Raw genomic sequence first — 72,089 nt, forward strand, 5'->3', positions numbered from 1 at the left:
GCACCCCATCCTAGCAAACAGACCTGCAACTCCGGTGAACTATATACGCTTTGGTTATTAATAACCTACCGTTGGAGCATCACACAAATACATACAAATCACGCGCTACATACATTGGTTGATACATTACACCGTAACTCTTTATGTGGTCTTCTTCAAGACAAACATTCACATCCATTCAAAAGACCTTTTTCGGGTAATCTTACAGAAGACATTACTTCGTTCCACTCATTACGTCAACCAAGCATACGCATATGCATAAGCATACATAAACATTACAAAGCCAGCATAAGCATAGTCAGGGTATAAGTGCAAGCATGGAATAAACAAGTTCAAAGGGTTTGAGGAGATAAAACCATGAGATTGCATCAGCATTAGCATACATGCATATGCATTAGCATTAGCATATACATATCACAAAAGCCCAATTTTTATTGGCAATCCAAACCATTACAAAGTCCAGTTCCCGTCTGGTAGTCAGTCCTCGTCTGACCGTTTCATCAGTATACATACAACATATACATGTGTAAGCATTCACACATACACATTATACAAACAACAGGGGCATGTGCATAACGCATAAGCATGATGCATACGCATTTACAAAACAAAATTCTACATAGGTAAATTTCGCGATAACACTCGCGGATAACCCTATTGGTGGTACAGGTAAATTCTGCGATAACACTCGCAGATAACCCTGATAACATAGGTAAATTTCGCGACAACACTCGCGAATAACCCTATTGGTGGTACAGGTAAATTCTGCGATAACACTCGCAGATAACCCTGATAACATAGGTAAATTTCGCGACAACACTCGCGAATAACCCTATTGGTAGTACAGGTAAATTCTGCGATAACACTCGCAGATAACCCTGATAACATAGGTAAATTTCGCGACAACACTCGCGAATAACCCTATTGGTGGTACAGGTAAATTCTGCGATAACACTCGCAGATAACCCTGATAACATAGGTAAATTTCGCGACAACACTCGCGAATAACCCTATTGGTAGTACAGGTAAATTCTGCGACAACACTCGCAGATAACCCTGGTAACATAGGTAAATTTCGCGACAACACTCGCGAATAACCCTATTGGTGGTACAGGTAAATTCTGCGATAACACTCGCAGATAACCCTGGTGACATAGGTAAATTTCGCGACAACACTCGCGAATAACCCTATTGGTGGTACAGGTAAATTCTGCGATAACACTCGCAGATAACCCTGGTGACATAGGTAAATTTCGCGACAACACTCGCGAATAACCCTATTGGTGGTACAGGTAAATTCTGCGATAACACTCGCAGATAACCCTGGTGAAACAGGTAAATTCTACGATGATATTCGCCGATAACCCTGTCGGTGCAGGTGAACTTGCTAGAATTATAGCAAGCAATCCTATTGGGGTCCAAATTGCGATGTAACTTGCCAGAACTATGGTAAGTGAGAGGTACAAATTGCGATGTAACTTGCCAGAACTATGGTAAGTGAGAGGTACAAATTGCGATGTAACTTGCCAGCACTATAGTAAGTAGGGGTTCAAACCGCGATAGCTTACTAGAACTATAGTAAGTGAGGGGTTCACAAACTGCGATTAACTTACTAGCACTATAGTAAGTAGGGGTTCGTAAACTGCGAAAGCTTGCTGGCCATAGCAAGCCAATTACACAACCAACAAAGGTCTTCGCTATGTGAGACTCCGGCTTTAGCAGGACGTTTCTCTTCGTCCATACTCAAACTCAAGGCAAATTTAGGGGTCTTCCAGTATTTAATAACTCTTCGATCGGAACGACGCCAGGTCTACACACCCTCTTGTCACCCAATCCAAGGTAATTAAATAGGGGCAGCTGTCATACCCCAAAATTTGCCCAACGGATCTATAACTTTCAAGGGTCAAAATTAAGAGTCATGGGGTTTGACATTCCTATTGTCAAACCCGCCCTCTTATAAAATATCCTGAGAATGAGGTGCGATTAACAGGTGTTTCGGGATCTGAACGCTGGACCCAATTACTACAAGGGTTCTACCACTTTTTGGATATAATCACCTTTTATTAACATTTCTTTTGTTTTTAATAGTTTTATTAACTGTTACTCTCTATCATAATTTTGTTAACTAACTAATATTATTATTAGAATTATTAGTATAATTAAAGTTATAACTATTAATTTTAATATTAGAAATGTTATGATTTTTAGTATTATTATTCTTTATTGTTGTTATTAAATTAATTAGTTGGGTAATAGGCCCATTGGGTGTATAAAACCCTAACCTAATACATTGATATAAATAGGTGCTATTTCTAACAATTAGGGGAGGCCAATTTTTCTGTACAAAATCATATCCACCCGGTATAACACTGAAGGCTAACAAAACACACTTGGCTCCACAACTTTCTTTTTACCGTCTGTACATAGTCCTGACATTTTTACACATTAGTTCTAAGAGTCTAACAATCTCTTGTCAAAACGATCCACGAAAACCTTATCATCCTCATGTAACCCTCACCTAGCAGTCTGAAAAGGCCAAAATCTCCACTAATAATGTCTAACCGTCAATATCCAATTCCAGGCTTTCACAAAAATCATCTCTCACATACATGTTTTTTAGAATATCTTTCTGGTTCAAACCTTTTTATCCTTATCTGCAAAACCAAAATCAGATTAACCTTCATATCCCACTTTTACTCATCACCATAAACCATAACAACTTACAACACCTAATTCAACAACGTATCACTCCAAATTTCATCCATCATCATCGATCTGTATCTTCATAACAACCGAACCGCACCTCAATACAACCTGCAGGAAAATTAACATGAAAACAACTATGGGAATCAAGCTGCTATTATTTGTTGTTTTGTTTTAGATTTTCAGGTTCGGTCCGGCACCGCAAAGCCCCCAGAGATCGTTTCCACCACCGTTCCAATTCCGATTCCGCAACCACCGTTCTGCCTGCTCCAAGAACCACCGCGGAAATCACTGCAACACACGGCATCACCCCGGCGAGATCTGCGCTCCAAACACGTCGCTCCTCCGACGGCTCCAAAACAACCACAAACCACCAAAGCCAATTCCGATCTGCAAGCGGTCATACTACGGTGAGCGTTCTTCATTCTCTATAGATTCCAATGTTAATATGTGTTTAGTTTGGTTTGAGAAATGGGTATGAGAATGGCTGAGATATGGGAAAGAGAAGAGGAAAGCGTTAATGTTGTTTTTGTGGTTTCTTTCCTTTTATGCTGAGCAGCTATATATGTGCATTGGTTTTGTTTTTATTTATTTTATTTGGGAAAGGACACATGTCGCGCTATGACTGGGGATTTGAAATATTTGAAAAGTCAAACCATGTCGTTTTGGCACCGTAACGTTGATTGTATCAATAAAGGCACCGCCCATGTGTATCTTGTCTATGGCTATTTTCATTAGTTATTTACTAACATGCTGATTATTATCATATGTTAACATGCAGGTTCTCATCATCTAATTTTGTTTTATTAGTTAATTGGTTAAGGTCTTTTTGTTTGATTAAATTTTAGCTAAATAAAAAAAACCAAATAATATCTTCCCACGTTTAATTAGGCTACTAGTTTTATTAATTTAATTTAATGATTAGATATTAAAACTAGTGTAGTTTGTGCCTTTTAGTCTAATTCTAGTCAATACTAAAAACATATAAAGTATAATTGTTTTGTTTTATTATTATAAATGATTATAATTAAGTTTTAATTATTAATCATATTTATAATTTGATTTTTGAATTGAATTAATAATATGATAAGTATTAAAATATTATTTATTATTCGTTTCGATTAAATTTATTGATCGCGATGGATAATAATCGATTATTTAACTATTTAAATAATAAATTAAAATAACAATTTATTTTGCTAAATGGTTTTAACCATCTTATTGGTTACGATGATTAGCATTTTCCCTCTGTAAAATTCGTTATTATTCGTAATCGAATCTATCGATTATGAGGGGTAACGATAATTAAAACACACACACTTGCTATTCGCGATAATTGAATCTATCGATTATAGTGGTTAGCAATCCTCCCTTCAATCTGTTAGCCTTGGTAATCAAACCTATTGGTTATCGCGACTAATGGTAACAAATTAAACTAGGGTTGTACGCCCAAATCCTAAAACATTTCAAAACAACTTCAAAACAAATTCAAATACATTCAATTCAACTCTAAGGCGTACAATCCTGTGCCCGAACTACGTAGACTCTGATCCTCCATAAGGAGGTACGTAGGCACTTGGCAACAAGGCGAGTCCCCCACCCTAAAATCTCAATTTTCCCCTTATTCAATTCTTTAGCATAAACCTTACCTTAATACTCTTAGCCATCAAACCTTTGCCTTAGATTCAAAGCTAATAGGAAAGGGTTGAGGGTGCCTAACACCTTCCCTCGACCTGAATATAGTAACTTACCCTGAATCTCACATCTGCGTAGGGTTTCCTATTCGCCCTTCAGAATAGGTGGCGACTCTCTTAGTCTTAATTTTTAGGCAGGTTGCTACACCATACAAGGCTCTGAAACTAGGGTTTGGTTTGTTCAAAGAAAAATCAGTGAATCAATGGCTCTAAGGCATCCCATATGGCTCAATATATCCCACATTACCTCCATGACAAGTATCAAGGCCTATCTCAAAGCTCTGGTCACTCAAAAGTTCAGAAAGTCAACAGTCGACTGGTTGACCTAATAAGTCAACTGTGGTCAAAGCAAAGTCAAAACTCCTGATTTTTTGGCAAGATCCTCATATTGAAGTATTATTCACCATTTGATCAAGAATTGATCATGGTTCATCAAGGAAAGATCAAAAATCAATAATTCAAAAAGCTTCTAAATTAGGGTTTTGTATAGGAAAAGTCAACTGAACTTTGACCAGCCATAACTCTCACATGGAATATCAGAAATTTCCCATCCAAATCTCACTTTGAAGGAAATTTGATTCTCAACAAAATTGTCTCTCACATAGCAAGTCCAAAAATGCTTCGTTTGAGAGATATGGACTAAAACATTATAGGACCTTTTCAAAAGTCAACAAAAAGACACTTTTTTCAAAAGGACATAAAATGAGCATGGAAAATAATTTTGATATGAGACCAAAGACACTGGTTAGAGGACTCTCTAAGGTTTCTAAAAAGTCCTAGAACACTTCCATACCTCAAAAATTGAGGGAGATATGCCTTGTCAAAGTTGGACTATTTTTAAGAAAAAAATGTGAAGGAACTCGAAATTTTTTGCAAATAGGCCCAAGCTATTTTGGTTCAATCTTGATCCCCAAGTATCCAAAGGCCCAAAATCTCTTTCCCACGAAATTATATGATTTATTTGATTTATTATGAATTTTTAATTCATTTAAAAATGATTAAAATCAAATAAATTACTAGAAAATCAAATATTTTATAAAAGGTGTGATTTGGATCTATTTTAATCAGCAAATATATTCCAAAAGCAATCCAATTTCGTGCATAGGTAATTGAGAGAAGATTGAATCAATATTGGCCATAATTGGAAACTTTCAAAACCATATTTCCAATCAAATTTCTCAAACAAGCAATCCAAGATTCAAGAAGATTTTTTTTTAATTTTGTTTACCCTAACCACTCTCCTATAAATACATAATACATTCATGAGCAAGGGTTAGAAAAAAATTGCAGCCAAGGAGTTCCAAACCCGAGTTCAAAGTTCTCCAAAAAGTTCAAACTACAATTCTACATTGCAAGCCAATTCAAGGTTTCCAATTGATCTCAACTCATTCCCTGGACATCACTGAAGCAATTCCAATCAATAGCAAGGCTCATAACCTCAAGAACACGCAGGTATACTCACAGGTTTGTCAATTTCTATTTTATGTCGATTTGCATAGCACAAGCATCCATACTCAAAATTAATGACATATTCATGTTTAAAATGCTATGATTGTTGTTTCTGGAAAGTTTGGTGTGTTGTGAGGCGTTTATGAACATATCACCATGGCTAGGGTTTCGGCTTCGAATTAGGGATCTCGTCCACACGTAAAATTAGGGTTTAATATGGCCATGGTTGAGATCGTGGAGACTGGACGATCACAATGGTGTATGTGCGCCGTATTTTTGCTCTGTTTTGTGCTGTTCGTTATTTTCTACAGGTGTAAAAGGTTTGAGATATTATAGCTAACGTGCCAAAAGCGCTGTAAATGAGTCTGCACATGAGCCGGAGGTTAGGGACGGTGAGGTGTCGTCACGCTAATGGTCCAATTTAAATGAAAGTGGCGCGCATGTTTTGTTTGGATGCTGAAAGATCCAGTGCACACGCTCCTTGCCTGATCACGCTGCACTCATGCTAGACAACCATTGGATCACGCGCTGGTCAAATCTAACACGCCAAAGTCTGCAGGCGCATGGTAGACCCTAAGCGAGCGCCAAATACGATCCAGCTGAGTATTTCTTAATTTTTTTTTTAATTATACAACTTGTTTTTTTATTTATTTATATATATATATATATATATATATATATATATATATATATATGTCATTCTAAATATTTTCTTTCTCTTATTAATAAGAAACAATCTATTTTCTTTTATTCTAATTTTTTTATATAATAATATTATTTACTTATTTATTATGTTATATATTTTAATATTTATTTAATCACCTTATTTATTTATTTTAATTTACATTTAATTATTTATTTAAATCTTTAAAAAAAAATCATAGTTATTTTGTTTTAATTCCAAAAAATTCCTAAAAAAATGTTTTTTGCTTGATTTTATTTTCTTATCTCGATTTAATTAATTAGGTCGTAAGACCAATAATTTATTAAATCGATTTACCATTATACTCAATTTGAATCTTAATTAGGGTTTGCCCTACACTGAATATATTTCGTTTTTCTGTGCCTTTTCAGGATTGTCTTTTCAAATGCCTTCTAACTACGCGCCACCTCAAATACGAAGCTAAGTATTCAACTCTTTTATTTTTAAAAGTCTATTTTGTTTCCTTTAATTAGGGTGTACCCTTTTAACCTTTTTTGAACTGTGCATGCGCTCACATCTGTTTTCTGCCTTTGCCTTTGCCTTTGCCTTTGCCACTTTCCAGGGTTGACCCCGAGGTTTCCTCCGAATGCCAACCATATCAGATCAAATCAAAAGATAAGTATTCTTTTCCATTCTAAATACTTGCTTATTAGGCTTTATTTTATTTATTAAATTAGGGTTAACCCTAATTGTCTCCGAACCGATAATGCACTCACTATATTTTGCCTTCTTATTTTTCCCGCCTTTTCAGGGTTTGTCACTTGCCAAAGCGTCGAGTATCGGTAACCCTAAACCCTAACCTCAATTATATTATTACTTGTTTCAAACCCATTTGTGTTATCCCGCTGGTTTCAATTCCCCTCTCCTCCGCTGGTTACAATTTCCCTTCCCCGTTATTACTGTTTATATTAAACTGCGTGGTTAGTAATTCTAGGGAGTGCAACTTATTAATTGAATTAGCATCACGTAATTTTACAAGATAACATAACTGAACATAATCACGTGATTGGTGCACACACGCACACGTTTGGGTATCCTCTCTGTTGCCTGTTGCCTTGTTGCCTTGTGTATCTTTGCAGAATAGCCAGTCCCTCGAATACGAGGATGCCTCAGCCATGTTGCCTCGATTAAAGATCATGGTCCCTAATGATGCTGCCTTCGATATACATGATCTCGACCCTCGGAAGTTGCCTACGAAAAGGCTGAGGTATCCTCTGGCTGCCTACGAAAAAGGCTATTCTGATCCTTCCCTTAGACTACCTGCCTCTCTATGGCATGGGTCAGTCTTATGGCGAACGATAATGCGATGACCTGTTTACCTCCAAACGAAAGGCTTCCTGCCCTCTCATGCCATGGATAGATCCTTTCATCCTGAAAGGCTAAAAGAAACCTATCATCTAAGTTTAAGGTAATTGCCCCTAATTGCTTTGCCTTGCTCTAAAATTTTTATATTCTTTCTCATAATCCTTCAAAAGGGCTACGCTCATTTACGAGCTAAAGTCCCTATTCTTTTTCTTCTACATTTCTAAAAACAAAAAACGAGCAAAGCAATTAAGAGCCCATGGAAAACCATGGATGCAAAGGGTGCCTTACACCTTCCCTTTGCATAATTACCCCCCTGAACCCTATTTTATTTAAAAGGTTTTTCCTGTTTCTTTTAGCCTTTCTAACTCGTTTGGATAAAATAAAAGTCGGTGGCGACTCATGCTTAACCGCGACATTTTCGATAAAGTCAGTTCACCGTATTACAGAACTGGCGACTCTGCTGGGGATTTTTCGATTAAAAGAGGGGTTACCTTAAAAGTTTAGGAATCACTTAAAATTTTTCTATTGTTTGTTTTGCTTGTTTTATTTTTTCAGGGCTGTTTTGGGGAAAATGAAGGACGAATCATATTCCCGGATTCAAGAACACCTAAGATTAGGAGCGGCATAGTCATGGAGACCCCCTTGTGCATGCTTGGGGTTGGTCAAAATGAAGTTCGCGCTTGAGTTAGGCCTCCACTGGTTATTGTGTACCTCTTTTGCATGAGAGAGGTTTATGCATGTATCTTTGGGTGCGTCGGAGCTCAAGGACCTTTAGTCACCTTTAACCCATCTTGACTTTTAGGAACGTAGTGGGAGGGCTATTCTTGGTGCATTCCAAGTTATGGTCGCTACCCGATACTACAGCTCAGATAGGTTTCTTCCTAAAGTATCATTGCGTGGTATGCATGTACCATGTTCGAGGGTGCTTTAGAGGGGGCTGACAATTCTGAGTCACTTGGTAGAAACCGTTGCTGAAATCTCCTTATCCATAGAAATGCCCTTGGGAAGGACACCTAATCAGACTCCATGCAAGCCTTAAGCCAAAAATTGTGTGATTTGTGTGACTTACTTGTGTATGTGCATCATGCATACATGCATCATCCATACATAGCATGACTAACCCCTTTCAAGGGATTAAAGGATTGTTAACCATAATTTGTTTTGTAGGTCATGGGAATTAAAGTTCGTAAGCCTTTTTGCCTTAGCTTCAAGGGAGTGCCTACACCTTTGAAGATGCTTTGTGACAATGTTTCTGGTTCCCTCGTGCTTTCCGAGTCTCTTAACAAGTTAATCAGCTTGGTACGAACCAAAGTGGATGAAGCGCTCCTCAACACCATGATCCGATTTTATGATCCTCTGCTGCATTGCTTCATTTATAGGGACTTTCAGTTGGTTCCTACATTGGAAGAATTCTCCTCCATTTTAGGATTACCAGTACTCAATCAGATGCCCTACACCGGTGAAGAAGACACTCCTAAGTTGGAAGATGTTGTTGCTGCATTGCATTTGCCTCGATCAGAAATCAAGAAGGTTTGGGTGAATAAAGGAGAATATACTGGTTTACCGATTGACTTCTTGTATAATCAAGCTGACATTTTGATCAATGCTACAAGTATGGATGCTCTTGAAAAAGGCCTCGCTTGCCTAATCTATGGACAAGTGTTGTTCCCTCGTTATGATAAAATTGTGGATGTAATTGCTCTCAAAATCTTCATTAGTAACAATCCGGTTCCTACTTTATTGGGTGACTTGCTACATTCCATCAATCATCGATCATCTAAAGGCAAAGGTTGTATTCTCGGATGCGCACCATTATTGCATAAGTGGTTTATTTCGCACTTATCCCGTTCTACGATAAAGAATGAAGAAGGTTTGACTTGGGCTCAAAGAATCATCAAGCTTTCCTACGATGATGTCATTTGGAGTCAAAGGGAGTTTGAAGGATCTCATTTGTTTGATAGTCGTGGAGATTTCCCGAATGTACCTCTTCTTGGTACTCGAGGGGAATAACTTATAATCCTATTCTGGCTCGACATCAATTTGGTTTCGCTCTAAAAGACAAGCCTCGTTCCATATATCTTAGTGCAGAAAATTTTGACTATGATTCAGACCCTACTGGAAAAAAGAAGTTGTTCATCAAGGCTTGGTCCAAGGTAAAGAAAATAGGAGTAAAAGAATTAGGATTGAGGAATCACATCCCTTCAGATCTGTATTTTAAATGGGTTTACGATCGAGTGGTTGAGTATGGCATACCATATCCATCTGATACTCATATAGTTCCAAGGATTACTCCTCCCGTCGTTCATGTGGAAGTGGAACCATATGTACCCGCTCCTAACGAAGACCTTGTTGCCACCATTACTTGCCTAAGACAAGAAAAAGCTGATTTGGAAAAACGCTTACATAAAGTGGAAGAAGAAAAAGCAATAATGGCGGCCAATGCCAAAGAGCGTGATAGCATGCTTGATTACTTTTCCCGCAAGTGGAAGATTGAAGACTTCATCTCTCCCGATCAGATACAATCATGGGAGCAAGAGATTGATAGACTTGTCCAAGAGAGAAATGAGATGATTAAAGCTCACAAGGAAGAAATTCGAAGTTTGAAGAGAAAGCGCCGACTTGGGGACTGATTTCCTTTATTTCTTTTTATGTTATTTACTTTCAAAACGCTTTGATGTAACTATAAAAGCTATAAGACCATAAGTTCTTTTCTTTAAATTAATAATATTTTTATTTTTATTTCCTTTTGATATGTGTTAAAGGTTCTTTAATCCCTTGAAAACATTGCATATGCATAATCATATCATTCATAAACATCGCATCACAGGTTTTATAAAAACAAATGCCTCATCTTTCCGCTGTTTATTTCAGTAAGAAAGATGGATCTCGAACAATCTGTGAAGAATCTCCAAACTCTAAATGCTGAATTTCAAGCCTTGATCCTGAACTTGTCCAAGGCACAAGACGAGCTGAAAGCCCTTCTGACTAAGAAGGAGAAGAAGACCAAGAAGCCCAAAGGAGTGATCAACCTGGGGAGAAGGTTCAAAGGTCGTCCTAAGAAAGTTGAAGAAGCTCAAATTTCCAAGGATGAGGAAGAAGAAGAACATGATGGTGACGCTGGAAGTGACGTGGGCTCTGATGGTCAAGGTGAGGACGAAGAAGAGGATCCTCAAGACGAGGATGAACCTGATGAGAAGTATAGGCTATTGGAAGAGCGTCTGAGAAGTGTGGAAATTCAGAAGGTACCTGGGCTGGATTTTGAAGAACTAGGACTCGTTCCTGGGGTCGTTATTCCTTCGAAATTCAAAACTCCCGCCTTTGCTAAGTATGATGGAGTCTCCTGTCCCAAGATGCACTTGAGATCTTATGTAAGGAAGATTCAGCCTCACACTGCTGATAAGAGGCTCTGGATCCATTTCTTTCAGGAAAGTTTATCTGGAACTCAACTCGAATCGTACTATCAACTGGAGGGTGCTAGCATCCGTACTTGGGAGGATTTGGTTGTTGCTTTCTACAAGAAATACCAATACAATTCTGATCTTGCACCAACTCGCATGCAACTACAAAGCATGTCTATGGGACCTAAAGAAAGTTTCAAGGAGTATGCGCAAAAGTGGAGAGATTTAGCTGGAAGAGTCCAACCTTCCTTGACTGATAGGGAGTTGGTGGACATGTTCATGGGCACGCTAACTGGACCGTTCTATAGTCACTTACTGGGTAGTTCTTCATCTGGGTTTACTGATCTTATCTTGACTAGAGAACGTGTGGAGAATGGTATTCGAAGTGGGAAGATTCAAGTGGGCGCATCCTCTGGTACTGCAAAGAAGCCATATCATGGAAGAAATGAGTCTAATGCTGTTCATAGTCAGAGGGGCCGTGGTAAAAACAATCAGAATCAGTCTGTTGGTGCCGTCCTCATCTCTACTCCAACATCTCAACAAGCTCCTAGACAAGATTATCAACGCAAGACTGATAGACCAAGGAGACAATACACCCCGATCAACATGCCTTTGTCTCAAGCCTTACAACATCTATTGAAGGCTAAACTGGTCACCTTGAAGGATCCCCCGAAGTTTGTCAACACTGCTAGTCCAACTTATGTTCCCAAGGCTACATGTTGTTACCATTCCAATACTCCTGGACACCATGCAGACAATTGTTGGGCCTTGAGAAATAAAGTCCAAGACATGATAGAAGCTGGAGAAATCGAGTTTGACGCCCCAGAGACTCCTAATGTCATCACTGCTCCTATGCCAAAGCATGACAATACTGTTAATGCTATCATGGACACAATCCATGTCTATGATGTAAGAGATCTGTCAACTCCTCTCCCTGACATCAAGAGAAAGCTGCTGCGAGCTGGTTTATTTCCAGGTTGCGACCCTGACTGTTATTATTGTGCACTCCTACCCAAGGGTTGCGAGAATTTGAAAAGAGGTATCCAAGGCTGGATGGATCGTGGCACTATCCGATTTGAGAAGATTCCTTCTATTGAAGATTTGTGCGAAGGTTTCTCCCATGGGTTAAAGTTTGAAGATGTCTCCGTCATTTCCAAAGTCCCATTGAAGATCCCTTCCAAGGCTCTTTTCAAAATTTCCGCTGAACCCCGTGTGGCTCCGATCATTATCACTCAACCTGGTCCGATGCCATATTCTTCTGATAAGGCTGTCCCTTGGAATTATGGTGCCGAGGTCTATGTTCAAGGAGTTAAGCAAGAGCTTGAATCTGATAAAGTTTCTGAAGATGCCAATCCTGATGTGGGTAATATTGCTGGAACTAGTAATGTGACAAGAAGTGGAAGAGTGTTTTCTCCAGAGATCTCTCCAAACACTGCTTCACCTGCTGCTACTATTATCCCAAGTGCTGATGATCGTGGTAAAAGACCACTGCATGAACCTGAGACTGTCACTGAAAATCCACCATCTGAAGAAACAAATGAGTTCCTTAAGATCATTCGTGTCATACCCCAAAATTTGCCCTCTTATAATTGTCTATGTCATGTTATTTCAAATAATTGACGTAGCGCAATCGGTAAAAATTTGAGGGCAAAAGACGTACGACCGAAAGGTCCCGGGTTCGAATCTCACATCTAACCTTTATTTTATTTTCTAACTTTATTTCTGTTTTAAATCATTTTTTTTAAAAAAAAAAAAAACAACAAAATTGTCTTTTTCTTATTATTTTAAAAATTTGTATTTTTTTTAAAATAGAGTAGTTATTTTCAGTTTTTTTATATATACTAAAAAAAAATAACCAAGAAACTCATAATTAAAAATTTAGGTGTTAGTTTTTTAATTTCATTTAGTAACATCATTATTATATTATTACCATAAATAAATAAAAAAATGGCAAGGAAATTTGTTTTTCACGTAAAGTCAAATACCTATCCTTCCTTAGCATAGAATCAAGAACAAATCTCTCTCAATATTGCTTCAAATCCTCAAAACAAAATCAAATCTCAATCATAGGATTTATATGGATTTGTTTCAGTTTTGTTAACCTAAACCAATCTCTTATAAGTACATGATATTCTCAAAAGCCAGGGAGGTTTTTTTTCCGGCGGCAAGAGGATCCCATACGGTTTCAGAAGAACCGTGGAAAATCATTCGAAGCATCACACGACATTCTTCGGTATCCCCTGAAGCGTAGCAGTTCACCACAAAGCGCTAACACGCTCAGAAATCGGTCCTGCGATTCACGGTTTGGCCTAAAAATTTCAGAATTCAATTCATTCGCAAACGCATCATAAATCGTATTTGAATTCATGTTTGTGTTTAGAATTATGTATGCAATCTGTCTGTGTTGTTTAATTCGCGATTAAGTGCAGGGATTGTACTATACCATGGCTAGGGTTCATAACTTTCAAATTGGGGCCTCTAGATATTGGCCAAATTAAGCAAAACGAAGGGCATCACTGTACTCAGGGAGTGATTTCTAGTCGGACTGCGGTTTCGGTTTTGATTTATCATCCATATTTGTTGGAGTTTGATTTTTGCAGGGGTTTAACAACAAACCAAAACCGTGGCTGAAACTCTGGCCATCCATGATGAAGATGATGAACTGGGCGCGTATCTGAGTTTAATTTATTTATTTTTTTGAAAACAATTAGTACCGTATATTAGCCGTGCTGATTGCTACGATATCAGCGAATGAATCATGGCCTGGTGGTGAGAGCCTCAGTTCTAAGTGCTTGATGCGCAAGGGCAGGGGTTCAATCCCTGCCTCTTGCAATATTTTTGAAATGTTTTCTTTGAATAAACCTGGTGGTGGATCTAGTGCATACGTTTTATCAGACATACCGTATACCCTCAAGCATCAACCAGTGATCTTCCAAAGACACAGATCCAACGCTCCACAGCATGAAGCTCTACCATGGACTCCCAGAAGCTGATCACACTGAATCATAAGCTGAGTTCTCTACTTTATTTTTATTTTTATTTATTTATTCAACAACTATAGTTTATTTATTGCTTATTTATTAAAATTTCTTTTAAATTATTTTAATAAAACTTCTTTTGAATTTCTTTTTTGTTAATAATATTATTTATTTTTATAACTAATTTGATTTAATTATTACCGATAATTCTTATTTGATTTAAATAATTAAATGGTTAATTTAATGATCTAATTAATTAGGTTAATATTTTATTAATTGATTAAAATACTTATTAGGATTAGGCAATTTGATCGAAAATTTATTCTTTGCCGATTTAATTAATTGTGTTGAAAATCAATAATTAATTTGTTCTATTAACCATGGCTAACTTGTGCCCTAAATCAGGGTTTACGAGATCACACCCTACACTGAAAAAATATTTCTTTGTGCGTTCTTTTCAGGGATACTATCAGACATCTCCCGATCACGCGCCACATCAAACTCCAAGCTAAGTCCTATCCTTTTCTTATTTAAATATTATTTAAATATTTTCGCCTGTTATTTTATTTAATTAGGGTTTAATTCCCGCTGTCAATGAACTCCCCCTACACTTACTTTTCCCTTTTATTCTTTTGTCAATTCTCTAATGGTCAGAGTCGATGCTTCATACTCGAGGCAAACCTTTGCCCCTCAACCTTCCAATCGAAGCTAAGTATTTTTACCCGTATCTTTGCTTTTGTTGGTTAGGGTTAACCCTGTTTGTGGCTGAACTATAATGCACTCACCCCTTCTTTTGTTTATTCTTTCTTTTCCAATCTTCAGGACTTGTCAATTGCCAAAGCTACGAGTATCGGTAACCCTAAAACCCTAAACTATTATATCTTCTGCTTTTAATTATATCCCGCTGGTTTCAGTTCCCCTCTCCTCCGCTGGTTTCATTTTCCCCTTTCCCATTGTTGTTATACTATTGCGTGGTTAGTAATCCTAGGGAGTGCCAGTCCGTAATTAATTAGAATCACCTAATTACAAGATAATTTTTTGAATATAATCACGTGATTGGTGCACACACGCACGCTTTTGGGTAACCCTCTCTGTTGCCTTGTTGCCTGTTGCCTGTTGCCTTGTTGCCTTGTGTTTTTGCAGAATAGCCAGTCCCTCGAATATGAGGATACCTCAGCCATGTTGCCTCGATAAAAGGTCATGAGACCCTAAAATGATGCTGCCTTCGATACACTAACATGACCTCGACCCTCGGAAGTTGCCCACGGAAAAGGCTGAGGTATCTTCTGGTTGCCTACGAAAAAGGCTATTCTGGTCATTCCTTTTAGACTACCTGCCTCTCTATGGCATGGGTCAGTCTTTGGGCGAATGATATCTCGACGACCCTTCAACCTCCAAACGAAAGGCTTCCTGCCCTCTTATGGCAAGGATTGACCCTTTCATTCTGAAAGGCTAAAAAGAGACCTATCATCTGAGTTTAAGGTAATTGCCCCTAATTGCCTTGCAATGCTCAATTTTCATATTCTTTCTCACAATTCTTCAAAAACTGGCTACGCTCATTTACGAGCTAAAGTCCACTTTTTTTTCTTTCATCTACTTTTTCTAAAGACAAACGAGCAAGCAAAGCAATTAAGAGCCCATGGAAAACCATGGATGCAAAGGGTGCCTTACACCTTCCCTTTGCATAAATTACCCCCCGAACTTAGATTTCTTTAAAAAGGTTTTTTTCTGTTTCTTTTTGCCTTTCCGAATTTGTTTGGATAAAATAAAAGTCGGTGGCGACTCTTGCTTACCGCGACATTCCGATCGATAAAAAGTCAGTTCACCGTATTACAGAACTGGCGACTCTGCTGGCGATTTTTCGATAAAAGAGGGGTTACCTTAAAAGTTTAGGATTCACTTAAATGTTTTCTATTGTTTGCTTTGTTTGTTTTTTTTTCAAGGGCATTTTGGGAATTAACTGAAGGACGAATCCTACACCCGGATTCAAGTACACTTAAGATTAGGAGTGGCATAGTCATGGCGACCTCTTTCACATATGTGGGAGATGAGTCAATATGAAGTTCACACTTGAGTTAGGACTCCATAGCATATGCACACCTTTCTCAAATGAGGGGGGGTCTATGTATGTGTCTGTGGGTGCGCCGCAGCTCAAGGACCTTTAGTTACCCTTAACCCATCCTGGCCTTTAGGAACGTAGTGGGGGGACTACTCTTGACAAATGTTGAGAACTAGTCGCTACCCGATGCTACAATTCAGATAGGTCCTTTCTCAAAGTATCATTGCATGATGCGAATGTATCATGTCCGAGGGTGCTTTAGAAGGGCTGACAATTCTGGATAACTTGTAGAACCCGTTGCTGAACTTTCCTTATCCATAGAAATACCCTTGGGAAGGACACCCGATCAGACTCCATGCAAGCCTTAAGCCAAAAATTGTGTGACTTGTTTGTGTTTGCTACTAACCTTCGTTTCCTCGCAGGTTTTGTTGAAAAGACTTGTTTGTCCTTACCATTTCACACTATGTCTAATGAACTGCATTCGCATAACATCATGACATCATGACATCATGAGCATAACATGATTTAACTAACCCTTTCAAGGATCTTAGGGATTTAGGGCGCACAATTTCAGGTACCTCTATCAAAGGTTGATGTCCTAATCAAGGGGCAACAGGATTTATTTTCCTCTGGTCACATACCTTCCAATTCAAAGACTCAGTACCTAGAAAGGGGCAAGAGGATTTACTTTCCTCTGGCCATGTATCTTCAAATTCAGAAGTATCCCGAATCAGAGGCGATGACCCACTCGATATGGTGAGCTTGATTCTCAAATAAGGACGTCCAAAGACGAAAACCAAAATTCTCTAGACATAGCTGTGTTTGATTCAATGTCTAAACGTTGCAAACTAAATTTCCTATAGATCCTTGAAAGCATTGCATTTGCATTCATAACATCGCATAACAGGTTTCTTACAATAGGTCTCTCATCCTTCCTCGCTGTTTATTTCAGCATCATGAATCTCGAACAATCAGTTAAGGATCTCCAAGTTCAAAACACTGAGTTCCAAGCCCTGATCCTGAATTTGTCCAAGGGGCAAGATGAGCTGAAATCCCTTTTGACTAGGAAGGAAAAGAAGACCAAGAAACCTAAAGGTGTTCTCAATCTGGGAAAAAGGTTCAAAGGCCCTCTCAAAAAGGTTGAAGAAGCTGAAACTCCCAAAGAGGGTAAGAAGACTCGAGTGAAAAAGCTTAGACCGATCTTGCAACTCAGGGATGCTGAAACCTCTGAAGACAGTGATGAGGATGAACAAGATGATGATGCTAGTATCAAAACTGATGCAAAAAGTAACCACGATTCTGCCAAACTCTCTAAAGAAGAAGAGGACTATTACCATGAGGACGAACATCCCGATGACAAATACAAGATGTTAGAAGAGCGTCTGAGAAGCGTGGAAATTCATAAGGTACCTGGGTTGGATCTTGAAGAGCTTGGACTCGTTCCTGGGGTCGTTATTCCTCCAAAATTCAAAACTCCCGCTTTTGCTAAGTATGATGGGGTCTCCTGTCCTAAACTACACTTGAGGTCTTATGTAAGGAAGATTCAGCCCCACACTGCTGATAAGAGGCTCTGGATCCATTTCTTCCAAGAGAGTTTATCTGGAACTCAACTCGAATGGTACTATCAACTGGAAAGTACCAACATCCGTACTTGGGAAGATTTGGTTGTTGCTTTCTACCAATAATACCAATACAATGCTGACCTCGCACCAACTCGCATACAACTACAAAGCATGTCTATGGGACCCGAGGAAAGTTTCAAGGAGTATGCTCAAAAATGGAGAGATCTAGCTGGAAGAGTCAAACCCTCCTTGACTGATAGAGAATTGGTTGATATGTTCATGAATACACTGACTGGTCCTTTCTACAGCCATTTACTTGGAAGCTCATCGTCTGGTTTCACCGATCTCATACTGACTGGAGAACGTGTTGAAAGTGGTATCCGAAGCGGAAAAATTCAGGTGGCTACTTCTTCTGGTACTGTGAAAAAGCCATACAATCAGAAGAATGAATCCAACACTGTTGGGACAGTCCTGGTCTCTAGTCAGGCTCCAACACAACAACAACAAAAAGATCAACGCAAGCAACAAGGTGGCCAACGTACTTGGAAATCAAAACCCAAGAGGTCATTTACCCCACTACACATGCCATTGGCTCAAGCTTTGCAACACTTGCTCGATCGGAGTCTGATAACTCTACTGCCTCCATACTCAGCTCTTGCTAATCCCGTCCCTGGGCACAAGCATCATGCAAGATGTGCTTACCATTCAAATAGTCCTGGTCACGATACAGAAGATTGTGGGCCATTGAAACATAAAATTCAAGACTTGATTGAAGAAGGAATTGTCGAATTTGGCCAACCAGAGGAGCCACACAAAGTCTAAAGGATGGCTATTTAGATCATTAATTTACTCGCATTCGCAATTTCTTTCCTATTTGTTTAAACATTCGTCTTATGTCAGACTCTATTTATTTTATCATAATCATTAATGCATTGCATATGTTTGTCTTGATTTATTTCTCTTCCTATTTCTATATTAAACTTTGTTTTTACTTATTTTTCTTTATGATATTTAACTCTCGCTAAAGCGGTAAGCCTTTTAAGGGAGGATGACGAAAACGATACCGCAACCTCATACAGTATGCTTTTGAGCAGACTATGCTGACGATATACAGGCATTGTTTCAATTCCTAAAACAGCGGAGATATAAGGATGTTAATCCCTCGTCAACCCCTTTGAGCCTAAGAAGTAGGAGTTTCTTTCTTGTACTAATTAAAAACCCTTGATCATAACCTGGGGCAGGGTAGTGCTCAGTTAATTTGGCTGTGCATTCTATTTTAAGAGAATCATTTAGTACACCTTTCAACAAGGGTTTCAATCACCAACGTTCATCCGCACACATCGAAGAGGCGTTGGAGAGGTCAAAATCCAATAATGGTTCATCAATCATTAAGCAAGGTAGTCAATATCTTCCAAAAAAATGGAAAAAACATATATACGAAGAAAAGCCCGCTAAGTCAAAAGTCAAAAAGATGACTTAGGCAAAAATCAAGGCATCCCGCTGACTATAAGCTCAAAATAGACAGTTCAGGCAAAAGTTAGGGATATCAAAAAATGAAAGAAGAGAAGTCAATAAGTTCCTGAACAACACAATGTTGTGACTACCAAAAGGAAGAAGTGACTGCCATCTCAAAAGTTCTCTTTGCTTGTGAACCATCATCATTATCAAAGGTGCAAATCCAAAAGTCTCTTGGAACCTGAATGCATAAGTTGAATTGACTGAGCTTAGGACTAAAGATCATCACGAAGAGGGGCGGGTGCAAATAAACTTTGAGCCTTTATCCTTTGTTTCTTAAACCGTGAACCGAGCCACGTTACAACCCTTGAAAGACCTAATTGAAGCATGGTTAGTTCAAAAGCATACTATCACAAAAAAGGGTATCCTGACTCCTTAAAGTTTACCAAAAATCCTGAGTTGATATCATGTTTTTATAAACATTTCTTTCTTACAACTTTTGTTTTACTAAAAAACGTTTTCTAAACTTCAAGACAGACATATGCATTGCATTTTATGAGTGTTATTATAAAACAATTTTGTCTACGTAATTTCAAATGTTTGACACCAGGAAGAATCTGCATGGGGCATAATTAATGACTAAAAGTCCTCCCGACAAATAAATTTGCAGAGACGTCTCGTATGCGTGACTCGATCAGCTAAAAGCTTGTTTACACAAAGGGCATGACATATTATTATCCCGTCTACTATGGGAAAACTAGTTATGATTCATCGAACCTCTCAGAGGCACTGAAAAACCAGAGAAGTTAGTCCATCACTGGGGGCATGTCACATCAGTCACAAATCTCAACAAATGCTATTTAGCTACTAGCATCAGATGATGTCAGTATATGTCTCTTCTTTGAAGTTCTAATTCCAAATTCAAGTATCAGGCATACCAAGCTATTAATTCCAGGGGCAGGTATACCCTCGCAAGTGTTTTTCAACAGCAAGTATTCAAAGACAAGGGGCAATGAAGAATTGAAAATCTCTGGACATTCCCCACAGAGCAGTTTTCATAATATATCCCCACATAACAAGTCATCTTCAAGCAATCTCTTCCCAACAAAAGACATAGTTCCCCAACGGATTTTATATCTCCAACATAATCTTCTTCTCTAGCATGGTTTATTCAAACTCGCTATATCTATCAGAGTTGCCGCTCAGAAATCTGGTCGGATATTATGCTCATCTCTCTTGTCCCCAGGATATATCAGGATCAGATCACTCACGTCAATCTCATCCCCAAGCGAAGAACAAAAATCCCCAGCTGGATATCATCGAACAAAAGACAGGAATTCTCTTGTCATTATCTCCAACAGCACACAAAGATTTATTTTCTCAACCCGCAGTTGCTATACAAAAATTATCAATATGCTTCGACTATATAGTCCATCTCTGCATCACTCATAAACGCATAACATACAGTACTCTCGTTTATTTTGAGAATCTCAATACATGCATCACGACATTGCATAAAACTAATCTTTCCTTTTCAGGTCATTTCATAATCAAAAGAATATTACCATCCAAGTACGGTGCAAATACAATCGTATCAACGATTCAATCTCATTCAAGACGAATACAATTCTGATGCTTCATTCCGAGTCTTTCTTCAAAGATAATTCAGAAACGATCAAAGAACATCATATCCTTTCTAGGAACCTTTCTAGGTAATCTTTTCTAAGATAATTCATATCCTTTCTAGGAACCTTTCTAGGTAATCTTTTCTAAGATGATTCATATCCTTTCTAGGAACCTTTCTAGGTAATCTTTTCTAAGATAATTCACATCCTTTCTAGGAACCTTTCTAGGTAATCTTTTCTAAGATGTTTCGTATCCTTTCTAGGAACCTTTATAGACAGTCTTGTTTAAGATGTATCATATCCTTTCTAGGAGCCTTTCTAGGTAGTCTTGTTTAAGACATATCATATCCTTTATAGGAGCCTTTCTAGGTAGCCTCGTTTGAAACATATCTTAACCTCTTTAGGAAATCTTCCTTTAAAATTTACCCAACGTCTTCTAAAGACATCTACTGCCCTTTCAAGGAGTTTCCCCGTTAATCTTCTACAAAACACTTCTTCCCGAGCTTTGTTTAAAGCCTAATCTTTTACATCAGTCAATGATATATCTTATTCGAGCACCTCTTCAGGTAGTCTTCTGTAAGACATTACTTCATTTTAATGAATCTCTTCAAGTACAATCAATGCATATGATCCAGTCTGAAAAACATCTGCTTTAGACGAACAACTTTTCAAACACCTGGGGGCATCTTCAAGCCCATCTCCGAAAAACGTCTCTCAATACTTCAAGCTCGAACATAGTCTAATATACGATTTATTCTTACTTTCGTATTTATCCAGACCAGATGGCATCTTCAAGCCCATCTCTGACAAAAGTCCCTGCTTCAGCTAGGGCAAATTTCTTGGTATTCTAGTGTTCAATCACCTTCCACCTTCAGATACCGACTGGCATACAAACCACTCTACATCTTCAGGTTTAAGATAATTGAACAGGGGCAGCTGTCATACCCCAAAATTTGCCCTCTTATAATTGTCTATGTCATGTTATTTCAAATAATTGACGTAGCGCAATCGGTAAAAATTTGAGGGCAAAAGACGTACGACCGAAAGGTCCCGGGTTCGAATCTCACATCTAACCTTTATTTTATTTTCTAACTTTATTTCTGTTTTAAATCATTTTTTTTTTAAAAAAAAAAAAACAACAACAAAATTGTCTTTTTCTTATTATTTTAAAAATTTGTATTTTTTTTAAAATAGAGTAGTTATTTTCAGTTTTTTTATATATACTAAAAAAAAATAACCAAGAAACTCATAATTAAAAATTTAGGTGTTAGTTTTTTAATTTCATTTAGTAACATCATTATTATATTATTACCATAAATAAATAAAAAATGGCAAGGAAATTTGTTTTTCACGTAAAGCCAAATACCTATCCTTCCTTAGCATAGAATCAAGAACAAATCTCTCTCAATATTGCTTCAAATCCTCAAAACAAAATCAAATCTCAATCATAGGATTTATATGGATTTGTTTCAGTTTTGTTAACCTAAACCAATCTCTTATAAGTACATGATATTCTCAAAAGCCAGGGAGGTTTTTTTTCCGGCGGCAAGAGGATCCCATACGGTTTCAGAAGAACCGTGGAAAATCATTCGAAGCATCACACGACATTCTTCGGTATCCCCTGAAGCGTAGCAGTTCACCACAAAGCGCTAACACGCTCAGAAATCGGTCCTGCGATTCACGGTTTGGCCTAAAAATTTCAGAATTCAATTCATTCGCAAACGCATCATAAATCGTATTTGAATTCATGTTTGTGTTTAGAATTATGTATGCAATCTGTCTGTGTTGTTTAATTCGCGATTAAGTGCAGGGATTGTACTATACCATGGCTAGGGTTCATAACTTTCAAATTGGGGCCTCTAGATATTGGCCAAATTAAGCAAAACGAAGGGCATCACTGTACTCAGGGAGTGATTTCTAGTCGGACTGCGGTTTCGGTTTTGATTTATCATCCATATTTGTTGGAGTTTGATTTTTGCAGGGGTTTAACAACAAACCAAAATCGTGGCTGAAACTCTGGCCATCCATGATGAAGATGATGAACTGGGCGCGTATCTGAGTTTAATTTATTTATTTTTTTGAAAACAATTAGTACCGTATATTAGCCGTGCTGATTGCTACGATATCAGCGAATGAATCATGGCCTGGTGGTGAGAGCCTCAGTTCTAAGTGCTTGATGCGCAAGGGCAGGGGTTCAATCCCTGCCTCTTGCAATATTTTTGAAATGTTTTCTTTGAATAAACCTGGTGGTGGATCTAGTGCATACGTTTTATCAGACATACCGTATACCCTCAAGCATCAACCAGTGATCTTCCAAAGACACAGATCCAACGCTCCACAGCATGAAGCTCTACCATGGACTCCCAGAAGCTGATCACACTGAATCATAAGCGGAGTTCTCTACTTTATTTTTATTTTTATTTATTTATTCAACAACTATAGTTTATTTATTGCTTATTTATTAAAATTTCTTTTAAATTATTTTAATAAAACTTCTTTTGAATTTCTTTTTTGTTAATAATATTATTTATTTTTATAACTAATTTGATTTAATTATTACCGATAATTCTTATTTGATTTAAATAATTAAATGGTTAATTTAATGATCTAATTAATTAGGTTAATATTTTATTAATTGATTAAAATACTTATTAGGATTAGGCAATTTGATCGAAAATTTATTCTTTGCCGATTTAATTAATTGGGTTGAAAATCAATAATTAATTTGTTCTATTAACCATGGCTAACTTGTGCCCTAAATCAGGGTTTACGAGATCACACCCTACACTGAAAAAATATTTCTTTGTGCGTTCTTTTCAGGGATACTATCAGACATCTCCCGATCACGCGCCACATCAAACTCCAAGCTAAGTCCTATCCTTTTCTTATTTAAATATTATTTAAATATTTTCGCCTGTTATTTTATTTAATTAGGGTTTAATTCCCGCTGTCAATGAACTCCCCCTACACTTACTTTTCCCTTTTATTCTTTTGTCAATTCCCTAATGGTCAGAGTCGATGCTTCATACTCGAGGCAAACCTTTGCCCCTCAACCTTCCAATCGAAGCTAAGTATTTTTACCCGTATCTTTGCTTTTGTTGGTTAGGGTTAACCCTGTTTGTGGCTGAACTATAATGCACTCACCCCTTCTTTTGTTTATTCTTTCTTTTCCAATCTTCAGGGCTTGTCAATTGCCAAAGCTACGAGTATCGGTAACCCTAAAACCCTAAACTATTATATCTTCTGCTTTTAATTATATCCCGCTGGTTTCAGTTCCCCTCTCCTCCGCTGGTTTCATTTTCCCCTTTCCCATTGTTGTTATACTATTGCGTGGTTAGTAATCCTAGGGAGTGCCAGTCCGTAATTAATTAGAATCACCTAATTACAAGATAATTTTTTGAATATAATCACGTGATTGGTGCACACACGCACGCTTTTGGGTAACCCTCTCTGTTGCCTTGTTGCCTTGTTGCCTTGTGTTTTTGCAGAATAGCCAGTCCCTCGAATATGAGGATACCTCAGCCATGTTGCCTCGATAAAAGGTCATGAGACCCTAAAATGATGCTGCCTTCGATACACTAACATGACCTCGAACCTCGGAAGTTGCCCACGGAAAAGGCTGAGGTATCTTCTGGTTGCCTACGAAAAAGGCTATTCTGGTCATTCCTTTTAGACTACCTGCCTCTCTATGGCATGGGTCAGTCTTTGGGCGAATGATATCTCGAGACCCTTCAACCTCCAAACGAAAGGCTTCCTGCCCTCTTATGGCAAGGATTGACCCTTTCATTCTGAAAGGCTAAAAAGAGACCTATCATCTGAGTTTAAGGTAATTGCCCCTAATTGCCTTGCAATGCTCAATTTTCATATTCTTTCTCACAATTCTTCAAAAACTGGCTACGCTCATTTACGAGCTAAAGTCCACTTTTTTTTCTTTCATCTACTTTTTCTAAAGACAAACGAGCAAGCAAAGCAATTAAGAGCCCATGGAAAACCATGGATGCAAAGGGTGCCTTACACCTTCCCTTTGCATAAATTACCCCCCGAACTTAGATTTCTTTAAAAAGGTTTTTTTCTGTTTCTTTTTGCCTTTCCGAATTTGTTTGGATAAAATAAAAGTCGGTGGCGACTCTTGCTTACCGCGACATTCCGATCGATAAAAAGTCAGTTCACCGTATTACAATTCGCAAGAGTGATTATGACATTGTTGAACAAATGGGGCATACTCCTTCTAAGATCTCTATACTGTCACTTTTGAGTTGTTCCAAGACTCACGCCAAGGCTATGATGAAGTTTCTAGAGGCTGCCCATGTGCCAGAAGAGATTACTGTCACTCATCTTGAGAACTGTATTGCAAACCTGACGACAGATAACTACCTTGGATTCTCTGTGTCGCTACCGCGAAAAATGGAATCAGAGTCGCCACCAATATATTTATCCCATAAGGGAAAGGAATATCAGAAAACCTAACTCGAAACAAGACCAAGGTCTTTCGACCAGAGAACAGGGTACGGGAGTCGGTTACGCAAGGGGAAGGTGTTAGCACCCCTCACGCCCATCGTACTCGATGGTATCCACCTATGTTTGTTTCTATCTAAAGGGTGTATCTATGTCTAAAACCTAAATGCGAATGCATGCAAAAGAAATACGGGGAAAAGAAGGAATTATTTACAAGTGTGTTCGCTTAGGCCCCGCGACCCAATGCCTACGTATCCTTTTCAGGAATCAGAACGACCGTAGTTCGGCTCCATAGTTTCCATCTGTTTTGTGTTTTTTAGTTGAACAGAGGTTAAGGTCACAATCCACGATGCTCGACCTTTGGAGACTTATACGCCTACTTTTGGAAAGGACTTAACTTGTTCTTAAGCGCCTAACAAGGCAAAAGAATGAACTTGGGTTTGTGTTTTTTATGTAACTACATGATGAACAAAACCCAATACAAGGTTTCGCACCACTTCGTCACTTTGTTTTAATTCGAGCCTTTATTAAGTGATTTAAATGTTTTTGGTTGAGTATTTTTTAAGGGAATTTACTTTGCGATTTGAATCACATAAAATGTATAATGATCGAGAAGCAGATTAGGGAATGGATCCCACTCACTTCTATCCCATTATATAATGTTCAAGAAACAGATTAGGGAATGAATCCCACTCATTTCTATCCCATTAATTAATGTTTGAGAAACAGATTAGGGAATGAATCCCACTCACTTCTCTCCCATTAAGTAGTGACCGAGAAACAGATTAGGGAATGAATCCCACTCATTTCTATGCCATTAAGTGATTGAGAAACAGATTAGGGAATGAATCCCACTCATTTCTCTATCACTTTCTTAGTGTGATTCGCCTCTTTATTTATTAATGTTTTAAAGTTGAAAAGGAAAAAGAATGAACAAAAGGGAACTAACCTATTCTCTAATCTAAGTTATTCTAATCTACAAATGGCCCTAAGGTCAAGGATAAGGGATCTCTACCTATGTTATCATGCATAGACTACAACCTAAGTTGTTCTATGTGACTAATCTTAATGAAGATTGAAGTCACCGCCCTAAGGAAACATGGTAAGCATATGGTAAGAGTTAAGAAAAGCAACAAGCAAGGTAGGTGACTTAATGAAGTCCCTAACCAAGTCTACTCCTAGGAGAGACTACACATAATGAATCCCAAGAGAAAACAATCCACAAAAGATGGAGGAAGAACAAACAATCGTCGCCTCTTAAACTAATAACAATCAAAGTGTGAAAGAAGAGGAAAAGCATGAAAATGGGAGAAGAAAGCCCTAGGGCAGTAGCAAACCAATGAAATTAGTGTCCTAAATCAAACACAAAAACATCATTACATCTCACAACAATATTCACAAGAGGTTACCAAAGTATCGCATGAATCGTTACTTAACAATTAGCAAACATGTATCAATTAGTCAAAACAAAAAGAGAATGAAAACATGAGCTAAACTTGAGGTCAGTAGCATATTAATTATAGGTCTAAGGCTTTTTACCAATCTATGTTAGTCAATTAGCTTGAAACAACGCAAAGCTCTAACAAAAACTAGACAAAACTAGGTCAAAACTAGTTAGTAAGTTCAAATGGTGAATGAAGTTAGAAAAATGTAATCAAATGATGGAAGTCAGTAGCTAATAACCTCTAATAAGTGTCTAAACAATCATGGAATCAAGTCACAAAGTTACATACAAAATTATAGGTCATTTGGACAAGTTACAACACAATCGTTAGCCAAAAGCAAGTTATTTACAAGTAACAAAGAAAAATCAAGTAAAATAAGAAAACATGACTTGAAAAATTCAACTCCAGGTCTTAGGACCTCTAAACATCCCTACTTATATGTACAAAAAGAAACTAAGTCAATTGCATAAAGGCAAAGCAAATTATAGGTCAAATTCACATGGTTATCCGTTTAGGAACGTACATAAATCGGGTATAGAAAATCTAATGAAAACCTAACCAAAACATAGAATTAAACTTTTATTTTTTTCACACAATATGGTATATGAGTCTACTGATATCACACAAAAAATGGCAATCAAATTCTACTCCTAAGGTATTAAACAAAATTAATTTGCAAAACCGATCAAACTTAAAGACACAATGAACACACTAAAGAAAATGATTTATTAAAACCAACAAACTAAGTGCTAAAAATCTAACAAAAATATCACAAATTTCTACACACATTATTCTATTTAAAACCTATTTTTATTTATTTTTTATTCAATGGGAAGAAGATTTATGAAGCAAAAGTTGGAGAGAAAACAGTTTGAGATAAGATACAAATCTGCCTAAAGATGGGGTGTAGTAGTAAAAAAAAAAAGAACCATATTCCAGTTATTGGCGCGTTTGGGCCATACAAGAGGGAGTGCAGAAAACAACAGCGCTAAGGCCCAATCAACACACGTGGCCCGTTAACACTTTATTATCCCATTTTTTATTCACATTTTACTATTCTCTAACAGCATGATGTTTGTTCATTTATTCAAGTGGCCAGATTAAGGAAAAAGAAAAAAGCAACGTGACATGATACTAATAGGGACCTTTATCAATTGGTCAAATATAATTTAAGTGACTACAGGACAAAAACCGATTTTAACCAATCAATGATCAACACTACATTTTGTATCCAAAAAACTTTGAATTAAAATAAGACAAAAAGGAAATAGGAAAAAACTACAGCCATCAGGAAGCTGCCACGTCAAGGGTCCCATAAAGACCATGCAGACGCCGGAACTTATTTCCGGTCGTCTTCTCCGTTCGGTCCTCGCCGGAGCTCCACCCTAACTTGCCCAGAAACGCAAAAAGCGATCACCTTCCCACTCGGAATTTCGTGTGGATTCCGAATATGGCCTTAGTTCTCTCTAAATCTTTCTCTAAAGTCCAAACCGTGGCCATTATCAAAACCCTAACCTCATGAACTTTCAATAAAACGCTAAATCTACCCATCAACGAAATCCTCACAACATATAGCATTCGTATACATCATTCCAACAATCAAGCGAAAACTAATTTACAGAAAATGAATGATGAAGTCAAGAATCAAATTCATGCCCTAACCATGTCACTACAATGCTAAGAAGAATCAGAAGACGTACCTGAATGATGAACGGTTCTTGAGTTATAACAGACTTCAGAAAACTCTACTAGCCTCACATTCTTGATGATGAAATCGTTAGCCTTGAAATCTATCACCGGAGCCTCTGAGAGATGGACTCAGAAGGCGTATACACTGAAGGAGGATGTTTCTTGGCTCAAAATTCCAATCATGGGAAGAAGATGATGATTACAGTGCTGACTATTCATGGAAAGTGATAGTGTTGGCATTGATGAATGTTGAAGGAGGAGGCTATCTTGATGAGGAGATTCGGTGGAGATTGACAGAGAAGGTTGAGAGAGAAAGCCAAGTTTTTGTTGTTTGCGGAGAGGGAAAAATCATGAGAGTGATGGTGCAGGTTTTGTAGTGAAGATGAAGGTCCAGGGAGTTTGTTGTAGTTTTTTATGGTTAGTTATGGAGGTTGTTAGAGAAAGATGCCAAATGAAGATGATGGTGAAAACCGTTAGAGAAACTGTTATTGATGGTTGAAGTTGGAGTGAGAGTGAGAGCCATGAGAAAAGAGAGGAGAAAGATGAGAGGATAGTGTGAAAATTGAGGCGTGTTTTGATACTGAGAAAAAGAAAAAGTTCTGGAGCGTGTGTGTAGTGTAGCTCATGTGTAGAGGATTATTATTCAAACACTTAATGAACAAGTTTGCTCTTTGTAGAAAGTTTTTCTACTGCTTTTTATGTGGCACGTGCATGGCTTGGTGATTTTCATATTTATGTGGTGGTGTAGTAATGTATGGTGTAGTGTTGGATTATTATAGTTTATGCATGGAGTTATGGTGGAGTAGCTGATAGATTCTTCTCAACACTTAATGAGCAAAGGTGGTATTTTAAGTAAACCTGTTATTCACTTTACGCATGCATGCTTGTTTTGGCAAACTTTCGTACCGGTTCGATTCCTTGCGTGGCTATGACTTCGTGTGCACATAATTCACTTATTCTCTCATCATTCTTCTCAAACTTAGCATCATGATGAGAGATAAGTTGGATAGAAGAGAAATGAAGTTGGTAACCTTAGGGAATGTGGCTGGAATACCATGTATTTTCCTTTCAAAGTCAGGCCCTTGGACTAGTTAGAAAATTCTCTGCAGAATTCTAAATATCCAATCTAACACGCTAAGTGAGACGTCGACTTCTCTCTTCCGTATCTCTTGATCCAAACCCCATCTGGACTTAATTCCTTTTACAAAGTCGTAAACGACAATGAGGAGAACAAGTCTATAGTTGAACACATTCTGAACCGGAGCACGGACTCGAGCGAAAATTGCCCTCAAAGATTCAATCGCAATTACTCATGAAACTTTTTCCATATTCTGCTAGCTGCTAGGCAACAAATATTTAGAAACACCAACTTTTAGGCTTTATAACTTTGCATCCAAACATCTACTAAAGAGACTTCCAACTACAAAGTTTTAGCTTGCTATGAATTGGGTAACTTCATAGTTGAAGATATCTTGATTTAAGGACCGGATCACTATGAAAATCATCACGAAAGTCTTGCACATAATCATTCTTACACTTCCAAAATATTGCTTTCATTGGAAAATAACAGCTTGACTCATGAACTTCAACAACTTGTAACTTTTGATTTAAAATCCAAATGGAGAAACCTCCAACTAAAAATTTGTAACATGCCATGAATAGAACAATGTTACTCTTGACATCATTCCAAGATAAAACCCTGAATCACGTGTCATTGGATCCTGAAGTCAGTTATTCACCCATTCTCAAATTCCTCCAAAAATTCTCCAAGTAGAACTTTCCTTTTTTGGCATTTCTTCTTTTAACCAACTTTCCTAAAATGGAAATTGTTATTTAAATCTTGGTTTTAATTATTTGGGTTGACTTTTCTTTGACCAAATTTCCACCAAGAATCAATATCGGACAGTTGATTTTGACAAAAAAGTCAACTGTTTGACTTTTCCGGCTTCAAATAAATTTTCTGATTAATCGATCTCCGATTCCAATTCAAATCAATAATCAGCCACAGAAACTCAACTACACACCTTCACACGAGCCTCACTCCATCTCACACTATAAAATCATATCCTGATTAAATGTTGACCAAAAAGTCAACTGCGTTGACTTTGGTTAGAACCCTGATTTGGGAGACCATATGATTTGCGAGCTTGTATCCTTCAATCAAAGCTTTGGATTGAAGATAATGGAGCCCTAATCTTAGGAGAGCTTCAATGCGGATGATGTCATACAATCAGACTTCAGATCCTCTCTTATGAACCAAGAAATTTCTTCAACAAAGCGCTTTTCTCATCAATTCTGGATAGTAACCATGATATGGATGAATGTAATGGATGAATGGCCTATATGAGGTATGCACATGAATGTAAGGTGAGGACCAATTGGGGAATAAATAAATGGGCAAATTTTGGGGTGCAACAGCTGCCCCTATTCAATCTTCTTGAACCTGAATGTACGAACGACACAAGTTCTAGACATGAGAGGTGAAAGTGGATTGAATACCCAAAAGTACCATCAAAATTTGCATTCTGTGGTAAAGCAAAGGTGTTGAATAGTATCAAAGGTGGACCAGACGAGTTGCTAACCTTAGTTAGACTTTGAAAAGATTGCTATCCTTAGATAGACTTGAAAAGGAGAGTGCTAACCGTAGTTAGACTTGAAGAAGAGGCGACACCACCGTAGCGTGACTCCACAAGGAAGAACCATCCTTAGACGACTCAACCAAATTGCTAACCTTAGTTAGACTTTGAAAAGATTGCTATCCTTAGATAGACTTGAAAAGGAGAGTGCTAACCGTAGTTAGACTTTGAAAAGAAGACACAACCGTAGCGTGACTCCACAAGGAAGAACCATCCTTAGATGACTCAACCAAATTGCTAACCTTAGTTAGACTTTGAAAAGAAGACACAACCGTAGCGTGACTCCACAAGGAAGAACCGTCCTTAGACGACTCAACCAAATTGCTAACCTTAGTTAGACTTTGGAAAGAAGACACAACCGTAGCGTGACTCCACAAGGAAGAAACCATCCGTAGACGACTCTACCAAATTGCTAACCTTAGTTAGACTTTGAAAAAGGTTGCTAACCTTAGTTAGACTTTTGAAGAAGATTGCTAACCTTAGTTAGACTTTGAAGAAGATTGCTAACCTTAGTTAGACTTTGAAGAAGATTGCTAACCTTAGTTAGGCTTTGAAAAAGATTGCTAACCTTAGTTAGACTTCAAAAAAAGAGACACAGCCGAAGGGTGACACGATAAAGGATGAAACCAGCCGAAGGGGAATCCGATCATAATTTGCTAACCTTAGTTAGACTTCAAAAAGAGACACAGCCGAAGGGTGACTCGATAAAGGATGAAACCAGCCGAAGGGGAATCCGATCCTAATTTGCTAACCTTAGTTAGACTTCAAAAAGAGACACAGCCGAAGGGTGACTCGATAAAGGATGAAACCAGCCGAAGGGGAATCCGATCCTAATTTGCTAACCTTAGTTAGACTTCAAAAAGAGACACAGCCGAAGGGTGACTCGATAAAGGATGAAACCAGCGACTCGATAAAGGATGAAACCAGCCGAAGGGGAATCCGATCCTAATTTGCTAACCTTAGTTAGACTTCAAAAAGAGACACAGCCGAAGTGTGACTCGACAAAGGATGAAACCAGCCGAAGGGGAATCCGATCCTAATTTGCTAACCTCAGTTAGACTTCAAAAAGAGACACAGCCGAAGGGTGACTCGATAAAGGATGAAACCATCCGTAGACGACTCCACCAAATTGTTAGACTTTGAAAAAGATTGCTAACCTTAGTTAGACTTTAGAAAAAGGAGGTGCTAACCTTAGTTAGACTTTATTGAAAAAAGGAGGTGCTAACCTTAGTTAGACTTTATTGAACACGGCAAGTGGAAAACTGACCAATGAAACACGATCTTAACGAGGACTAACTTTGCATTCAATCCACCTTGGAGGAAGAGGACAAGACTTCTTCTGGGAATACATCATCTTGTGCCTTTAGAGCACATACAAACTTGGCTTATGCATTGATGCATGTTTGATTTTTCCATGGCGTAATGCTCCATATTCATGGAAATGCTACGCGTTTTTGTAGATGCAATGTGAATGCAATGATTACTATATGCAAGGCGCCAAATAAAGGCAATAGTGTGATTGAGAAGCAGAATCATTGGGGTCCCTTCGGGGAGTATTCCATTGAATTTCATCTTTGACCTCGGGAGAGGTAAACACCAGGGAGAATCCCCTTAGTGTTAAGAATTCTGTGGGGGTGCCAATAAACATTGGACTTTGACTTGCGGGATACACTTCTGATTGTTGACTTGAAGAAAATTTTGACTTCTCACCATGTGCCATTGTTTGGAGAATTTTCAGCTCGAGGAGATTCCCTCAACTCACCTTGTTGTGGATAAGAAATCTTGATAAGGAACTCTTTATGGGATGAGTGGAACAACTCCGAGGAGAAATAAACTCCTATACTTGGGGAGAGAATGAATTCTCAGGAGAAATAAACTCCTATACTTGGGGAGAGAATGAATTCTCAGGAGAAATAAACTCCTATGCTCGGGGAGTGACTTTTCCAGGAGAAATAAACTCCTATGCTTGAGGAATGGAATCAACTCTCAGGAGAAATAAACTCCTATGCTCAGGGAGTGACTTGTTGGGGAAAAGCATTATGATACCTATCAACTTCATGATGGTCAACTGCATTTTATAAGTGAATGATGGTTCCCAAAAGATTGTGCCCCAGCATATTCAAGCGTCTGAAATATTCTTTCTCTTGATCCACAGATCCTTGAAGAGATTTTTTCCGAATCTCGACGTAACTGCCCCAGATTGAGTGAGTTTGAGAGATTCCTCGACGTCACTACTTCAGATTGATTGAAATCAAGAGAGAGATTCACCGACTTGATTAACCCAGATTGATTGAGTTTGAGATGTCAAACCTTGATTTGTTTGCCCCATATAGGCTGAACTCACGAGAGAGATTCCTCGTCGTGACTGCCCCTGATTATGTACATCTTATCAGAATCCTCAAGTTTGCTTCCCTTGAAGTCAACCAAACTATGGAAGCAACTTTATCATATTCAATGGAGTCTTCAAACTCTTCCCCTCAAGGATACTTAAAAAACCGCATCTACTCAACAGAGTATTCAGACTTCTCCCCTCAGGGTAATCAATCAAAGAAGATATCGACTGATTATGCTCATTGGAGTCTTTTAGGCAACATGCCCCTTGATATATTAGTCAACGAGGTCCACAAAATGCACTTGCTCAATGGAGCCTTCATACAACTTGCTTTGAAACCAGTCTCTGAAATGATTGCTTTTTTATTTTACGGAGTTCTCGAGTCTCTTTTATTTTGACATGGTCAAGCTCTTCATGGATTCTCATCATGGAAACTTCCTTGATGTTTAAGCAAATGTTTTGTATGCAAAAGAATGTTAATTCTAAGAATGATAATTCTAATACAAAGCCTATGCTAGTCTTGAAGTTTAAAACTTTTTATGCAATGAGGTGGCCACCTCTTGTGAATGAAATGCAAAGCGGGCATACAATACCAACATATATGTGTTACGCTTCATTGAGAGTCAGTTAAATGCTATTTCATGGGAGTGTATTTTCGGAATAAACCCTACTTCAATTAGGACTTTTAAGGGTTGTAACTTGGCCAGGTTTATGTTTCAGAAACAAAGGATTTTAGGCTCAAAATTATTTGGTGCCCACCCCCTTCATGATGTTCTCCACTCCTAAGTTCAATTAACTCAACATGAGTGCTCATTCCTCACAAGGAATTTTGAAATGGTTGAGGAATCAATGAGGTTTTTCAGACATGGCAGTCGCTCACCTTTTATTCTTCTGATTCATTACCACACGACTTTGTTCTTTCTTTATTTTCACCATCATTTTCTTTTTATTGCCATATTCTTTTCTTTATCCTTTTCTTTTCTTTCTTTTTTTTTTTGCAATATTTTTTCTTTTTCTTTCTTGAACAAGTCGTGTGACCTCGCATTGTTTTTGATTCGTTGGAAGTGATTGCGACTGCCTCATTCCATGATTAATGAAGAATTACCATTGTGGCATCATCATCTTTTGTCCTCTTGGTAGGTGAAGGATAACCATTACGGTTTTGACTTTCCTCAACCTTTTGAAGGATAACCATTCTTGTATCCTTAGATGCATATCATTTGTGAGTTTTGAACACTTGATCAAGTTAAATGAACACTACCCTGCCCCAGGGTAAAAAATAAGGGTTTTTTTTTTTTTGTATTAGAAAAGAAACTCCTACTTCAAGGCTCAAAGGGGTTAACGAGGGTCTATCTCCCTTATATCTCCGGTGTTTAGGGATTTGAAATAATGCCTGTACATCATCAGCAGGGTTTTATTCAAAAACACACAATTAGGGATTTTGCATTTTTATTGTCATCATTCTCCCTCCGCTCGTTGCCTAAGCAAGAGATTAATAAAGTTGGTATCGTAATGCCAAAAACTTTTTTTTTTTTGAGTGAAAACGAATGGATTACTTCAAGACAAACATAAACAATGCATTATGATTTTCATTCAGAAATTAACAAATTTTTACATACTAGCAATGCTTAAACAAACAACAAAATGTTAGGAATGAGAATGCAATAAAGAACTACATGAATGCCCTTGTTGAGGAGACTTGACTCCGTCTGGACTTATTGCTCTTGAATACTTTTTTCAGTTTTGATACCCCATTGAGACTTCAACTTGTGCATAAGACCTCTTGGAGTGGATTGTGGTTATTCCGAAATCAACGAGGACTTGAATTCTGCCTTTGAATGTCCTACCACCTTCAGTTGAATGGCTAGGTGCCCCAGCATGGTAATCACTTAGCATTATCATATGTTCCTTCCACACACTTCAGATTACTTCCCAGAAGTATATTCCAACAAAGGCGTACAAGAGTGGTGCATTTTTGCCTTACTTTAGGGATTCGAGCGATGCAAATGATGCAATACTCAAGATAGACAATGTCTTGCTTATCCCTCAGTCGGGAGCCCCAAATATAGATGCTAGAATAGTAATCACCATTATAAATGGAAGAAGATAGTATGATCATCACACTCAGGAGAGCTACGTGTGGTAAGGAAATCCCAAAACACCAACTGGAATACCAACAATCAAGGATATAACTGAGTACAAGGCATTGAAATTACATCACTTCGTTTCCCATATTGTTTCTGTCTCATATTCTTTCTTTCTCTGTTGACGGTCAAATGTCAATGAGAAGAAAATTTCGGGAAGAGATGACTCATGATATGAAGCCAAAGCTTGAGAATGAGAAATGTCTTCGTAGAACCCTCTTGATTATCACATGGAAAAATATTCTGACGAAGTTGCACAAGAATTTGTAGTGCTTTAAGGGATTCGAGCATGCGAATGGTGCAATGCTCAAGATAGACAATGTCTTGCTTATCCCTCAATCGGGAGCCCCAAGCATCTTCCACATATGTACAAGAGATGAATACCACTTTTGCTTGCATGTCCAAACTATCCAGAGAGAAAATAAATGACCTTTGCAGCTATTGACATCAAGCACTAGGCACAATCCAACGATGTCTATATCAATGGAGTCATAATATTCTATGGCTTTCAACCTTGTCTTCAAGAGGTGGAATCTTTTTTGTTATTTCAATAATCAAGAGCCTGAAGACTTCAAATTCCAGACCGTTCTCATGATGCGAAATCTCCTTAATAAGAATAGGAATCTTAACAGTATTTCTGACATTTTGATTCACAAGACCTTCTCTCTTGAGGTGAGATTGACATTTGCATTTGGCCTTTAAGGAACTTGTCTCAATTCTTCTTGTCAAAGAGAAAAAGCTTGAATAACCTCCATGCATTGATTCATAATCCCCATTTTTGCTCTCATTTCATTCGAATCCTCACGGAGTTGTTCCATCATTAACTTTCGAGCACGTAGAGGTGAGAAGTCATTTTGTTGTTGAAGTCAGAATTTGAGTAGGAAGGGCCCCATAAGCTTCCGAGAGAACTATGAAATGCATGATAGTATGAATGCATGTTTCATTTCTAAGGGATCCTAAAGTCTTTTCACACTTTTGTTTCTCTTTTACTCTTTTTTTTTTTGCATATAGTATCTTTTCTTTTTTTTCTTTTCCATCTTTTTTGTTTTTCTACTTTTTTGTTTTTTTTTCTACTTTTTTGGTTTCCTCTTTTTTTGGAAATAGACTTTAGGATCCCCCACAAATGAGGTGGATAAAGCAATGATGTTATGCAATGCAAAAGCATGGGATCAAGGTCTATATAATCTTAGTAACCATTATACAATCCTCTGAATAACTGATGTAGGTTAGATGTCATGAGATCAAAGGTCCGACACCTTTTTGAATACCAGGAGAACCAATAGTCACCAACAGAATAGAATAGTCACCAACGGTACCCGTCATGAATATCCCACCCCACTCACAGGTGAATCTAGGTCAAGGTAGGTCAAAAGGTCTCCAGCGTTAGCAACTCTCCTGAAACACCATCATTGTTGCAAATACATGCCAACAACGGTATCCCATTCGAGTCTCAGCTGGTCGTGGGTCTCATGATCGCAATCAACAGAACCTGACATTCTGTTGGCGTCATGACTATCCACTCTATCCTAGGTATCCTATGTGTTAACTCTGGCCTGGGTATTGGGCCTTTTACCTCATAGAACAACCCACCCAACCTGCAAAACAGAACAGAAGACCCCAAGGAACACAGAATATAATCCATATGCATGATGTGCAAACAGAAATAAACATGATATGCAAGCAGAAAAGTAAACATGTAAACATATATACAAGGTATAGACATGAAAACAAATAAACACCTAGTAAATAAACAAACAAACGCAGGCTAGGATCGACTCACTAAGGATGGACCAGCAACAGGTCTATCAACATCCCCAGCAGAGTCGCCAGCTGTCGCTACCGCGAAAAATGGAATCAGAGTCGCCACCAATATATTTATCCCATAAGGGAAAGGAATATCAGAAAACCTAACTCGAAACAAGACCAAGGTCTTTCGACCAGAGAACAGGGTACGGGAGTCGGTTACGCAAGGGGAAGGTGTTAGCACCCCTCACGCCCATCGTACTCGATGGTATCCACCTATGTTTGTTTCTATCTAAAGGGTGTATCTATGTCTAAAACCTAAATGCGAATGCATGCAAAAGAAATACGGGGAAAAGAAGGAATTATTTACAAGTGTGTTCGCTTAGGCCCCGCGACCCAATGCCTACGTATCCTTTTCAGGAATCAGAACGACCGTAGTTCGGCTCCATAGTTTCCATCTGTTTTGTGTTTTTTAGTTGAACAGAGGTTAAGGTCACAATCCACGATGCTCGACCTTTGGAGACTTATACGCCTACTTTTGGAAAGGACTTAACTTGTTCTTAAGCGCCTAACAAGGCAAAAGAATGAACTTGGGTTTGTGTTTTTTATGTAACTACATGATGAACAAAACCCAATACAAGGTTTCGCACCACTTCGTCACTTTGTTTTAATTCGAGCCTTTATTAAGTGATTTAAATGTTTTTGGTTGAGTATTTTTTAAGGGAATTTACTTTGCGATTTGAATCACATAAAATGTATAATGATCGAGAAGCAGATTAGGGAATGGATCCCACTCACTTCTATCCCATTATATAATGTTCAAGAAACAGATTAGGGAATGAATCCCACTCATTTCTATCCCATTAATTAATGTTTGAGAAACAGATTAGGGAATGAATCCCACTCACTTCTCTCCCATTAAGTAGTGACCGAGAAACAGATTAGGGAATGAATCCCACTCATTTCTATGCCATTAAGTGATTGAGAAACAGATTAGGGAATGAATCCCACTCATTTCTCTATCACTTTCTTAGTGTGATTCGCCTCTTTATTTATTAATGTTTTAAAGTTGAAAAGGAAAAAGAATGAACAAAAGGGAACTAACCTATTCTCTAATCTAAGTTATTCTAATCTACAAATGGCCCTAAGGTCAAGGATAAGGGATCTCTACCTATGTTATCATGCATAGACTACAACCTAAGTTGTTCTATGTGACTAATCTTAATGAAGATTGAAGTCACCGCCCTAAGGAAACATGGTAAGCATATGGTAAGAGTTAAGAAAAGCAACAAGCAAGGTAGGTGACTTAATGAAGTCCCTAACCAAGTCTACTCCTAGGAGAGACTACACATAATGAATCCCAAGAGAAAACAATCCACAAAAGATGGAGGAAGAACAAACAATCGTCGCCTCTTAAACTAATAACAATCAAAGTGTGAAAGAAGAGGAAAAGCATGAAAATGGGAGAAGAAAGCCCTAGGGCAGTAGCAAACCAATGAAATTAGTGTCCTAAATCAAACACAAAAACATCATTACATCTCACAACAATATTCACAAGAGGTTACCAAAGTATCGCATGAATCGTTACTTAACAATTAGCAAACATGTATCAATTAGTCAAAACAAAAAGAGAATGAAAACATGAGCTAAACTTGAGGTCAGTAGCATATTAATTATAGGTCTAAGGCTTTTTACCAATCTATGTTAGTCAATTAGCTTGAAACAACGCAAAGCTCTAACAAAAACTAGACAAAACTAGGTCAAAACTAGTTAGTAAGTTCAAATGGTGAATGAAGTTAGAAAAATGTAATCAAATGATGGAAGTCAGTAGCTAATAACCTCTAATAAGTGTCTAAACAATCATGGAATCAAGTCACAAAGTTACATACAAAATTATAGGTCATTTGGACAAGTTACAACACAATCGTTAGCCAAAAGCAAGTTATTTACAAGTAACAAAGAAAAATCAAGTAAAATAAGAAAACATGACTTGAAAAATTCAACTCCAGGTCTTAGGACCTCTAAACATCCCTACTTATATGTACAAAAAGAAACTAAGTCAATTGCATAAAGGCAAAGCAAATTATAGGTCAAATTCACATGGTTATCCGTTTAGGAACGTACATAAATCGGGTATAGAAAATCTAATGAAAACCTAACCAAAACATAGAATTAAACTTTTATTTTTTTCACACAATATGGTATATGAGTCTACTGATATCACACAAAAAATGGCAATCAAATTCTACTCCTAAGGTATTAAACAAAATTAATTTGCAAAACCGATCAAACTTAAAGACACAATGAACACACTAAAGAAAATGATTTATTAAAACCAACAAACTAAGTGCTAAAAATCTAACAAAAATATCACAAATTTCTACACACATTATTCTATTTAAAACCTATTTTTATTTATTTTTTATTCAATGGGAAGAAGATTTATGAAGCAAAAGTTGGAGAGAAAACAGTTTGAGATAAGATACAAATCTGCCTAAAGATGGGGTGTAGTAGTAAAAAAAAAAAGAACCATATTCCAGTTATTGGCGCGTTTGGGCCATACAAGAGGGAGTGCAGAAAACAACAGCGCTAAGGCCCAATCAACACACGTGGCCCGTTAACACTTTATTATCCCATTTTTTATTCACATTTTACTATTCTCTAACAGCATGATGTTTGTTCATTTATTCAAGTGGCCAGATTAAGGAAAAAGAAAAAAGCAACGTGACATGATACTAATAGGGACCTTTATCAATTGGTCAAATATAATTTAAGTGACTACAGGACAAAAACCGATTTTAACCAATCAATGATCAACACTACATTTTGTATCCAAAAAACTTTGAATTAAAATAAGACAAAAAGGAAATAGGAAAAAACTACAGCCATCAGGAAGCTGCCACGTCAAGGGTCCCATAAAGACCATGCAGACGCCGGAACTTATTTCCGGTCGTCTTCTCCGTTCGGTCCTCGCCGGAGCTCCACCCTAACTTGCCCAGAAACGCAAAAAGCGATCACCTTCCCACTCGGAATTTCGTGTGGATTCCGAATATGGCCTTAGTTCTCTCTAAATCTTTCTCTAAAGTCCAAACCGTGGCCATTATCAAAACCCTAACCTCATGAACTTTCAATAAAACGCTAAATCTACCCATCAACGAAATCCTCACAACATATAGCATTCGTATACATCATTCCAACAATCAAGCGAAAACTAATTTACAGAAAATGAATGATGAAGTCAAGAATCAAATTCATGCCCTAACCATGTCACTACAATGCTAAGAAGAATCAGAAGACGTACCTGAATGATGAACGGTTCTTGAGTTATAACAGACTTCAGAAAACTCTACTAGCCTCACATTCTTGATGATGAAATCGTTAGCCTTGAAATCTATCACCGGAGCCTCTGAGAGATGGACTCAGAAGGCGTATACACTGAAGGAGGATGTTTCTTGGCTCAAAATTCCAATCATGGGAAGAAGATGATGATTACAGTGCTGACTATTCATGGAAAGTGATAGTGTTGGCATTGATGAATGTTGAAGGAGGAGGCTATCTTGATGAGGAGATTCGGTGGAGATTGACAGAGAAGGTTGAGAGAGAAAGCCAAGTTTTTGTTGTTTGCGGAGAGGGAAAAATCATGAGAGTGATGGTGCAGGTTTTGTAGTGAAGATGAAGGTCCAGGGAGTTTGTTGTAGTTTTTTATGGTTAGTTATGGAGGTTGTTAGAGAAAGATGCCAAATGAAGATGATGGTGAAAACCGTTAGAGAAACTGTTATTGATGGTTGAAGTTGGAGTGAGAGTGAGAGCCATGAGAAAAGAGAGGAGAAAGATGAGAGGATAGTGTGAAAATTGAGGCGTGTTTTGATACTGAGAAAAAGAAAAAGTTCTGGAGCGTGTGTGTAGTGTAGCTCATGTGTAGAGGATTATTATTCAAACACTTAATGAACAAGTTTGCTCTTTGTAGAAAGTTTTTCTACTGCTTTTTATGTGGCACGTGCATGGCTTGGTGATTTTCATATTTATGTGGTGGTGTAGTAATGTATGGTGTAGTGTTGGATTATTATAGTTTATGCATGGAGTTATGGTGGAGTAGCTGATAGATTCTTCTCAACACTTAATGAGCAAAGGTGGTATTTTAAGTAAACCTGTTATTCACTTTACGCATGCATGCTTGTTTTGGCAAACTTTCGTACCGGTTCGATTCCTTGCGTGGCTATGACTTCGTGTGCACATAATTCACTTATTCTCTCATCATTCTTCTCAAACTTAGCATCATGATGAGAGATAAGTTGGATAGAAGAGAAATGAAGTTGGTAACCTTAGGGAATGTGGCTGGAATACCATGTATTTTCCTTTCAAAGTCAGGCCCTTGGACTAGTTAGAAAATTCTCTGCAGAATTCTAAATATCCAATCTAACACGCTAAGTGAGACGTCGACTTCTCTCTTCCGTATCTCTTGATCCAAACCCCATCTGGACTTAATTCCTTTTACAAAGTCGTAAACGACAATGAGGAGAACAAGTCTATAGTTGAACACATTCTGAACCGGAGCACGGACTCGAGCGAAAATTGCCCTCAAAGATTCAATCGCAATTACTCATGAAACTTTTTCCATATTCTGCTAGCTGCTAGGCAACAAATATTTAGAAACACCAACTTTTAGGCTTTATAACTTTGCATCCAAACATCTACTAAAGAGACTTCCAACTACAAAGTTTTAGCTTGCTATGAATTGGGTAACTTCATAGTTGAAGATATCTTGATTTAAGGACCGGATCACTATGAAAATCATCACGAAAGTCTTGCACATAATCATTCTTACACTTCCAAAATATTGCTTTCATTGGAAAATAACAGCTTGACTCATGAACTTCAACAACTTGTAACTTTTGATTTAAAATCCAAATGGAGAAACCTCCAACTAAAAATTTGTAACATGCCATGAATAGAACAATGTTACTCTTGACATCATTCCAAGATAAAACCCTGAATCACGTGTCATTGGATCCTGAAGTCAGTTATTCACCCATTCTCAAATTCCTCCAAAAATTCTCCAAGTAGAACTTTCCTTTTTTGGCATTTCTTCTTTTAACCAACTTTCCTAAAATGGAAATTGTTATTTAAATCTTGGTTTTAATTATTTGGGTTGACTTTTCTTTGACCAAATTTCCACCAAGAATCAATATCGGACAGTTGATTTTGACAAAAAAGTCAACTGTTTGACTTTTCCGGCTTCAAATAAATTTTCTGATTAATCGATCTCCGATTCCAATTCAAATCAATAATCAGCCACAGAAACTCAACTACACACCTTCACACGAGCCTCACTCCATCTCACACTATAAAATCATATCCTGATTAAATGTTGACCAAAAAGTCAACTGCGTTGACTTTGGTTAGAACCCTGATTTGGGAGACCATATGATTTGCGAGCTTGTATCCTTCAATCAAAGCTTTGGATTGAAGATAATGGAGCCCTAATCTTAGGAGAGCTTCAATGCGGATGATGTCATACAATCAGACTTCAGATCCTCTCTTATGAACCAAGAAATTTCTTCAACAAAGCGCTTTTCTCATCAATTCTGGATAGTAACCATGATATGGATGAATGTAATGGATGAATGGCCTATATGAGGTATGCACATGAATGTAAGGTGAGGACCAATTGGGGAATAAATAAATGGGCAAATTTTGGGGTGCAACACTCTGATGCCAATCTGAGTCCTTGTGGGAAGAATCATAACAAGGCACTGCATATCTCCATTGAATGTGGTGGTACCACCCTGGCTCATGTACTGGTTGACAATGGCTCGTCTCTGAATGTGCTACCCAAGTTGGTGCTGGACAAACTCAAAGTTGACGGAATTGAGTTGAAATCCAGTGATGTGATAGTAAAAGCTTACGATGGCACAATGAGTACTGTGTATGGCGAAGTTGAGCTCCCGATCAGAGTAGGTTCCCAGACTTTCAATACCGTGTTCTATGTGATGGATATTCGTCCCGCCTATTCATGTCTACTTGGACGTCCTTGGATACATGGGGCAAATGCTGTGACTTCAACTCTCCATCAGAAACTGAAATACCCAGCGAAAGGCAAAATCGTCACTGTGTATGGTGAAGAAGAGTATGTGGTGAGCTTCGTAGATGAGACCAAGTATCTTGAATTCACCGGAGAAGCTTTTGAATCTCCCCGTATAGCGTACGAATTAGTCCCCCAAGTGGTTCCCGAGACTAAGCACGTCTACACTCCTCCTAAAGTTACTGGGGTTATTCCTGCAATGGCTTCTCTGAAAGATGCTAGGGCTGTGGTAGAAGAAGGTGGCTGCACCATCTGGGGGCAATTACCTGATATTCCATACAAATCCAACAAATGGGGTTTAGGCCGCACTGCTAAGGATCAGAAGGGAGAACAACATCCTCGTTCAGAAGGTTTGAAGCATCATTTCATCAGCAAGGGGGTCAATGCCATTGGAGAAGATGAAGATAATTACAACCTGGACAAGTGGATCTTCCCTACATCAGACAAAGGGCTGGACAACTGGAAGACTGAAGACATTGTTTCTATCTCCTATAGTCAGGAGTAATTGCCGTTCTTAGTTTTATTTCTCGCTTTCCTTTTTTATTTCCAAGTTTAAATTATGTACTTCAATAAACAATAAACTCTAAAGCCGTGTGTCCTGCCCGAGGCACAATGGTCCATTGTTAGGGCTTGTCATTTCATAAGCATATTTTCATTCAATAAAACATTGGACGTTTCGTATTCAAATTGTGTGTTTGCTTTTATTTTCCTTTACTTTTATAGCTATATGTTCTCACACACACCCACATGCACTGCAGATTCATATCCACTCTGGATCCTATTGATAACGACTCTGCTATTTCTAAATATGACTTTGAAAATCCAATCTACCAAGCTGAGGATGAATGTGAGGAAGGTTGTGAAGTGCCTAGAGAGCTTTCCAGATTACTAGAGCAAGAAGAGAAGACTATACAGCCGCACGAAGATCCAATTGAGGTGGTGAACATAGGTACCGACGAAGAAAAGAAAGAGATCAAGATAGGGGCTGAATTAGAGGATACTGTCAAACAAAGATTGATTCAAATGTTACGAGAAAATGTTGAGATCTTTGCTTGGTCCTACGAAGATATGCCTGGGCTTGATACTGATATTGTGGTTCATCGTCTACCTATTAAAGAAAACAGTCCTCCGGTTAAACAGAAGTTACGAAGAAGCAGACCTGATATGGCTCAGAAAATCAAAGAAGAGGTCGAGAAACAATTCAACGCTGGGTTCCTGAAAGTAGTGAGTTATCCGCCATGGATTGCCAACATAGTACCCGTACCCAAGAAGGATGGAAAGGTCAGAATATGTGTAGACTACAGAGATTTGAATCGAGCAAGCCCTAAAGATGATTTCCCACTACCGCATATTGACATTCTAGTTGATAGTACTGCGCAATGCAAGGTTTTCTCTTTTATGGATGGTTTCTCAGGTTATAATCAGATTAAGATGGCACCCGAAGACATGGAAAAGACAACTTTCACTACGCCTTGGGGCACCTTTTGTTACAAGGTCATGCCATTCGGGTTAAAGAACGCTGGGGCAACGTACCAACGTGCAATGGTAGCTCTATTCCATGACATGATCCACAAAGAAATAGAGGTCTACGTTGACGATATGATTGCGAAGTCCAACACTGAAGAAGAACATCTAAACCATTTACAGAAGTTGTTTGATAGGTTGAAGAAGTAGAAGCTAAGACTGAATCCGAACAAATGTACCTTTGGCATAAGATCTGGTAAGCTGCTGGGTTTCGTTGTTAGTAGTAAAGGTATTGAAGTCAATCCTGCAAAGGTAAAAGCTATACAAGAGATGCCTACTCCGCGAAACGAGAAAGAAGTTAGAGGATTCCTGGGACGTCTGAACTACATTGCTAGATTTATCTCCCATCTGACCGCTACTTGTGAGCCAATTTCAAGTTACTGAGGAAAGATCAAGTAGTGAAATGGAACGACCAATGTCAAGAAGACTTTGACAGGATAAAGAAGTACCTGCAAGAACCTCCGATCATGATACCACCTGCTGAAGGAAGACCTCTAATTATGTACTTAACAGTGTTAGAGAATTCGATGGAGTGCGTACTGGGGCAACATGACGAGTCTGGTCGAAAAGAGCATGCAATATACTACCTTAGCAAAAAGTTTACCGACTGTGAAACAAGATACTCACTGCTCGAGAAAACTTGTTGTGCTTTGGCGTGGGCTGCTCGCCGACTGAGACAGTATATGTTGAACCATACCACGTTGTGGATTTCTAGAATGGATCCTATCAAGTATGTGTTCGAAAAACCCGATCTCTCTGGACGAATAGCAAGATGGCAAATGATACTAACAGAATACGACATCCAATATACAACACAGAAAGCAATCAAAGGAAGTGTAGTGGCAGATCATTTGGCCCAACAAGCTGTAGACGACTATCAATCTATGAGTTTTGAATTTCCAGATGAAGATGTTATGCTTGTTACCGACTATGAACAACCTGGCCCGGATGAAGGACCTGAACCAGGATCCCGATGGACTATGGTTTTTGATGGAGCTTCGAATGCACTTGGTAATGGTATTGGCGCTGTAATTGTCTCTCCCGCAGGTGGACACACCCCGTTCACAACAAGACTATGTTTCGACTGTACCAACAACATGGCTGAGTACGAAGCATGTATCTTGGGACTCAGAGCTGCTATCGACCTAAGAATCAAGTTCTTGGAAGTATATGGGGATTCAGCCTTAGTAATCAGTCAGATCAAAGGAGAATGGGACACGAAGCATCCTAATCTTATGCCTTATAAAGATTTGGTGCTATCTTTAATTCCACATTTCGAAGAGATTACTTTTGAACATATTCCCCGAGAAGAGAATCAACTGGCAGACGCATTAGCTACTATGTCATCCATGTCCAAGGTCAGATGGGACAACGAGGCTCCTATAGTTATTATTGAAAGATATGACGAACCAGCATACTGTTACGAGATAGTTACTAACGAGGTTGAAGAGAAACCATGGTTTCACGAAGTAAAAAGATACCTCGAGACTCAAGAATACCCTGAAGGGGCATCTATCAATGACAAGAAATTCTTAAGAAGGTTCGCGTCCAAGTTCTTTCTGAGCAACGGAACCTTATACAAGCGCAACCATGATTCAACCCTGCTTCGTTGTGTGAACAAGAAGGAAGCTGAAGAGATCATGGAGGACATGCATGATGGCACTTTTGGAACCCATTCTAGTGGACATACTATGGCTAAAAAGATTCTGAGAGCAGGTTACTACTGGTCCACTATGGAGACTGACTGTCACCAACATTCAAGAACTTGCCACAAGTGTCAGATATACGCCGACAAAGTACATGTGCCTCCTGTTCCTCTAAATGTGCTGAACGCTCCTTGGCCTTTTGCAATGTGGGGCATTGATATGATCGGAGAAATCAAACCTACCGCGTCCAATGGACACCGCTTCATCCTTGTAGCCATTGACTACTTTACCAAATGGGTATAGGTTGCTTCCTTTGCTTCCGTAACCAAGAATGTGGTGGCTCGATTCATTAAGCACAATCTCATCTGTCGGTATGGCATCCCCGAGAGGATTATCACTGATAATGGTACCAATTTGAATAACAAGATGATCACCGAGCTCTGCACACAGTTCAACATCAAGCATCACAACTCTTCTCCATATAGACCAAAGATGAATGGCGCTGTGGAAGCCGCCAACAAGAACATAAAGAAAATTGTACAGAAAATGACTGTGACTTATAAGAATTGGCACGAGATGTTACCATTTGCTCTTCACGGTTATCGTACTTCTGCACGTACATCGACTGGGGCAACCCCGTTCTCATTAGTCTATGGCATGGAGGCTGTGCTACCAATCGAAGTTCAGATTCCATCCTTAAGGATCATGAAAGAGGCAGAGCTAGACGAAGATGAATGGATTCAAACTCGACTAGATCAGATAAACCTGATTGACGAAAAGAGACTTGCGGCTGTTTGTCATGGACAATTGTATCAGAAGCGTCTGATCAAAGCATTCAACAAAAGAGTCAAACAACAAGTTTATCAGGCTGGTGACTTGGTCATAAAGAGGATTATCCTACCACAAGGCGACCCTAGGGGCAAGTGGACTCCCACCTATGAGGGACCATTTGTAATCAAGAAAATTTTCTCTGGAGGAGCCATGATACTCACTACTATGGACGGAGAAGACTTTCCACAGCCTGTGAACGCAGACATAGTCAAAAAATACTACGCATAAATACGACCCGCTAGGTCGACGTACCTAGGCAAAAGTAAGGGCATCCCGACAAACTAAAAGGGTTTGGGCAAAAATTAGGGATATATATAAAAAATGTACACCCGTCAAGTTGAAAACCCGAAAGGGCGACTTGGGCAAAAAAGGGTATCCTGCTAGACTGAAAACCTGAAAGGCGCGGATCGATTCAATCATCTTTCTCCAACAAGCAAGGGATGAGACGCTCGAAGACATAATATCAATAGCAGAGTTGAAACTCAATAGGATTGTTCACACATAGCTACTTTTCTTTTGTTTTATTCTGTACCTTTTTCAAAAAAAACACACAATATGTTTTTATTTTGCCTATTCATGGCTTTCTTAATACAAGTTACTTTCTCTCTTTCGAGTTTCCATTTTTCTCTTTTTCGAATACGCACACGTCCAATGATAATGTTGAATGAACATATGTATATGAACATGATTGTCATCAATCTTTTTGTCATAAAAATATCTATTAGTTCATTGGATAGGAAGGGCGAAGAAATAATGTCCAAAGTAATCCAGAAGTCTTCCTTCAAAGTCAATAGTCGGAAGGAATCCCCACAGAGCATTCATTAAGAAGATATCTTCAAAAGACATGGTTCCCCAACAAAATTTATCAAATAGTTCTTATCCCCAATCAGGGTACATCAAGTTACTGATCATCCCCAAGCACAAATCATAAGTCCCCAGCTGAGCATCTTCAATATAAGATCAAACATCAAAATTACAATGACATGGAGACCCGCCTTCTCGATCAAGACGTGTCAAATAACATAAATCACAGACATACGTCATAAATCATAAACATATTCATACAATTGCATACATGTCCATACATAATACATCGCGACAGACGCGTACATAACATGCAAGGTTCTCATTTATTTTGAGAATCCCAGCACATAAACGCATTCCATGCATCATGACATGACATAAAAAACTGACTTTGATTTTTCAGGATATTGCTACAGTCAAGTAAACAACTTTTACCTTCGGATCTAAGTCGATACCTTGGACGGTTCCTTAATGATCCCTTTCAGATTTAAGTCGATACCTTTGACAGGTTCCTTAATGATCTATCTTCAGATTTAAGTCGATACCTTTGACAGGTTCCTTAATGATCTATCTTCAGATTTAAGTCGATACCTTTGACGGTTCCTTAATGATCTATCTTCGGATCTAAGTCGATACCTTTGACGGTTCCTTAATGATCTATCTTTGGATTTGAGTCGATACCTTTGACGGTTCCTTAATGATCTACTTTCAGATTTGATTCGATACCTTTGACGGTTCCTTAATGATCTACTTTCAGATTTAAGTCGATACCTTGGACGGTTCCTTAATGACCTACTTTCAGATTTAAGTCGATACCTTTTACGGTTCCTTAAATAATCAACGTTCAAAGTCTAAAAGCGGAAACCTCGGACGGTTCCGTAATGATCACCATTCAAATGACTACTTCTCAAAACACTTCATACTCCCAACACCGGATGGCATCTTCAAGCCCATCTCCGACAAAGGTCCCTACTTCAGCTAGGGCAAATTTCTTGGAATTCTAGTGTTCAATCATCTTCCACCTTCATATACCGACTGGCATACAAACCATTCTACATCTTCAGGTTTAAGATAATTGAACAGGGGCAGCTGTCATACCCCAAAATTTGCCCATACTATTTCTCTCATACAAATTCAAATCAGTACATAAAGCTTCAAGACACACCCTCCCATACAAGGCTCTGAAACTAGGGTTTGGTTTGTTCAAAGAAAATTCAGTGAATCAATGGCTCTAAGGCATCTCATATGGCTCAATATATCCCACATTACCTCCATGACAAGTATCAAGGCCTATCTCAAAGCTCTGGTCACTCAAAAGTTCAGAAAGTCAATAGTCGACTAGTTGACCTAAAAAGTCAATTGTGGTCAAAGCAAAGTCAAAACTCCTGATTTTTTGGCAAGATCCTCATATTGAAGTATCATTCACCATTTGATCAAGAATTGATCATGGTTCATCAAGGAAAGATCAAAAATCAACAATTCAAAAAGTTTCTAAATTAGGGTTTTGTATAGGAAAAGTCAACTGAACTTTGACCATCCATAACTCTCACATGGAATATCAGAAATTTCCCATTCAAAGCTCACTTTGAAGGAAATTTGATTCTCTACAAAATTGTCTCTCACATACCAAGTCCAAAAATGCTTCGTTTGAGAGATATGGACTAAAACATTATAGGACCTTTTCAAAAGTCAACAAAAAGACACTTTTTTCAAAAGGACATAAAATGAGCATGGAAAATAATTTTGATATGAGACCAAAGACACTGGTTAGAGGACTCTCTAAGGTTTCTAAAAAGTCCTAGAACACTTCCATACCTCAAAAATTGAGGGAGATATGCCTTGTCAAAGTTGGACTATTTTTGAGAAAAAAATGTGAAGGAACTCGAATTTTTTTGCAAATAGGCCCAAGCTATTTTGGTTCAATCTTGATCCCCAAGTATCCAAAGGCCCAAAATCTCTTTCCCACGAAATTATATGATTTATTTGATTTATTATGAATTTTTAATTCATTTAAAAATGATTAAAATCAAATAAATTACTAGAAAATCAAATATTTTATAAAAGGTGTGATTTGGATCTATTTTAATCAGCAAATATATTCCAAAAGCAATCTAATTTCGTGCATAGGTAATTGAGAGAAGATTGAATCAATATTGGCCATAATTGGAAACTTTCAAAACCATATTTCCAATCAAATTTCTCAAACAAGCAATCCAAGATTCAAGAAGATTTTTTTTAATTTTGTTTACCCTAACCACTCTCCTATAAATACATAATACATTCATGAGCAAGGGTTAGAAAAAAATTGCAGCCAAGGAGTTCCAAACCCGAGTTCAAAGTTCTCCAAAAAGTTCAAACTACAATTCTACATTGCAAGCCAATTCAAGGTTTCCAATTGATCTCAACTCATTCCCTGGACATCACTGAAGCAATTCCAATCAATAGCAAGGCTCATAACCTCAAGAACACGCAGGTATACTCACAGGTTTGTCAATTTCTATTTTATGTCGATTTGCATAGCACAAGCATCCATACTCAAAATTAATGACATATTCATGTTTAAAATGCTATGATTGTTGTTTCTGGAAAGTTTGGTGTGTTGTGAGGCGTTTATGAACATATCACCATGGCTAGGGTTTCGGCTTCGAATTAGGGATCTCGTCCACACGTAAAATTAGGGTTTAATATGGCCATGGTTGAGATCGTGGAGACTGGACGATCACAATGGTGTATGTGCGCCGTATTTTTGCTCTGTTTTGTGCTGTTCGTTATTTTCTACAGGTGTAAAAGGTTTGAGATATTATAGCTAACGTGCCAAAAGCGCTGTAAATGAGTCTGCACATGAGCCGGAGGTTAGGGACGGTGAGGTGTCGTCACGCTAATGGTCCAATTTAAATGAAATTGGCGCGCGTGTTTTGTTTGGATGCTGAAAGATCCAGTGCACACGCTCCTTGCCTGATCACGCTGCACTCATGCTAGACAACCATTGGATCACGCGCTGGTCAAATCTAACACGCCAAAGTCTGCAGGCGCATGGTAGACCCTAAGCGAGCGCCACATACGATACAGCTGAGTATTTCTTAATTTTTTTTATTTTTTAATTATACAACTTGTTTTTTTATTTATATATATATATATATATATATATATATATATATATATATATATATATATATATGTCATTCTAAATATTTTCTTTCTCTTATTAATAAGAAACAATCTATTTTCTTTTATTCTAATTTTTTTTATATAATAATATTAGTTACTTATTTATTATGTTATATATTTTAATATTTATTTAATCACCTTATTTATTTATTTTAATTTACATTTAATTATTTATTTAAATCTTTAAAAAAAATCATAGTTATTTTGTTTTAATTCCAAAAAATTCCTAAAAAAATGTTTTTTGCTTGATTTTATTTTCTTATCTCGATTTAATTAATTAGGTCGTAAGACCAATAATTAATTAAATCGATTTACCATTATACTCAATTTGAATCTTAATTAGGGTTTGCCCTACACTGAATATATTTTGTTTTTCTGTGCCTTTTCATGATTGTCTTTTCAAATGCCTTCTGACTTCGCGCCACCTCAAATACGAAGCTAAGTATTCAACTCTTTTATTTTTAAAAGTCTATTTTGTTTCCTTTAATTAGGGTTTACCCTTTTAACCTTTTTTGAACTGTGCATGCGCTCACATCTGTTTTCTGCCTTTGCCTTTGCCACTTTCCAGGGTTGACCCCGAGGTTTCCTCCGAATGCCAACCATATCAGATCAAATCAAAAGATAAGTATTCTTTTCCATTCTAAATACTTGCTTATTAGGCTTTATTTTATTTATTAAATTAGGGTTAACCCTAATTGTCTCCGAACCGATAATGCACTCACTATATTTTGCCTTCTTATTTTTCCCGCCTTTTCAGGGTTTGTCACTTGCCAAAGCGTCAAGTATCGGTAACCCTAAACCCTAACCTCAATTATATTATTACTTGTTTCAAACCCATTTGTGTTATCCCGCTGGTTTCAATTCCCCTCTCCTCCGCTGGTTACAATTTCCCTTCCCTGTTATTACTGTTTATATTAAACTGCGTGGTTAGTAATTCTAGGGAGTGCAACTTATTAATTGAATTAGCATCACGTAATTTTACAAGATAACATAACTGAACATAATCACGTGATTGGTGCACACACGCACACTTTTGGGTATCCTCTCTGTTGCCTGTTGCCTTGTTGCCTTGTGTTTCTTTGCAGAATAGCCAGTCCCTCGAATACGAGGATGCCTCAGCCATGTTGCCTCGATTAAAGATCATGGTCCCTAATGATGCTGCCTTCGATATACATGATCTCGACCCTCGGAAGTTGGCTACGAAAAGGCTGAGGTATCCTCTGGCTGCCTACGAAAAAGGCTATTCTGATCCTTCCCTTAGACTACCTGCCTCTCTATGGCATGGGTCAGTCTTATGGCGAACGATAATGCGATGACCCGTTTACCTCCAAACGAAAGGCTTTCTGCCCTCTCATGGCATGGATAGATCCTTTCATCCTGAAAGGCTAAAAGAAACCTATCATCTAAGTTTAAGGTAATTGCCCCTAATTGCTTTGCCTTGCTCTAAAATTTTTATATTCTTTCTCATAATCCTTCAAAAGGGCTACGCTCATTTACGAGCTAAAGTCCCTATTCTTTTTCTTCTACATTTCTAAAAACAAAAAACGAGCAAAGCAATTAAGAGACCATGGAAAACCATGGATGCAAAGGGTGCCTTACACCTTCCCTTTGCATAATTACCCCTCAAACCCTATTTTATTTAAAAGGTTTTTCCTGTTTCTTTTAGCCTTTCTAACTCGTTTGGATAAAATAAAAGTCGGTGGCGACTCATGCTTAACCGCGACATTTTCGATAAAGTCAGTTCACCGTATTACAGCCGCTATATTCACTCGTCCTACATCAAGCATATTATGTAATAGAAAAAGCTCTCTCTTTGCACATACCCCCGTACTATCTCCCCGCCCAAATAAAGTAAAGGCCAAGCCTTTTTGAGCATATCTGAAACAAGGGTTATGAATCCCCGAAGCCTTGGCCTTACTAGGGTTGTACCCAGCAGATCCTGTGATGGCTTCCCAAAATTCAGCAGCAGGAAATGTCTCGTGTGGGGCTCCCGGTCCAGCGGAAGGTAGTTTAAGGGCCGCCCCAACCTCTTCCACAGACAAAGTATGCTTATTACCAAACATAAAAAATTCCAGATCACCAAAATACTCCATTTCGGAGCCATTCCATTTGTGTCGCAATTTGAATTCAACGGTGCTCAAAAATTCAACAGTTAGGCCTTCATAAGTGGGTGCCTCAAACATCATAAAAGGAAACATCCCGATGTTGTGAAACATGCGGTATACTTCATCCTTTAGGCCTAACTTAACAAGTGTGTCATCACAGATATAGCGGGTTGGGAGTAACTTACGCTGAAATAAAACATCATACCTTGCTTTGTGCTCAGGTTTAACAAATATAATGCCATGAGCATTCTCCTCCGGATTCCCACTTCGACCGGTTGCGCGACTAGGGGCGCGACGGACTCGCTACCTTGGTTGTGAGGGTTCCGCGAAATCATCCCTTATGTTGCGGCGCTGGCTTATTTTTCGGGGAGGCATGATAAGGTCTCTGCAAGAAAATTGAAAACAAGAGACAAACACCACAACAAAGAAAAATTCGAAAATTAAAATTGCACAAAATTAAAATCTAAATCGATGAAAGTGTAGAGGATGGAGAGGAGAGCAACTTTAGTGAAAGCACAATGGTGTTTAAGTGAGTGGTTGATGGTGGAAGAGTGGGTTTTTGAAGGTGGAGGCTAGGTTTTCATGGAGGAAGAGAGTGAGAAGTGGGAGAATGAGTGGAATGAAGGAGAAGAAGTGTTATAATGTAGATGGGGCCCACACAAGTGGCCATTAAAAATTCAAAATTCTGGCCCGCACCCGGCACACGGTCCGTGTGACCACACACGGTCACACGTGTTGAAGCTCTGTGCGTGTTCATGAGAATGATGCTGCAGGCAACACGGTCCGTGTGACCACACACGGTCGCCCATGTTGATGGTGCTGTAGCTTCAACGCATTTTTTTTTCTTTCTCTAGGCTCTCACACAACACGGACCGTGTTTCCCTACACGGGCACCCGTGTTGATGCTCCTATATGCACCAAAAGCAAATACTCTTCGTGCTTTTTGACTCAAGTCGCACCTACCGATCCAAACTCTGACCACCTAAAATGAAATAAGACAGAACAACATAAAAGAAAATGCGTTAGAGAAAAAAAACGAGCGTGGGTTGCCTCCCACGGAGCGCTTCGTTTAACGTCGCATGGCTCGACGGTCTACACCTCATCCGGTGAGACGCAAATGATCGATTACTCCTGCTCCTACTCCAGTATAATAGGGCTTCAACCTTTGCCCATTCACCTTGAATATATCTCCATTGGTTGGATTTTTAATTTCCACCGCGCCATGAGGAAATACCGTTTGTACTACAAACGGGCCAGACCACCGGGATTTCAATTTCCCAGGAAAAAGTTTAAGCCTGGAGTTGAATAGAAGCACTGGCTGGCCTTCCCAAAATACTTTCTGCTTTATTCTCTGATCATGCCATTTTCGGGTATGCTCTTTATAGACTTTAGCATTCTCATAGGCTTGATCACGGAATTCTTCTAGCTCATGGAGTTGAAGAATCCGTAACTCACCTGCTTTTCCCAGATCATAGTTCAAGTATTTGGTAGCTCAAAATGCTTTGTGCTCAAGCTCAAGAGGGATATGGCACGCCTTACCATAAACCAGTTGATACGGCGACATACCAATGGGGGTCTTGAATGCTGTTCTGTATGCCCATAGTGCATCTTCAAGTTTCAGAGACCAATCTTTTCTCGAAGCACTAACAGTCTTTTCGAGAATCTGCTTGATTTGCCTGTTTGAAAACTCCACCTGACCACTAGTCTGAGGATGATATGCAGTTGCAATCTTGTGCTTCACATTGTACTTTTTTAATAGATTCTCCATCAACTTATTTAAGAAATGGGTGCCTTCATCGCTTATGAGTGCTCTGAGAACCCCAAATCTTGAGAAAATATTGGTTTTTAGGAAATTTACTACCACCCTCGCATCATTTGTAGGTAGAGCGACTGCTTCAACCCACTTAGAGACGTAGTCAACAGCTACAAGGATGTAGTTCTTTCCAAAAGATGGTGGAAAAGGTCCCATGAAATCGATCCCCCACACATCAAACAATTCCACTTCGAGTATACCTTTCTGCGGCATCTGGTTTCTTTTTGAGATATTGCCTGTTCTTTGACACCTGTCACATTCTTTCACAATGCCTTGAGCGTCTTTGAATAGCGTTGGCCAATGCAAACCAGATTGTAGGACCTTTGCAGCCGTTCTATCACCACTGAAATGTCCTCCATATTCGGAGTCATGGCATGCTTTTAGCACATCCCTTTGTTCCTCCTCGGGTACACATCTTCTGATAAAGCCATCGAGTCCCTTCTTGTATAGGAATGGATCATCCCACAAGTAGAACCTGCAATCATGTAAAAACTTTTTCTTTCGGTTATAGTCAAAATCATCAGGTATAATACCACCTACCAAATAGTTCGCATAGTCGGCGAACCAAGGCACACCAATAACAGCGAGGATATGTTCATCAGCGAACTCGTCCTTTATTGGGCGCGTATCTTCTGTTTCTTCAATAGGTGACATTCGAGACAAGTGATTGGCCACAGTGTTTTCAGACCCTTTCTGGTCACGAATCTCCACATCAAACTCCTGAAGGAGTAAGATCCATCTTAGCAATCTTGGTTTAGACTCCTGTTTAGCAAAAAGATACTTCAAGGCAGCATGGTCAGTATAAACAATGACTCTAGAACCCAACAGATATTGCCTGAACTTATCAAAGGCATAAACAACCGCTAACAACTCCTTCTCAGTAGTTGCATAGTTCATCTGTGCAGGGTTCAGCACATGACTTGCGTAGTAAATAACATGTAATAACTTTTCTCTACGCTGTCCTAGAACCGCCCCTACTGCAATGTCACTGGCATCACACATGATCTCAAAAGGTAGAGACCAATCCGGGGTTACAACAATTGGTGCCGACACTAATTTTTGCTTTATAGTATCAAATGCTACGGCACACTCTTCATCGAAAACAAAGGCTTTTTCCTTAACTAATAGTGTAGTTAACGGTTTTGCTATTTTAGAGAAGTCTCTTATGAATCTACGGTAAAAACCCGCATGCCCTAAGAAACTTCGAATACCTTTTTCATTCATGGGAGGAGGCAATTTTGCTATGACTTCTATTTTCGCTTGGTCAACTTCTATTCCTTTATGAGAAATTTTGTGACCCAAAACTATACCTTCACGCACCATGAAATGGCACTTCTCCCAGTTGAGGATTAAGTTGGTCTGTTGGCATCTTTCTAAAACAAGAGCAAGGTTAGTTAAAAAATTATCAAAAGACTTACCAAAAACCGAGAAATCATCCATGAATACTTCCATATGCTTCTCAAGCATATCGGCAAAAATAGATTGCATGCATCTCTGAAATGTGGCCGGGGCATTACATAACCCGAATGGCATTCTTCTGTAGGCAAAAATACCAAAAGGGCATGTAAATGCGGTCTTCTCTTGGTCTTCTGGTGCAACAGCTATCTGATTATACCCCGAGTATCCATCGAGGAAACAATAATAGTCATGACCCGCTAACCTTTCTAACATCTGGTCGATGAAAGGCAACGGGAAGTGGTCTTTTCTTGTTGCCAGATTTAATCTCCGGTAATCTATACAGACTCTCCACCCTGTAACTGTTCTTATGGGAATCAACTCATTCTTTTCATTCTTAATCACAGTAGTTCCACCTTTCTTAGGCACCACATGAACTGGACTCACCCATGAACTGTCATATATTGGATAGATCATCCATGCGTCCGAAAGTTTTACCACCTCTTTTCTAACCACCTCCTTCATCGCTGGATTTAGTCTTTGTTGAGGTTGGACAACCGGTTTGTGATCATCTTCCATTAGGATTTTGTGCATGCAAAGTGTTGGACTTATTCCTTTCAAGTCTTCAATTGACTATCCAAGAGCACTTTTATGCCTTTTGAGAACTTTGACAAGCTTATCTTCTTGGAGGAATTCAAGGTGAGAACTTATGATAGCCGGGCACTTACTTTCAGTGTCTAAAAAGACGTATTTTAGGTTCTCCGGTAATTGCTTTAGTTCAGCCCCCTTCTTTGGTTCATCTTTACTTCCCTCCACTAACGGTTGCCTTAGCTCCTCCCATCGGTTGTGGCGAGAATTTTTGACAAATGATGTTTCCATCATGGCTAAAACTTCACTGTCTTTTTCATCAATCACCTCCTCCTCTTCGAAGATTGATAGACTCAAAACTCTCTCCAAGGGTAAATTCTGTGTTGTCAAAGACTTTTCTTCATCACAAATTTGTTCAATTACCTCAATATGTTGACTCGTGGCAACATCATCCTTGTACTTCATAGTGTTTCGCACATCAATCTTCAATTCTTCATCATAAACTTTCAAGGTCATTGTACCTTCCTCTATGTCGATCAAACATCTCCCGGTCTCTAGAAATGGTCTCCCCAAAATGATTGGTGTCTCCTCATCTTCGGGCATCTCTAGAATAACAAAATCTACCGGAAATACGAACTTGTCGATTTTCACCAACACGTCTTCTACCACTCCGTAGGGTCTTTTAACCGATTGGTCAGCAAACTGAAGTGTCATTCGTGTATCCTGTACTTTACCTATTCCCAATATTTTGTAAATGGATAATGGCATAAGACTCACACTTGCTCCCAAATCGATCAGAGCTTTCTTGAAAGACCTATCACCGATTGTGCATGGAATCGTTACCGAACCTCGATCTCTCTTTTTAACCGGAATCTTCATTCCCTGCAAAATAGCACTACAAGTTTCAGTTAGAATAATCGGGTTACTGTCGATTGTTCGCTTCTTTGAGATGATATCTTTCATGAACTTCGCATAGGTAGGCATTTGCTCAAGTGCCTCTAAGAATGGAATATTTAGCTCAAGTTTCTTAAACATCTCTAAGAACTTCTCGAAGTTTTTCTCATGTTGTTCTTTCTTCTTATTCCTTGTAGGGAAAGGAAGTTTAACCGTTGGTTTAGGTGTAGCAACTTTTTCTTTGACTACACCTTCTTCACCTGTGACCTCTTTCCTTAAAACCTCGTTTTCTTTAATCTCCACATCCACTTCAATCAACATATCTTCTTCATCAGAGTTCTTCTCATGTGTTTCTTTCGATTTATTTCTCCTTGTTGTCACAGTGTTCACATGATTATTGTCTCTGGGATTAGTTACCGTAGCACTTGGTAGAGCACCCTGTGGTTGAGTGTTGGTCATTTGTTGTGCAATCTGACTCATTTGAATTTCCAGATTTTTGATTGAAGCTCTTGTGTTCCTCAGATTGCTCCTTGTTTCTTCTTGGAATTGAGAATTTTGAGCTGCCATTTTTTCAATAGCGATCTCCCAATCTTCTTTCTTCGGTATATGTTGTTGACCTTAAGTTTGGAACTGTTGTGGATGGTGTTGGAATTGTTGCTGATATGGAGGTTGTTGTTGTGGAGGTCTGTATTGTTGTGTCTGAGCTGGAACTTGAAATTGAGTTGATCCTTGCTTTTGAAAGTTTCCTTGTTGATCCTTCCAAGCAAAGTTAGGATGATTTTTCCATCCTGGATAATATGTATTGGCATATGGATTATTTTGCCTCAACATATGAATCTGTTCCACCTGTTCTTGCGTTGCCACACAATGCATAGCAAAATGTGGTCCACTACATATTTCACAAACAACTGAGGTGACTGGCTCAACTTGTGCTACTTTCTGTTCACCAATATTCATCTTCTTCAATCTTCTTTCCACTTCAGCCGCAATCTATTCTTCCATTTTGACTACCTGATCAGCAAGCTTCAAATCAATTTTACCTTCCGGTTGGCTCATTGCACGGTCATATAACTCAATGTGCTCATTAGCGGCAATAGCTTCTATGATTCTCTTGATACCAGTGGCTATTGAAAAATTTGTTGAGCCACCGGCAGCAGTATCGATAAGCTGTTTTGTCTTAAGTCGAAGACCATTAACAAAAGTCTGCATTTGCTCGGTTGGGTCCATGTTATGAGTGGGACAAGCCACCAAACACCTCTTGAACCTTTTATATGCGTCTCCCAGCGATTCCCCTTCTTTCTGCTTGAAATTCACAATATCATATCTTTTTTGAATAAAGACTGATGCAGGGAAATACTCATTAAGGAAAGCTGTTTCCATCTGTTGCCATGTTGTGATGCTTCCAGCTGGAAGTGAGTAAAACCACTCTTCCGCGTCTTCGGATAAAGTGAATAGGAACATCACGAGTCTCTTGGCTTCTTCAGAATGGCCTTCTATCTTTAATGATGTTGTTGTGGTGAGGAATCTTTGTAGATGCTTATTTGCATCTTCATTGATTCTTCCCGCAAACGGCTTGCTCTCTAACTGTCGGATAGTTGAAGGATGTAGTTGGAAGTGTGCCACGTTAACCGGTTGATTTACTATGGTCATTCTTCCAAGCGGTGCATTGGCCCTTCCATAATCACCCAAGAGTCTCTTTGGAGGAGGTGGGTCAGCTGCCATAGTTTCAGGCTCAGAATCTGACAGCTGGGACGGAATAGATAGAACTTCTTCGTCTTCCGATTCTGAAACTACAGGTGATTCTTCTTTCGATGCCAGTCTTTTCCGCTTAGCTTCTCGGAGTCGTGCTCGCAATAATCTTTCGGGTTCTGCGTCAAAAAGAAGTTCAGCTGAGGCCTTACCTCGCATACAAGATTAGACAATTATCAGTTGAGAGTAAACAACAAAATCAAGTAAATAAATGAAAGTTAAAAATTGCAGAGCAATAAAATTTTAACTGACTAAATAATAACTTATATTTTGGCAATCCCCGGCAACGGCGCCAAAAACTTGATCGGAAAAATAGAAAGTGTACTATTTTCACCGATGTAGTTATAATGGGTTTTACCCCAAGTATCGATCACGAGGATTGCGTAGGAAATACAAGTTATTGCACGAAGTCAATTAAACAAAAGAGCATAAGGGTGTTGTTTCAAATGATTAACGAACAAGATTAAAATACTAAGAATTAACTGAAATTAAAACTGAGCTTTTGGTAATAAGAAAATAATGCTAAGGTAGGGTGTGTGATTCACTTTCTAACTCCTCTGGATGAATATCTCGTTAACAAGTTCATAGGGTTCAATTATTCATTCTCAAGGATGATTTTCCTAAGTCCTTAGTGAAAACCTTTTGGTTTAAAATCCGATTACCTAAGTCCTTAGAGAAATAAGAGAAAACCAAATCGTTCATTTATCAAGAATTTCTGAATAACCTTATTATATCCCTAGTCCTAGGTGATAATTATAAGGTTCAACTGTATACAAACCCTAACAACTGTAGTCCTACGAATTGTTTACCACATAACAATCCTTATTAGTCCGATAAAGAAAGCATTATAAACATTATACAATCGAATTGAATAATACGAACTTTAAATCAACGAAATACCAAATCCAGAGTTATTACAGATCGAATCAGGGACACCCCCTAGCATTGGGGGGTTTAGCCTCTCATAATATTCAAGAAACACAAGTGGAAAAGTTTAGACATTACAATTAATTGGGAGAACTAGGATCTTCAATGGTGTCCACCGTTGAATCTCTTTGTCTTCCAAACCTCGTGTTCGTCCTCTTTTCTTCTCTGCAATTCTCTCTTCTGATCTCCCAAAAGTACCTCCTTTCTTTGCCCTAAGGTTGTTTTTATAACTCTCTTCCATTCAGGTTGAAACTGAAGTACCAAAAATACCCTTAATGACCCCCTTCAAGTGAGGAACACAAAGAAAATAAAATCAGCACGCATCATCAACACGGGCCGTGTTGCTGCACACGGGCGCCCGTGTTGTTCGTCTGTTCCTAAGCCAAAATCCACTTTCCAGGCATCTTTTCACACGGTCCGTGTGCCTGCACACGGGTGCCCGTGTAAAACCTCTGTTTTGAATCCAGAATTTGCCTTTCCAACCACATTTTGACATGGACCGTGTTGCTCCACACGGGTGCCCGTGTTGACCTCTGAACTCAGCTTTTTCCGGCTTCTTTTATCCACTCGTGCGTGCCACAAGTTCCTATCTTCCCTCTGTATCAACCTGGCCAACAAAACTAACAACCAGCGCATAAAAAGACACTTTTTGTAATAATCATAACTCATTAAAATGCAATAATGAAAATACTAAAACTTACTTTAAAACATATGCAAATGCCACTTAATGTTACCAAGACCATGAATTCTTGTCGGAAAAAGGTGCGAAAACTTACTAGAAATGGTGACCGATCACGAAACAACCGGCATAAAACTGCCTTCTCAACTAGTAAAGACAAAGGGTGCTCCGAAGAAACTAAAGCCTACACCGAATGACAACTCGACTACACGGGCTCCTTCTTATTGTGAGCACGTCGATAAACTTCTTCCCGACTCACCGACTCCTAAATCTCAAAAATCTCAAAAAAGTTCAAACAAAGAAGCTCGCATAAGCAAACCTCCTCCGACACCTATTCCACGAAAATTCCATTCATCAAAGAGATACCTATTCCACCGAAAATTCCATTCATCGAAGAGATGCCGTTTTTTGCGCACAAATACATCGAGCGGATCGTCAATGTTGAGGGGGACGGTAATTGCGATTATCGGGCCGTCTCGGCTTTGCTTGGTAATAGAGAGGATAGCCATACACTTTTTCGTAATCAACTTATCCAAAAATTGAAGACGCATAAAGACTCGTACACGCGGTTATATAGAGAGGAAGTTAAATTTGAAGCGGTTTACGAAGCTCTTATTCCTTGGTTGGGCGCTTACGCACCGGCGTTAAAATGGATGAGATTCCCGAAAATGGAACATCTTATTGCATGTGCATATGATAGGTTGTGCATTGACTTGAGGTGATACGGGTTTTTTGGAAACTTTTTTCCTGCTCCGCACCACCTATAAATCCAAATGATTGTATCATGTGTAATGGATGATTCACAAAATTGAGTCATTTTGTACAAATTTACTTAAAACTAGGATGCCCCATACCACCTATGTCACCAGAATGGGAGCTTCATCATACCGCAGATGCCGAGACGTGGTCGGATCTTTTGTTGGTAGGATGCACGATTTCGAAAGATTAAACAACATCGAAAAGGAAACGAATATGGAAAAGTCAAAATTGGAACCACCAATAGATTTAGCCGACGAGAGTTCTTTTGATTTGTTTTGAATTTTGAAAATGTAATAAGTACTATTTAACATTGAATATAATCATTTTTTGTCAATTCATAATTCTAATGGAAGATTACTTAGCTCCAAAAACTATATTATATTGTTTTGCAATATTATTTTGTTCTGCTAAAACAACTAACAGGGAAAGTTCTGTAGATGTATCTATGGAAGGCTCTTATTTTTCAAATTCTGGCTTTTTACCGTAGATATACCTACGGAAACAAAATATCTAGATTCTCTCCGTGGATATACCTACGGAACATTCCGTGACAGAAAATGGGTGGTCCATATTCACCTAGGTTTTCTATAAATTTGGGGTTTCTTATGCTGTGTTTCAAACAAACACAAAAATGTCCCAATATGATATCAACATCCGTTGGTATGTCGCAAGTGTCTCCTACCCCGATGACAGAACACCCGGGCGGATGCTTAAGCTCAACGATTACACCTCGCTCGATGATATCATTGACGAAATCTGATATCGCCTACCTTATGGAGAAAAAAAGAAATGTTGTGAAGCTCGAGTATCGTTCACCTTCAGTTAACAATGGAGGGAACTTCGTTTACAACAACTTTAAGCTCAAGAACTGAGAGGATGTTTTGGCGATGTAGCGAACGTATTACGATTTCGAAGAGAAAATACAACTCGAGTTCGTAGCGAATGTGCAAAGAACGGTTGAGTAAATCTTAGAGATGTGCAAGCGTCCACCAGGATATTGAAATGTAATATTTAATTTGTTGTTGAAATCATCAATGTAAATGCCGATTTTAATCTATAAATGTTATTTTTATCGTTGCAAATGTTGTTTTCAGGTTTTCAGTATCTGGTTTATTATGTAGTGTTGTACCCCAGTTTTTGACCCTGAGATCCCACCTCATTTTTAAAATAGTGTGATCATAATTATCATCATTCATAATCAATCATGCATCATTTACTAACCAAAAATATACAAAAAAATTGTGTTGTTGTTTGTTTCCCAAGTTAGGTGACTGATCAAGAGATTGAAGCAATTAGGATTTTTTAGGCACACAAAAGAGCTCAAGCATTCTCATATGCTCAAGTGATTTCCCTCATCAACATCCTAGCTCAAAGGAGGTTCAAATCAAGATCAATAACTTTCAAATTCATCTGGTGTACAATTAGGGTTCTTGACCTAATTCTCTAGAAAGTTGATTTTTTGTCAAACCATGGTTCCATGGCTCAAATCATGATTCAAGGATCTCCATTGCCTCATTATAATCAATTCATAACATTCATTTGGCTGGAAGATCCTAATTCAAGGGATACTTAGAAGAATGCAATTCATTTGGAAAAAGTCAACAGTTCAATATCACCTTTGCCTTTTGAGGAATTTAGTCAACCATGGATTTTTGAAGATCAAAATCATGAATATATGATTATTAAAGTCATTTTATCAATAAAAATCAATAAAATCAATCAAGAATAAAAAATTCAACAATTAAGGTTTTGACTTTTTCATGAAGAAATACATGTTTTAAGGCTAAACTTTGAATGATCACAACTTCTTCAATATTTGGCCAAATTTTGTGCTCCAAAGCTCATTTTGAAGAAAAAGTCAAGACCTACAACTTAGTCAATGTGAACGATTTTCCAAAAGATTATTGTTTTTTAAGTTATGAAGCTTTAAAGATGACTATTTTTTTCAACACTTAGAAAATTTTCACAAAAAGGTCGCATTGTTCCTTAAAAGTGCCCAACTTTTAGGCCATTTTCCATCAAGATCCCTTGAGAATTTGAGAAAACTCCAAACACCAAAGTTGTAGAGGGTGTTTAGGGCTTTCCAAAAAGTATATGAACTCCTCCATAACATTTGTGAGCTAGGAGATATGAATTTATGAAGATGGCACCATGAAGTTGTTTTTCCATGATCAACCAAGTTGCAAAACTCAAGTCATTCCTCTACAAATCTTTGCTTGCAGCCTATATTGCTTATAAATCTCTCCATAATCTGATATTTACATTATTGATTGAAGCATTATCCAAGTGGTTAAGGGTTTGTCCAAAGAATCATTCCATTTTTTCACTAAAGTCATACTTCCATTTTGAAAAAGTGACTTTAAGCACCAATAACTCTTGCATTGAGCCTCTAACTTGTTTGTTCTTCACCAAAAGCAACACAAACCCAACAAGCAACCAACTAAAACTCATAAAATCTTCCGTAAATTGTGATTAAAGCTTGCCAAGTACCATTGAGACTATAATTTTCTCATTGCTTTACAAAGAAGCAAAGTGGTACAACTTAAGTTTGAAGCAACCATTTGATCTGATTTTCCCCCCACAAACCACAAATCTTGCATATAAATAGAGTCATTTTCTTCTGAAATCAAACACACAAAAATCTCCAAATTCACCCCCTCACTTGAAAAGCTCCAAAATTCTACTTTGCACAAACTTGCAATTTCTGAGTTTCTCTCAAGTTGATTGCAAGCTAACCATTCAAACATTTCATATACACCGTATATAAGCTATCCAAACCATTACATTACACATGTAACATATCCATCACCACCCTCCATCTTCATTCTCCATATTTTTGTATTGAGTTGGGCAGAGAGAATGGGCGCAGTCCAAAGCAAAGTAAGCACATCAATAGAACCAAGGAGGTTCCAGGAAGCGCATAGGATCATTCATTTGCTGCTGGAACATCATTCAAAGGGGCTGCAAAGTCATTTCATTTGGTAAAAATATTGAACTTGAAACTCATAGTTTAAGCCATCATTTGTATTCATTTTTTATTCATTATTGTTCAAATGATTGGTGTGATCTGAAGCCCTATGAAAATAAGCATTTATTGTTGTCATGTGACACTTAATTTCATTTTTGAAGTTTTAAGTTTTTCTAGTTTCGGTCAAAATTCATGAGATACAGTTAAAAGAAGTTAATTTTAGCACATGGTTGAATTCCTTGTGAAATTCTAAGCAACTTTGATCTTTACACTTTTGCATTTGGTTGATAAATGAGAGAGTTGTCATTTTTGAAAGTTTGAGTTATTGAAGAAGATGTTGTCCAAAGGCAGAAAACTACATTTTTTGAAGCATGAATCGATTCCCCCAAACTGGGAATCGATTTCCTGAAGCCAAATGTAAAAATTTTTAAAGCAGGAATGGATTCCCTCAAACCCCTCAAACTGGGAATCGATCTCCTGAACCCAACTTTGAAAAAAATTAATTGTTTTCTCTCAATTGATTCCATAAGCAAACTAACTCCTTTTGAGCTGATTTTTTGCACACTCCTTATTTATGTGATATATTTTGTGAATATATTTTAAAAATCCCAAAATATTTTTTTAATCAAATTTTAATTAAATCAAAAATAGTGTTTTTATGCCATTTAAAGGTCTTTTAATCAAATATTTTCAAAAAAAATTCTTCACCAAATGTCTTGATTAAACTTGTGTGATTATTTTAGGATTGAATTTAGTTTCCTTTGAAGTTCATAACATGATCCCTTAGTTTTCCATCTAGGGTTATTCAACTTTTAAAAATGATTAGGTTTAGGTTTATATACCAAAACTCTAATTTCAAGATCCTTTGATCTTTTGATCTCAATGCAATACCATGTTGATACTAACTTGATTGCCATGATCTCTCTTTGTCTATCCACTTGTATATACAAGCTTGTTGATTTACATTTTGTACTTTATTCTTTGTTTACGTTATTATCTTTATATATATCATTGTTGAACTAACCCCACTTCATGAGACATTCATCCATCATCACATCATATTCATATATATATGATATGATCTTGAGGCATGTCATCCCTTTTATTAATAACTTTTTATCCTTGAATTTATTTACATTGATATCTTTGTTTAAACTCACCCTTGATTGTATCCATGACACACATATGTTATATCACATAAACCACTTGAGATATTCATCATGAATGATTGCTTAAGATGTTGCCTAAACTCCAAAGGAATGAGAATGGTATTGACTAAAATTGTCAAGGTACTCACTCTCTTTTCCAACTCTTTTACTTTGTGCTTCATATTGTTAAAGCTATGAACCCTTTGTTTTTAAAAATGGTTTTGTATCGTTAAAGGTCAACCTTTTTAAGTCAACCCTTGGTTTTGTATTGTTAAAGTTCAACCAACCTCTTTTTTTTGCCTTGTATTGTTAAAGCTTGGCATATTTTAAAACTTGTTAAGTATTATTAAAGCTTAACATTTTAAAAACTCGTTGAGTATTGTTAAAGCTCAACAACCAAAAAAAATTTGCCACTGGGCTCTTTATTTTCCTTTTAAGGGGAATTACAAAAGCCTTGACTTCTCTATTGCACTTAAGGGGTATGTAGGCCTAAGATGCGATATCTTATCAAGCTCACTTTTAAAAATCTTCTTTTCTCATTCTCCCACTCTATTTAAACAAAAACACAAAAAATCAGTTTTATAACAATAATAAATATACATTTAAAAAAAAGGTTCCTGCGGAGTACCGTAGATGTGAGGGGTGCTAATACCTTCCCCTTGCATAACCAACCCCCGAACCATAGATCTTTGATAAGTTTATTAGTTTTGATTTTAAAAACATCTGTGGGTTTTATTTCGCTCTTTTTCCTATTTCCTTTGGAAACAATAAAGCGCGGTGGCGACTCTACTAAAAAAGGTCTGAGCTAAGTCAATCAATGGCTTTAGTCTCAAATTTTCACCGTTACACGTATATATACATACGAACATATCTCGTAGATGCATCTACGGAATGTTTTCACGCTAAGTAAAAAAAATGTACTTTCGGGAATACACCTCCCAAAGCATAAAGGAAATTTTAGAAGCACACACGGTGCCTAAGAACCCCAAGGGTGTAATAAGAGTTCTCCTTAATTTATTATTGTATAAAGAGAGCTAGTGTCTCCGCCGGTTGTAAATCTTTTAAAAAAAGTCATTGTGAATAGTGGGCATCGCTCAATTCCCCTGCATGGTCGGGAGGCCCCCTCTCTTTCTCCAACTTATACATAGATATGCAAGAAAAGAAAGTTACTTCTGAAATGAAAAAGGTCACACTCAATACACCAAACGAGAACCAACTCGGTGCCTCTGGTCTCATCACGCCAAGATCCACCATGTTCCTTGGGCGTCAAGATGGCTGTCGGGAAAACCTATGTCATGCCGAAGAGTTCTGAATTTTCAGTAAGAGAACAATTCACATTATGGCCAAAAGAAACCAAGATATCAATTATGGTCTCATTTGAGGAAAAACCATATACAGAGCTAGATGACATCTGCAAAGTACTATGATCCGTTTGTGTTTTTAATAATTTATGTGTCATTTATCAGGTACAAAGCTCAACCGATGCCTACTCCCCAACAAAAGCAAATGTCAAAAACAATGAAAACCTCCACTTGAGGCATTTAACCCAAGACCTCCACAGGAGGCATCTCGGCTATGTAGTTTGAAGGGTGACATACCATAATAATTGCACTTCTTCTCAAAAGAATCCAACCAGCAAGCCCCTTAAGAGGCTGAAGAAGACCATGGTTCATCTTCAACCCTTAAAAAGCATCCCAATAGAGCATGTTGACCGAACTGCCGAGATCCACCAAAACTCATTTGATGTCCCAGTCATGAATATGGAGATTTATCACCATAGGATCATCCTCATGGGGGGAAATCCCTTCAAGATCCATCTTAGAAAAGTTGATTTACAACATTGTGGTGGCTAATTTCACTGGTGGAGCTCTATCAATGTGCATCATTTGTCTGGCATACTTCTTTATGGATGAGTTGGACTCTCCGCCTCTTTTAAAAGCTCAAGCCATTATGTTCAATGTGTTATGGTCCGTAGAGCTCCTGCCCTTCCTTGACACCTCAATTTCTTCTAGGCTCAGGAGTCCTTTGCCCTACTTCTCTTTATGGTGAAACCTTCCTTTTTATATTTTGCACATTTCCCTAAACATATCTATGTAGTTGAACTTATTGAATTAATTTTTCAATTTCTCGTTTTAAATGGTGTCAATCATCAGTGTGATGACCCTAGATCCTATGGTACTTACACCATTTGCTCAAATCATTTTCCATGGAATCTCCCTTAGGAGCATAAGACTCTAGAATGATTTTAGTGTGGTAAACATCCTGCAAGATCCACTCCCTCCTAGTATTGAGTTACGTGAAGCGTTCGAGGGGCTTTCTGGCGGGCTTGAAAATAATTTTTTCATGAACAGGTATCATGTTTTGTTTTTTCCTATGCCCAGATGATTTTGGTTTACCACCCCATTCCTTTGCGTCCCTTCTCCTTTTTTTGGGGTTACTCTTTTCTTTAATGTAACATTATGCCCTAACCAAGATTTCTTCTATTGAAGATGGCAACTTATATGCTAGAAATTCATTGAAATGTCCCGCATTTAAACCATTATAGAAGCTGAAGGATAGAAAAACACTTAGAAAGGGGGGGTTTGAATAAGTGTAGCTTTAAAAAACTTGACCGATAAAAATAAATTGCACAGTTATTTTTATCCTGGTTCGTTGTTAACTAAACTACTCCAGTCCACCCCCGCAGAGATGATTTACCTCAACTGAGGATTTAATCCACTAATCGCACGGATTACAATGGTTCTCCACTTAGTCAGCAACTAAGTCTTCCAGAGTCTTCTGATCACACACTGATCACTCCAGGAACAACTGCTTAGATACCCTCTAAGACTTTCTAGAGTATTCTGATCCACACGATCACTCTAGTTACAACCTGCTTAGATAACCTCTAAGACTTCCTAGAGTATTCTGATCCACACGATCACTCTAGTTCCTTACAACTTAATGTAATCAATTCTAAGAGTATTACAATTGCTTCTTAAAAGCTATAATCACAAACTGTGATATTTCTCTTAACGTTTAAGCTTAATCTCACTAATATATTACAACAGCAATGTAGTGAGCTTTGATGAAGATGAAGATTCTGAGCTTTGAATAGAACAGTGTTTCAGCAAGTTAATATTCACAGAATTTGTGTTAGTTCGTTAACCTTGCTTCTCATCAGAACTTCATATTTATAGGCGTTGGAGAAGATGACCGTTGAGTGCATTTAATGCTTTGCGTTTTCCGTACAGCATCGCATTTAATGTTATACGCTTTTGTCAACTACCCTCTAAGACTTTCTAGAGTATTCTGATCCACACGATCACTCTAGTTACAACCTGCTTAGATAACCTCTAAGACTTCCTAGAGTATTCTGATCCACACGATCACTCTAGTTCCTTACAACTTAATGTAATCAATTCTAAGAGTATTACAATTGCTTCTTAAAAGCTATAATCACAAACTGTGATATTTCTCTTAACGTTTAAGCTTAATCTCACTAATATATTACAACAGCAATGTAGTGAGCTTTGATGAAGATGAAGATTCTGAGCTTTGAATAGAACAGTGTTTCAGCAAGTTAATATTCACAGAATTTGTGTTAGTTCGTTAACCTTGCTTCTCATCAGAACTTCATATTTATAGGCGTTGGAGAAGATGACCGTTGAGTGCATTTAGTGCTTTGCGTTTTCCGTACAGCATCGCATTTAATGTTATACGCTTTTGTCAACTACCTCGAGCCTTGTTCACGCTGTGTCTACTGACGTTGCCTTTAATAGCTTCTAACGTTCCTTTTGTCAGTCAGCGTAGCCTGCCACATGTACTTCCTTCTGATCTGATGTTTGTAAATACAACGTTTGAATATCATCAGAGTTAAACAGCTTGGTGCAAAGCATCTTCTGATCTTCTGACCTTGAAGTGCTTCTGTGCGTGATACCATCAGAACTTCAGTGCTTCTGATCTCATGTTCTTCTGATGCTTCCATAGACCCATGTTCTGATTCTGCTTCGACCATCTTCTGATGTCTTGCCAGACCATGTTCTGATGTTGCATGCTGAACCCTTTGAGACAAAGCTTCTGAGCGCTGAATTATGCATACTCTTTATATATTTCCTGAAAAGGAAATTGCATTGGATTAGAGTACCATATTATCTTAAGCAAAATTCATATTATTGTTATCATCAAAACTAAGATAATTGATCAGAACAAATCTTGTTCTAACAATCTCCCCCTTTTTGATGATGACAAAAACATATATAAATGATATGAATTTGCGATCAGAAAGAGCAGACGGCAAAAGACAAATTACACAGCTATAGCATAAGCATGTGAATATGTCTCCCCCTGAGATTAACAATCTCCCCCTGAGATAAATAATATCCCCCTGAAATAAATACTCGAAGAACTTTAATAAAAGACTTCCCTGATTATTTCGGTAGAGACGATCACATAAGCTTCTGTCTTCAGAGAATTCATAGCTTCTGACTTCTGCTTCCATTGGACAGCTTCAGAACTAGAATTTCTTTAGATCCCTAGAACACTCATAGCTTCTGATTCCTGCTTCCATTTAGGACAGCTTCAGAACTTGAATTTCTTTGATCATCAGAACATTCACAACTTCTGATTCCTGCTTCCATCTAGGACAGCTTCAGAACTTGAATTTCTTTGATCTTCAGAACATTCACAGCTTCTGATTTCTGCTTCCATTTAGGACAACTTCAGAACTTGAGTTTTCTGGATCTTTAGAACATTCACAGCTTCTGATTTCTGCTTCCCTCGGATAGCTTCAGAGCTTTGAATTTCTACCAACATCACTTCATGCTAGATTTGTATCAGAACATTGTTGAATGTACCAGAGCATCATCAGAGCATCTCTACATCCTGAAATGTTACAGAACAAAAACTAAACGACAAAAGTCAGCATGAACGAGTCAGAACATAAAATGTATATTAGAACACATGATATGTATCAGAGCCATATAGGCTAAAATAATGTATCAGAGCAAATAGAATTTTGTCAGAGCAAATAGACAAATTTTGGATCAAATTCTATTATCAGAAATTCTGATCATTCTTCTTTCTTGCTTCTGATTTCTGAAGCTTGACAGCACTCAGCTTGCTTCAGTTTCCATAAGCTTATTCTTTTTACAGAATAACGCTTCTTATGGTTTTGCTTCTTGTGTGCTTTGAAGATTCTCTTCACTTCTTTATACCTGCAAAACACTTAAACCATATAGAACTTGCAGTTCTTGTTAGTGAAAGCAACTGATTAAATCAAATCATTTATCACATATTTCTCCCCCTTTTTGTCATATCATCAAAAAACAGAAAAGATTCAAAGACAAACAAAAAGAAACACACGGAGGAAGAAGATGATTTCATTGAAGTTCAAACATCAGGTACAGAAGTACATGAAGATAAGTAAGATCAGATGCACAAAAACAGATGCAACGAAAAGAAAGAAACAACACAGACTCAATCTAAGATGGCCCTAGCCTTGACAGGATCTTGGCCAGCATCTCTTGAACCTCATTGTTGTGTCCATCTTGCCTCACCATGAAAGCTCTAAACTCAGCATTGAGTGAGCTTTGCTCATCCTGTCTCTTCTGAATTTCTTCCAGAGTCCTTGCAAGACGAGAAGATTCATCAGAA

The sequence above is a fragment of the Vicia villosa genome, unplaced genomic scaffold, assembly GCF_029867415.1.
Source record: "Vicia villosa cultivar HV-30 ecotype Madison, WI unplaced genomic scaffold, Vvil1.0 ctg.000894F_1_1, whole genome shotgun sequence".
Classification (NCBI taxonomy): domain Eukaryota; kingdom Viridiplantae; phylum Streptophyta; class Magnoliopsida; order Fabales; family Fabaceae; genus Vicia; species Vicia villosa.